Raw genomic sequence first — 68,761 nt, 5'->3', positions numbered from 1 at the left:
GCACTGTGCGGGTGGTATAAAATTGTAGATACATTATGTTATTAAACCCCTGCGGGTCCGGGGGTAGAATTGGCCCACTCCCGTTCCTGGAGATCGTAAAAGGCGATCAATGGGCAGGTAAAGGGACGATGCCAACAGCTTCTCTTATACTCCCATCTGCAGATTTTCTCAAATCAAATTCTTTAATATTCCATTCAATTTACCTCTATCCCTTGATCCCCAGTACTGTGAAGGCAAAATGTAAGGATAACGCCTTTTTTAAATGAACATCAACTGCGATTGTACAAGAAAGAAAACAGATTCGGTGTGAGGTTTCGGATTGTGTCCAGGAGCGAGCAATCCTCGACCGACTCGGCGTCAGGGAAAGGAGGAAGGATCCTTTGATCCCGGTATATTGCTCCCCAAAAAAAAAGATTGAGATTGATATGATCAGTCCACATTTGATAAAGTTATTGGTGACATTCGAAGCATCAAAAAGGTAAGAGGATCGTGATTGGTAGAATGCAAATCATGAGCTCATTCTAACAGACTAGCGAGTGTTAACAAAATGGCAGATATGGAAGTAAGGTGGCACCTGATCCTACGTGGAAACGATGCAAAGGGGTCGTGTACTGGTAGAAGAGATTGTGAGACCATGAAAGCTCCTCTGGGGATGATATGCACATAAACGGGAAAATAAAATTAAGGAGATCGTGGTTTTAAATCATAATAATCTCCCGTCAAAAATCAGGCGAGGTTTTAAAGAGCAGATGCATCATCTAGCAGATAATATCTCAGCAAGCTGAAAGACTAAGGGAAGAAATGAGATGGATAGTCAAGACATACAAATACAAGAGCATGGTCGCGGGGAAGTTAATTGTCTCGTTGTTGCTTACGTTTTGAACATAATCTTCATCGGACCCGGTAGCGTAGTGCAAGTGTGACTTTGGTATTATGGTAATTTGTTCGAGACAGGTTTTGAAGTCCATGAATCTTAATCGTGGGTTCAAAAGCCAGTGCAGGAAGTACCTAACATGCGTAGATACAGTTACATTACTGGATATAAGCACCTGATTTTTAGGGTAGAATTCTGAATTTTTTATCGAATTTTGAAAAATGACGTTTCTTCGAAGTCCGATATCTCGGTAACGATTTGACATACAAACGTCTTAAAATTGTTGGAAATTTAACGTTCTACAAAAAATATAGAAATTGTTATTGCCGAAGAATGGTCAAACATAATACAGTCCTCTCCCCTCGCCCACATCCTTTCACGCAGGGTGTAAGAGGTCCAATGCTTGAGAAAATGTTGAATAACCATCCCTCAACAAAATCCCAAAGTTTTATTACCGACCTTTCTCCATCTAACACCACTTTTTCCAACCTGTCGACTGGACTAATGTATATGTATCTAAATTAATATTTCTAAACGATCGGTTTTTAACACGTTGCAGGCCTTCCCTACATCTTAATATGGGTCACCTCGTTTAAACGGACAATGTTTATTTGACGCTATAAATGTTCACAATGTTGCCACGTAAAAAGCTTATCTGCGTGACTGAATAAACAAAAGAGTGTGGGCCCGATTCACATTTCATAAAGGTTACGGAAAGTAATAAATAAAAACGGAATAGATATTTCACCTGTAAGAGAGGCGAGCAGGGACAGTAATAAAAAATTTGCCGTGACTAGCACAGATACTACCCGCACATATGCGCAGGCGCGTTCTACCGGAACACTTTTAAGCTCTTTCTTTAATGCCCAAGTACAAACAGACAGACAGCGATCGACATAATCGATTTTAATTCGAATTCCTGATACTTTAAACGTGTACCTCCCCCTAAAAAAACTGGGGTGTCATTTTTAACCCCAAAGGAAATACCTCCCTTAAAAACGAGTGTTTTAATTGTTCAATGTATTGATCATCTATTTTTTGTTGGTATAAAATGCCGTTGGACTATTATGGAACTCCCGTACGCTTTCTAATTGCCGAATAACATAGTCACTTCCATGGCACATTTATTGTTAGATATCGAAGTTCAAAACGAAACCTAAGATTTAGGGTCCTAACACTATCATCTAAGTAGTCTGAGTCTGGAAGAAAGTGAGTGGTATAATAATAAGTCAATTTACCCCCGGTCTCACTGCAGTACCTTGGATACTTCATGTATCCAGAAACCAAAAAGCCCTTTTTTAAAGATATATTTACTGGTCAACATGCAACGAAGATTAATTTTATTTACTCAAAATCGTCCTGAAACATTCATTTACCCAAAATCGTCCTGAAACCTTCATTTCCATGCCTACTTTCTGTCAGAAAATTTGAGTTTACATGACAGAGTCAGAGCAGACTATACTTGTCACTTTACTGGCCGCACCTGTCACTTTACCGGCCGCATCGTTACTTTACCGGCCGCATTTTTGACATTTACAAATATCTATAATGACTCCTGTCATCACTGACAGACTGACATTAATCAAAAGTTATAGATATATAAAAATTGAAATTTTGTATTAAAAGACGATTTCGGTTAAAATTTAATACAAAACTCGTAAGTAAAATCTAATTACCTGACTCGGAAATTACTGGCCGCACCTGTCACTTTACCGGCCGCATTTGTGACATTGATAAATGTTTATAATGACTCCTGTCATCATTGACAGATTGACATTAATCAAAAGTTCTACATAAAAATGAAATTTTATACTAAAATACGATTTTGGGTAAAATTTAATACAAAGCTCGTCAGTAAAATGACATTACCTGACTCGGAAATTAAAGGGGTCTCGTACTTTAATATTCCCTCGCCAGTAATGTGTCGTTTTCGGGTTTTCCTGACTTTTATATAAAACTATTTTTGCTAACAGTCCCGGCGAACATCAAACCGTTTTTTTCTGTACCCTATTCCCATTTTTCCCGTGGGAACTTCGGGAAGTCTCTTTCGGTGTACACCCTAACGCCTTTAAAGAAACTTAAGATCTAAATTTCATGTTTCTTTTCGACTGTAAAACATAAAATCCTGTTCCAGTTTCCATGAGAATTTCGGAAAGTCCTTTACTACATCATAAACTTTCGCGGGCATATACGTAATTGATTGAAGTCGACGGTATGGATTCTTTTAGAGCCGTGTTAGATCTCGCTTTATTAGTTATGTTGCGATTTAAAATGACGGAAAAGAGAGAGATTCTAGAGTTTTTTTTTAAATTTTGCTTTTAAACTTCTACCACAACAATATTTGAAAGCTTTTAAATCGCACAGCATCGGTAACCTTTTCAAAAGGCGGTGGGATGGTGTTTACTTCCGATTTACAATAAACATAATTTTGAACGTAAATAACTAACTATCTTTTCAAACTTTGTCGTCACTACCGTAGTAAATTATTCACTACAAGAAATAAGAAAGCAAACCGCAAAGCTTGGGAAACCATCAAAATATCAAGCAAGCAATTCACGCCAAAACTGTTTCAGCAATTAAATGTACGATATTTGACATACTAAAAGCATAACAAAAAACAATTTAACATTAATATCTTTACGAAAACGTTACAATAAATTAAAAACAAACAAGAACGAAGAAAGAATTCAAGACAGTAGTGTAAATGTTGGCAGAGTATCAAAAATAAAATAGCGGAAAAATCATTTCCTGGCAATTTAACCAACCACACCGCATTTATATTTATGCTTAACGAAATTTGGTAGAATAAAGTATGCGCCTCAAGTTTATTTATGAACTAAAGCGGATTTAAAATAAATTAAACGTGGAAATACATATACATTAATTCTTAATTTCTATTTACTTCTCCATTTCTTCGCCCATAAGATTTAATATGTCCGCTCTAAAAATTTAATTTGTGCATTTATAAAGCTGTTGGCACCACTTCAAGATTTTGCTTCTGTAAAATATTTCGCTTCCACTGAAGCTGCGCGATTAGTTAATGCAGGTTGCAGTACTCTTTCGACTAACGAAAAATATCTCATATTGAGGTGCAACCTAAAAATGTTTTATTTTGAGTGTAACCGATTCAGGAAGAATTAAATAATACCCTCAGAGAAAAATGTTTTAATTAATTTGGAACTATAATTATGTTAATGAAATATCTTATTCTTGCTTCGCTTCAAATACTAATTTGGAGATCCTAGGTTTCAACGCCTGTGGACATACCGAAATTACGACAAATTAAAGAACCGCCTTAAAAGCATTCATTACAACAATTTTTACTAGGTGTACATTTTCAAACGTAAGTATAGCTAATTAGTCGAGGTATTTTAAATTAAGTGTAAACGTTTGATTGATGCTTTGAGTAGGTTATTAAACAGAATTTTTGAAATGATCTTTAATTATTAAAACGGTGCTAATAGAGTTTCGTGTTACAAAACGGCTAGATACTGCATTCTTTTGTCGGTGTTCGTTAATTTTTTATTAGGTAACTTCAACTGGTGCTATGTAATTAAGAAACTAAATATAGATTACCATCGGCGATGGGATGGTCGTAAATAATACGCAAAATATACCAATTTGGTTCCTGAAACCGATTCGTGGCTTTTTTCAAATACTAAATGGACAAAAGCGTGAGCGGTTTCTTCCTATTTTGAATTATTAATGCAGGAATTCACAGATGGTCAATTCAATGTATAACCGAAACCTGTAGTTTACATTAAAGTTGTATACGTTCCTGTCGACTGCTACTGTGTATGATCATATAAGAGTAGATACTTACATTTTAAAAATGCCGTCATTATTTGTACCATTTGCCATTTTTACAAAGCACAAAGAACACAAACGAAGGTATAATCACGCAGTTTTCAATAATAGCATCATTAGAAACATAAAATTTGTCTGGGAATTTTTGACGAAATGTGTATGCAGATATACGGAGGCTGCCTTGCATAATGGAAACTTCTCGGCGTAAATAATTTATAGTGTTTGATTATACACCTACAATCGATTGAAACTTTATACATTATTTATCAATCCAACCCCTTAATAATGATCGAACACGCATTGACACATCTACTCATCCTTGCAGGTAGGCTTGGAAAATTGTTACACATACTTAAAATTACTACCATTTACTCGTGCGTGCCTCTTTTGGTTACACGTAACGGAAAATCTGCATTATTTATTTCTTATGAAATGGATACGGTCGTGTTTTTACACGTTTGATGAATAAATTACGGGGTCTCAAATGGAATAGATCTCGTTACGGGAGCGAATGAAAATGTATTTATAAATTAATTACTTCGGTTATCATCCTATTTCAAAAAGGTTAGTTTTTATTAATATTTACAAGTACCGGCATTAGGTCCTTTTACTTTAAGCATGACACGAAGCATGGGATACTATAAATATATAATATTCATAAATTACTTAGATTAATGGCTTTATCTTAAATGGCTGGAGGCAAATTTATTTGTGGTTTACACATGCACTGGGAAGGGAAAACTGTAAAGCACGCTCTACTTCGTAGTCCTTGTATTTGTAAGGAAGTGCCCGATATTTACAATGTGTTTAAACTAAACTTGAATATAAACAGAGGATTTAATCTCGACGGGTAATTGTTTAAGCGCTTGGGTACACCAAAATTTATGAAGAGGTCAACGATAAAGGAGTCGTCAATTTACTCAATAAAGCAACAACTGTTTAAACAAGAATTGTTTTGGTAGTTCATAATTTTGATCCCCATTTGTTATTCTGGTTATTGTAAAAGTTAATAGAGTTGACAAAGATATTATGTAGAACGACAAGTTATTGCTATCATTTTAATTATTTAGAAGACAAATAGTGCGGAAAACGTCCTGTTGGATAGGAAGGCGAAAATTCCTCTTTGGGTCTATACTCATATGAATTGTGTGATTTTACATTACTTTATAGTGCAATTCCATAGGATTATTCATTCTTTTACATGTCTATGTTATACAGGGTGTTTCTTAATAACATGCTAATTTTTAAGAGGCTGATTTTTAGTCTCATTTTAAGAAAAAAACTTCCTATGAACGTATGTCCAAAACGTCTTAACTTTTGAGATTAAAGGTTTAAGAAAAAATCAATGAGACAGACTAGATATTTTTAAAGGAAAAAGTGGTGCGCCACTGCTTTCTCTTAAAATTAAAATTATGTGTGCAGTCTCGATTTAATTTCGAACAAATTTGAATCTTAACTTTTGTTCGTACGACTCACCGTTTTCGCATAAAAAAACTAAATTCATTCATTTATACGCTGTTTTGAAATTAGGTAGTAATAAAAATTAAAAACGATCTAGTAGGTAATAAGCAGCTTTTGTTTTGTTTTCTAAACATAAACACTTTGTAAAGTTGTCGTCCGCCAAATTTCGTAAAAATATTTAAAGTGGCATGAAAATGACAATAAAAAATTGATTTTTTTCTTCTTGAAACTCTAACACACTGTATCGAAGGGTTAACACGTTTTATACATACGTTTATAGGAAGTTCTTTCTTAAATATTCCTACAGGAACAAAACAACAAACTACAGACGGTCTCTTATTTTACTTAACGGGCGGCTCTACAAATTAAGCTACTAACTTCTGCCTTATATTTTCAACTCATACATAGAAATAAATATTTTTAGAGCGACAATCTTCGTAACGAAGCGCCCAACTTAAAACCGGGTATTCATCTGCATAGTAATCACTAACACTGGCCATTTGCAGGCGGAGAACGTGTACTGCGTTACACTTTTCTTAATTTTAACATGTTTTGTGCTTTTTCTATGCCATATAAGTAAAGTTGGACATTATAGGAAAACGATAGGCCATGGAGAATATGTTTTCTCTCAAAGGTGAAAGCCAATTTTCCTTATAATTTTAATGTGTTTGTATATCCTTTACGTTTCGGTTATATGCATACCGGATAGCATTGACCCATAATTTTAATTCTTTTTTGCGCGATCGATCATTTCTGACTATTTACCATGGGTGTTTCCATGACAGTACGTAGAATTTACCAGTTGCTATGATTACGACGACGTCAAAATTACTTACCGATCTAAAAACAGAACAGCAAAAATACTTACCGACGCCTTTTTTAAAAATCAACAGTCTTACATTACATTTAATCTTTAATTATTGTTAGGTACATTAAACGTGCAATTTGTGCTGTTGTTTCCTATAGCAAGACGCTCATAAAGTCATAAAGGAAGTGCAAAGCTAGTAAACTACATCAGACACATGCACATTTTTATGAAATTATTAACTTCAATTTTGACAAATAAACTGGTTACCTAGTGATATACACCATATCACTTCGATCATTTCGATTTATTCTGCTCGTTAATTTCTTAGTGCATATTTATATTGGTTGCATAAATTTAATTTCGATCGCGCAAAAAATGTTATAAGCACGTCGAACGTTAAGGGTTACCGTTCTCTGACAATAATTGGAGTCGTCGCTTCGCTCCTCCTCCAAACAATTGTCTTCGAACGGTAAAAATCCCTTACCGTTCTCCATACTTAATATACTATTATGTGTTCTGTCGCAGTAATTGAAATTTTTTCCTATTGCAGATTCGACTTTCGACAATTGCAAAGGGGATGTGGAAATGAGGTAGGACACCACAGCAAAAGGATCAACGAGAGAGATTTAGTTCCCTTTCGGTGATGAGGAAAGGTAAATATATTTCTCGCATGATTTTAGCTACCTATTTTTCTCATATTTTTAACGTGATTGTCCCTTTTCTGTGTCTTTTGTATGGTAATATAATTTTTTACAAGGTTTTCCATAAGGGCTCATTTTTTTCCCAAATTTATTGATATCCCCGCTCCACATGAATGCTAATTTATGACAACAAACATAATTCTATTTACTGTTTACTATTTAATTAACTAATTTAATTCAATGAAAAGTAACGGGGCGGATTTTGGAAAAACAGGGGGATGATTTATTGGGGTTTAACTGCACCTGAGACGAATTGGAATGTAGCGGTCATTTCTTTTGTGAGTTGCGGTTAACATTGCGACTATCAGTTTCGTTATCTTATATTTGGGTGTCACTTAATTAATTTATGTACAGGGTGTCTCAAATATTTTGAGATAGTGGATTGTTGCGGAAACTAGGGGGATATCAAAAAATAATTTGTATAAAATATTCTTCATATGATGCTGTGTATATTTTCATAACTGTCCCTGAAGGGTCAAGTATAGCGTAACTTATTTTTTTAATACCTGCGGTTTTTACATGTCAAAAGGGAAGAAAGTGGGGCATCTTTCTGCAATGAAATGAACCTAAAATCCAAGTACGAGTATAGTTTAATAGTTTTATATGCAATTATTATCTCCTTCACATCTGACGAAAGCAGGAAAAAGTAGGTACCGACCAATAAACTTTAGCCCTGAAAGGTGTAGCAACTTAGCAGAAAATTTGTGGATTTAATTAAATGCAATTTATAGAAACGCGAAGCGCAACTTTGCACGATGCATATTCTATGAAAACGTAAATAACTCATTTACAATTGACAGGATGAAAAACGCGCTTTTCAGGATTCCGCGATTGTATGGCAGCCAGCAATAATGGTAACTACGTTCCAGTTGCGGTTTCATGCTTTGTTATTTATCTGCGACAAACTCAAAGGTACATAAATGTATATAACGTCGTCGGCGCCGGAAAGCGAGCACATAAATACGAGGTAACAATCGTTTTCCCTCATTATATTAACGTGTTTGCTACAATTTGTCGAATAGTTTCGCAAAATCTGTTTGCCACATTTTATAACTTTCTGGAAACGTTTTAACCTACTTGAGATAAAACATCGATATTCATGGTGACGATTTGGTATCACCACTCTTTTTATAAACACTTTTTATATTGTCACGTTAGCAATTTTTACTATTAAAATACAGTGCAATATTACGGTTTAGTGGTTCCAAACAGTTGCTTCTTGGAGGAATTCGTAGGACACGCATTCCTTGGATCCAAATTACACTGTGACGATTTTGTGTTGTCAGAAGGAAGCGTTTTACTAACAATCTCTTACCTAACCAAATAAATCATAGGAAGCAAGCCTAAATCATGTGTGTGAAGACACCCAGAACCTTTACTAAGAAGCAACAAACCAAAAATTAATAAACTGTCAATCTTAAGCTTTCTGTGAACCTAACGTCGAATTTCACTCATGGGTTGTTCTCACGTACAAAATCCCATATGATATTATTATGTGAGAGATTGTGGAAAGATTCATTATAGAATGAACATGAACAGAGTGCACACACTTTAATGGAACTAGAAATTAGAGTAATTGTGAGAGAGTAATTGCTCCCTGATTATCTCTGAATTAATTGTGAGCAAATCGAATTACGTAACGAATATGTAACATATGCTAGTAACAATTTTCTTTTTTATAGTCACAACCACACAAAACCAGACGATACTTTCAAGATTTAATAGGATTAAACGCATCAGCACCGAACGAAAGCGCAATAAAACTCTCTTAAAAACGTCTACATAATCTCAACCAAACATCTCAATAAATTAAAACTTGAACAAAACTATTTTCGAAACTTAATGAAGAAATAAATTGTTGAACGTTTTTCTTTTAAAAACAACGCGCTGATAAAACCACTTCTTGTCTAATTAAACGACGACAATTAGAGATCTTTTTACCAGATCACTCTGCGGTAAAATGGCTCAATAATACCGCGTGTTGAAAATTACGCCCGGGTGGCGTTAAATGATTTTTAAAAACAGGCGCTATTTTGAAAGGACCTCTCCTTGGCCGCGAATACACAAACACACTTCTGCCGATTGCTGATGACGTCGGTCTAAAAATGTCATTTTGGGAAGACTAAACCACATGTTCCAAAATGTTTCCACCCTTCACACTCGAGTGAAAATATTTCTTTTAAAAGCGTTTAGGCTACTTAAAATGCTTTTAAATCATTGCAGAACCGGTTGATTAAATTTTCAAGTGCAGTTCTGTGTTTTATCACGGCAAGGGAAGCCGCTCTGGAATTAAAGATATATAGGGTAAGTTTAACACTTCGGTTATACGTGTTAAGTCAACTAGGATAAATTAAAATTATTGCAGGATGTAGGATGTTTAAAGAGTGAGGGGGCGCTAGTTTGAATTTCAAATTTATTACGTTCTGTCATTCTTTGTTAGTTATGGGTGTACTTTTATGTTTTGAGAAACGCCAAGCATCAAAATTCTTCTCCACGCTTCAGGAAGAGACTGTAACTAATTAAATGCTATTTTCAATTGTCTACCACTTAATACGCTGTTTCACGGATATTAATTACTACTGTTTGGATTATCTTTAAGGGAATATTAAATTTCTTTGTAAATAAATCAATGTTGAAGCCAACTTGACACGTATTTATTCTAGATTAAAATGTTTACAAAAGAGATTCATAACTTCATAACAGCTAACGGTCGATAAACTCCGGATTACATTTGTAATTTTCACAAATCCTTTTTTTATTCATTTTCCGATACCGGGGAGTATAGCAAGGGCGTCGTGTCCGCATGGTAATATTCCATATTTTCTACGGCACGAAACAGAATATCATTATTATAATTATGCATTTAGTATTTACTAGTAATCAATCTAGCGGCAACGAGATCTTCAAATAATGTCAGGCATCTAATTTTTGTTTGACAAGCGTTAATTTAATACAGTTTAATTCAATAGGAAAGTGCTAAGAGAGTGTGCTATGTAAAGTCATTAATCATTACCTCACAAATCATTAAGCTTGGCAATCAGTCAACATTTAAATTCTTGGTGTTAAAACCATGATGAAATAAAGTGTATATGCATTAGACATCTTGAACAGAGAAATTTCGTATGCTGCTTTTGGTAATGATATTAAAACAATTATTAGATTTCTTCTGACGTTTACGATCTTATCGCCTTATTACTGTTTAATCTGGTAAGGGAATGGAAATGTATTGCAATGTTCACATTTTGCTCGTTATTTTTCCGAAGTCCCTTTAAATTATATCTGATTGATTTCTTCAAACCGTAGTGTCATATCCTTCCTATGGTTTCGCAGGGCGAATTATCGCATTTTGAGCACTCCCTGTTTGCCATTTTCTTTATTATTTCTACTTTTTCGTGCCCCTTATCTTGTTAATCTCTATAATCCATGTCCTGTTCTTGGGTTATGCTGATGCTAGTTTTTGCAGTCTTCAATTTGCATACTTTTTCATATCATGTGTTTTGTATCTATTATAGCAGTACTTTGTTGGACGACCCAAGGCTCGACATTTATAACATCTACTAGCTTGTGCCCTCTGTATTAATTTCGTTTTTTCCCGTTCTCGTGGGAATTTCGGGAAGTGCTTTCGGAGTTCACTCAAAGAAACTTAAAACCTTAATGTCAAGCCTCTATCTATTCTCAGTTTCGACTGTAAATCGTAATATCCCGTTTTTTCTTAAATTCTAAATGCCGAGTTTTTCCCTTTCCCGTAGAAGTTTCGGAAAATCCTCTACAATCCCCAGGGAACATACGAGCCAAATTTCAGCATTCTAAGGCAAGGAGTTTAGGCCCTGCCCGTGTGTTGTCTGGCACTCACTCAGGTAAATGAAATATAACTCGACACAGAAAAATGATTTAATTCTGACCTCAACTTTTATTAATTCCGTATTACAATGGACATGATTGTTCAAAACAAATTCACAATTATCTACCAAATAATAATTATAAGTACTTACAGTTTTTTCTCGAGACAGAAATATACAAATACGGTTCGTAATACAATCACTAATTAAACGAACTGAATCGCACAGACACCTGAAGAATTGTGACGCTCATAAAATTTGGTTCTAATGCTTCCTTCATCCGACTTAAATGCGGTAAAAATGTTATCCTTGTAGGTCTCATCAACTCGAAAAAAACGCCGTACGACTACGACGCTCCTACTAATTAACTAAACTAGACGAGCTAGGTCGTTGTAACTAGAGCCAAAGTGGGTATCTGGATTGATCACATCCACTCCAAATCACTGAATAAGTATGAGATTATTGTGGTATATGTTAGTCATACGTGGGATTTGGTTTGTTGCCCTAGCTATTATTTCATTGGTAGTGTAGAAATGAAAAATCAACAAGCAAATATGACCGTGTTTCATTGATAAGGCCATTTTGAATCCGTGTTCCGTAGGGAGATTAAAACAGCCCTGGCGCGCTTAATTGGTTTGTTCTTGACGGCCCTACGCGGTCAAGGACAAACTAATTAAGCGCGCCAGTATATTTTCGTTACCATAAACATTGTTAAAATCCAGTATAATTGTTTGCTGTTGAAACTAAAGACATAATTTAACTCTCTCTTCGTAGTCGTAAAAAGTGGAAAATTGTGTGAGATTTCTCATGTTTGGGATAATATAAAAAACCTTTTGAAAACCAAACCTCTTCCTTCATTTTGCTGTACGACAACATAAAATATGCATAATGGTTGATATACAAAAAAATGGATAAATTCGTGATTCAATATTTAGAAAACTTATTAAATCTAGTATGACGTTCAATGTTCCGTTTTGAGGATTTACTTTTGCGAGATACGATCTCTCCGTGTAACATAAAGTCACCGCGCATCATGACAGCACACGGCATGTTAGATTTCATTTGTTTTCAAATATTGACTCACGGATTTCTTCATCTTTTGTATACGCATATTTTATGTTGTCGTACACATTGCAGTTGAAAAACAAAAGTGAATCGATTTGCAGTTTGAAATTTTTTGAATCTCACTGTATAAATTTTTTTTTTAATTTTCTGTGGGGAACGCTCTCTGGTCAGACCATCCAACCATCTTTACTCCGTTCTTCTTTCTATAGCGCATTTTTCTCGTAATAGTTTTAGTAAGTCTCACTCCAGAATGTCGGGGTAACAAGAGCTAAAATTGTTGTGTTAATTTACCGTATTCCGTAAGTATGAAGAGGTAAGGGTCATTCCGGGAGATTGGCACGCATTCGTTTTGGGCTACGAAACCGCTACTGTACATAGACCAAGAAATTAGTTGTTTTTAACGCAAAACGCAAGATTAATTTCAACCTGAGCTACCAGAGGAAACAGTGTTTTAGTAAAAAAGAAATTTTTTTCTGAGGAATTTTCCACGGCTTAAGTTAATTCGGAGAAGTTTCAGAAGAGATTCGGTCGGGAATTACCAAGAAGTTTGGCCAGAGTGAAAGGTGTCGTTTGTTTTCTGGCACCAGAAAATTAACTTGTGATTATTTTCCTCTGAACGGAAATTTAAAACGTGCGATTGCAATTCAAACAAAAATCTTGGTCCGGAACGCAACAAAACCAACAAAGAAGAACAGGTATCCGACGGAAACATCCATTTCAGAGTCCGAAAATTGATCTAGTTAGTTTAAAAAATCATAGTAGAAGCTGCAAGTAGAAAACCTGGAAAAAGGAGTTGAATCGATTTCATGAATGATTTTGTTGTCAATATATCCAAACTTCATCGTAATTTTGCTAGCAAGCAATTACAAAAACAGGATTTGAAGTCAATTTTCAGAAAAAGTAAGTAAAAATTATACTATTGTATGAGGAAGGGATGAAAGACTTCAGTTTTGCACATTCCAATTAACAAAAAAAATGCTTAAAAGCAGAATGAGAAGTTCGCAAAGACCACATGACATTAGAAGCCTTGGCGATCTGCAAAATGAACAATTCCTGCGTTTTCAAATGGCTACCTGAACGAAGATGCAAGTAGCGAATTTACATTGCATATAATTAAATTTTTAGCGCATTTTTGTAAAAAATACGCTATTATATTCGTTATTGCTGGCAGGCCGGCTGTCCGCGTTAGATCTCCACAACTACAATAGCTAGAGACTTCAAATTTTCACTAAAAGCTTTCTGCTATAGTGTAGATGTGCAGGCACTAGTCTAATTTGAGTTAGATTACTTGTGAGATCGATAATTGAAGAAAATAATTTCGATATGGGTTTCGGAGGTGCTATAATTTTACCGTTAGATAGCGCTACTAGTATAAAAACTTATTTTTTACTTTGTGATTTGTTTTACAAAATAAAGACGTACCGTCAATTGAAATTAAATAAAATTAATTATTTTTTGCGCGATCGATCATTTCTGACTATTTACCATGGGTGTTTCCATGACAGTACGTAGAATTTACCAGTTGCTATGATTACGACGATGTCAAAATTACTTACCGATCTAAAAACAGAACAGCAAAAATACTTACCGACGCCTTTTGAAAAATCAACAGTCTTACATTACATTTAATCTTTAATTATTGTTAGGTACATTAAACGTGCAATTTGTGCTGTTGTTTCCTATAGCAAGACGCTCATAAAGTCATAAAGGAAGTGCAAAGCTAGTAAACTACATCAGACACATGCACAGTTTTATGAAATTATTAATTTCAATTTTGACAAATAAACTGGTTACCTAGTGATGTACCTACACCATACCACTTCGATCATTTCGGTTTATTCTGTTCGTTAATTTCTTAGTGCATATTTATATTGGTTGCATAATTTTAATTTCGATCGCACAAAAAATTTTATAAGCACGTCGAACGTTAAGGGTTAAAAATCCCTTACCGTTCTCCATACTTAATATACTATAACGCAGCCAAAATTACTCGTGAGATCGATAATTTTAAACTTCGCTAATAAAATACTGACCTGCATTACCAAAAATGCGCTTTAATCATGCATATGCTGATTTACAACTTGTTTTTAGTTGCATGTTTAGAGATGGAAAATCAAATGACACAGCTTCATTCGGAAATTTACTAAACAAATCAATGGAGAATCGACAACTCCCGTAAATAAGTAGAAAAATTTCTGGTAATAAAACCGTTTATGATGCGTCTCGTTCATTTTATTAACCCACCGTCGTCTATTCAAGAAATCGGAACATCCAAAACAGGACTATATCGTGTAAGTATAAATCTTTATTGTCTCATTTCCGAAATAATAAAACCAGTCGCCATTTACAACTGGAAACCTGCGACAATGGTCGACGACGTACACAACAAATCTAAATTTGAAAAGTTCCAGAACGACACAAAAAAGCTACCATTCACAATTAGCGTTGTTATCGAAACATTTCCATGACACTATATCATTTCAATTAAAGTGTAACATGCACCGTCGAAGCATGGCGTAAAACGCGGAGAACCGTCATCTCGTTTGATATAACAAGCATTCCGGCAGACGAAACTCCTGGTAACTTTTGATGCCATGTGGTTGATATTAATTAAAAATAGGCCTGTTGTTAATTAAAAAGATAATGAGCCCTCTCTTAAGGGAAAACTTGCCGAATTGACTTATAAAGAAAATCGTGAAATAGAAATTTTACTAATTTAAATTATTTTTAAATGAACGGATTGGAGGGTTTCTTAATTTTCGTGCTTGCGTCGCTCTGGCATTGTTGAAAATTTCTGATGTGCCTCGTTAACAAGTTGAATTTTATTTAACGATTTAATCTCTAATATTTACATAGATATAAACCCTAAACTGATTTTGTTTGCCTTTTAAATAATTACGGCCGATCGCTTTTCGGTCATTAAAATTCTTGTATGTCATTAACCATTCCTCTTCTCTTCAATCACGCTTTATATAGTTTGGGAAGTTAACGCTAAATGAAATTTTAGAGCTCTCATTACACAATAGAAGTGAAGTTGAGGCGCATAAGGCGGACACATGTTCTTTTTTTCCACCCTAGGTAAGCTCGTCGTTATATTCTACTTTATTTGTAAGAAAACAGGCCGCCCCACAAACCTTTGTGCGAAGTATAACTTTACCCTGCCTTTTCGTTGCTATATTTAGTACACGTTAGCCGGCATTTTCTTAGTTTGTCCTTTGAAAATGCGATGGATTACGTAAATGTATTACAGTGGATTGAAAGTGAGACATTTTTGACAAATACACGCGTCACCGATGCGTGGATGTTCTTTTACAAATGCCCATTGTGTAAAAAGGACACGCATTCAAAAGGAGATTTATGTAACGTGATATACTTTTGAAGAAATACTCCTTACAATTTATTCTCTTGAGCAAATTAGGGATTTGGAAGTTCAATTCAGTAGCATGGACTACTGCTTAAAGGTTATTAGAGCCGGAGCTTTCACCCGAAGTGTTCGCAATGTAGAATAGAAAAATGTACACTTTGACTTATAGAAAAAAAACCACTGGGAAAAGATGGAGAAGAAGAAACAAATGAGCAAAGACCAGAAACAGAAACATATTTGGGGATAAAGTAAAGAACCTTGGGATCAAAATCGTCAATAGAAATCCATCAAGTCACCATAGAAACAAAGGAGAGAAAGGGAAAGGAGAAAACGTTATCCGTAATTTAGAACCGATAGTAACAGCAATCTAAAAAGTTAACACTAACTCGCCTATACTCTTCATTCCTTATCAACAGGGTATAACAACCCCATAAAACGGCTTTGGTCTTCTATTTTGAAAATATTTCACATTGAAGTTGCAAACACGTCATCATTGGGGGATAATTATACAGTCTACGCCAATATAAAGGGTTCAAACGCATACTTTAAAATTACGTCAAATTTCTGCTGAAGGAAAAGGAAACAAGAAATTATGTCAGGATACCTCATTTTGGTGACAGAAAAGCAATAAGAGATGAACGGTTTTTCAAAAACTATTATCAACTCTCCGGCTGTAATTTTTTCTCCTGTATTGTGTACCATTGTATTAATTTGTTCACGGTATCTATAAAAATTTAAATAGTTTAATTTCAAGTGTTTAGGTCATGTGAAAACGCCGAAAACTGTTTTTCAAGTTCATTTGAAAGAAAATATAATTCGGTATTTTGAATTAATGGATAAATGCATGCATATGGCAGAAGATTTTGGTTTCGTTTCATCTCCATAAGGTATCAAAATTTAAAAAAAAACTGCTCTTATTTTATTCTTCGTCAAGGAGCCTATTCGGAAATGATTATGTGACTGCACTGTTATTTCATGATCCGTGTAACTTGCACTAGATGAGACATATATCTGGATTGTTAAAGACACACGATTTACATGATTTCACAAAAACAAATTTTTTTTCATTGAATGAAAGTAACCATAAAATCCTAACAATCAAAAATGGACAACGAAGTCCGATTACACATTTATTTCAAACGTTACGGTTTCGTACGATCTTTAACGATTATGTCCGCTCTTATAAATATTGATAAATGTACATTATTATTACGAAAGTAGTTTAAATTTTACTCGCAAGAATATCTAATCATAAATAGACACATAATTGCTAATGGTGTCTGTTAATTGTTGTTGGTTAATAGGAGGATCTGGATTAATTATTTTACTTAACCCATTCGCGGCCAAAACTTATTTTTGAATTTTTACAGCTTTTTTTAAATTTCATTTATGTGCTAATGCTACAGAAAAATAGTGAAAAAAATATACGGCTTTTCTCGGCAGCCCAATTTCAAAAATAAGAATTGTTCCAAAATTGGAACATGGTTAGAAATGTGTAATAAATACAGGATGAAATGTGGAACATTATTTATTTACTTACACTATATTTTAACATCTTATGTGGACATATATTCATGAAAATATTTAAAACAATCGAGTGGGTGTAGATTAATCTTACAAATGCCGCAACTAAAAGTTGTATTTTTTTTACAAATTTTGCATCTATTTTGTTTCAAGGCACTGGGGTAATGCACAACTGACATATTCTTTGCGACAGGTTCTGGAACTTTTCTAAACATAGGGCCTGAACTTGTCTTGTCGAGTTTTCGTTTCCTAGGGTTGAGTAATAGATATGTTGCCACAATGCTCCTTATGAATCCTAATAAATCTAAGGGACGCACCATTTCCACAAAGTCATCATCATTCGTCTGTTTCTTATTACAATGAAGTCTGTATAAAATCCAGGCATTAGACACTGAAGCAGATAGAAGGTGTATGAAAATCTGCCACCACCATTTATTGTTACGTAGTTTAGGACGGTAGTTAGCAACATTTCTGTCCATTAGATCTGTACCTCCCATATGAGTATTGTATTCATGAATTGCATAGGGAACCTGTACCATTATATGTTTCTTGTCTGCTGCGGAATATCGACGTGCCGACTTCATAGGCTGAACTCCATAACAATTTGAAGCCAAGTGTACGATGGAATTGTCCTTCCACTGTATAACGATTATGTTTTTTGTGGAATTTGTATATGAATCTATAGAACTCTAACAGACTTTTTCATTCCATTTTTATTCAACGGACATTTCCCAATTCTGTTATGTCTAATGGTACCTGTGCAACCATATCCCAATTCACTCATGGTTTTTATCAATGGAAGTCCAGTAAAAAAGTTGTCAATAAAAAAGTTACATTTTTGATCTGGAAAATTTTGCTTCAACCTTTCAGCAAACGTTGTCACTACAGACCCTCCCAGTCCCAGATTACTGTCTCCTAGTAAAGTACCTTTTCCTTGATAAGGTTCAGTGGCAATAAGGTAACCATTTGATACATTCTGTGACCAAAATTTGAACCCATACCTAATGGGCTTCCCCTGAATGCGCTGCTTACAACTGTGGTGGGTATAATATGGCACCATCGATTCATCAACGGATACGGATATAGACACAAAGAGCATATAAATGAGGATGTATATTTTAAATGCAAAAAATGTTTGAGTGGTTCGACCGAGGATATTAATTGTAGTAAGTGTGTATTAATTGAACAGGTAGAGAAAATAAAATACTTAGGGTTAATCCTAGACAAGAATTGCACCTGGAAGGAACATATACAATCAGTTAAAAAATATACTTATATGTCACTAAGGAAATTTTACCTCCTAAAGTTTGTCTGTCCAATGGAAGTATTAAAATCTGTTTATTTCGCATTGATAAACAGCAAACTGGAATATGGGCTAAGCTGCTGGGGGGGAGTATATCAATCATTAATTCAACCACTTCTTATATCTCAAAAGAGAGTTATAAGACAAATTTTTCAAATCAGAAGAAATGAGCATTCGTTTCCTTATTTTACATTGCTGCGGGCACTCCCTATCAGACATTTGTATGTATATAGAGTCCTGCGCATTTTTTATATGAGAGGCGGCCAAAAAACTGCAAATGAGGAGGTTCACTCGGCAAGACTGAGGAAATTAAATCGTGTAGCACTTTTAAAACCCACGTGTGAGGCATTTAAAAGATTTTACAGTTACACCACTTTATCGTTTTTCAATAAGCTGCCTCTTGAAGTTAGTAACGCAAACAACTTGACCAAGTTCTTAAAGAATTTAAAAAATTGGCTGTTTACATTAAATTTTGATGAAATAGAAAAACTTTTGACTAAAAATTGATTTCCTCTACGTCACTTAAAAAGCACTTATGAATTAACATTTTTATTTTTATTATTTTTTTTAAATACATCCAACTTATGTTTAAATCAATTGCTTATTCTATAGAGTGTATCTATTGTAGTTCCTGCAACTGATATGTTACTGTGTTATATTTTTTATAGAAGGTAACCTCAACACAGCATTGCTCGGAGGTACCTGCCATGTGTCACGTAAGAAAATTTTCTGTTACAGTGTTACGTAAGCTATACTTTTTGTTTGTGCTCCGTTGTGATACATGGAAATAAAGATTTACTCTCTCTCTCTCTCTCTCAGTATCACCAATTGGCATGTGTTTTATAAATTCGGAGTTCAAATGTTCAATAAGTGGCCTCACTTATGCAAACTTATCGTTTTTTGGTTGCCGAGTGTTATCTGCAAAATGCAAATGCTTAAAAATTTCTCTAAATCTATTTCGTGACATTGCGTTGGCAATTGCTTCATTGCGTAGATCTAAATCCAAACTCCAGTACATATGTTTTCTGGATCGTTGAGAATATCCGGAAATGAAGAGGATTGCAAAGAATACCTTCAGTTCTTCAACAGAAACATCAAATGATGTTGTTTGCGTTTTGTTGTCTGGCATACGCCACAGTCTCTTGTTTTATATTTTCAAAGAAATTGTCGGACCAGAAAAGTGTAAAAAAATCGACTGGATTTTCAAGCTGAACATTTCGATTGGAAATTGTAATATCTTCTGCGCACGCAAGCTGCGACAAGTCACCTCTTTCCCAGTTTGTATCTCTTGCTTCTGATAGGTTTGAATTTTTGTTAGAAGGAACAAAATTTATTAGAGGTTCGTCATCGCTTTCCGAGAAATCGTCCTCACATTCTTTTGTGGCACTATGGGAAATAAGGGATGCTTCCGCTGGAGCATTTAGAATCTTGGAAGAAAACTTATCCGAAAAATCATTAAAATTTAAGTCATCGGATAACTCAGAATCTCCATCAGAATCTTCTGCTGGTGGATGAATATATACCTATATCGGCGGAATCAAATTCTTTTTCGTTTATGTTGTCAAGTAAATTGTTTAGAGTATTAGCTGAGCAACTGGATTTTTTTCCATAAAATGTTCTCACGTCCATTTTTAATTTGATACTAGAAACAATATTATTAATTGGTAACATAAATACTGCCAAAATGCATTATTATATTATAATGTGGCGCAAGAAAGAACTTTATCCATTAGTGACATAAATACAGCCAAGTTCCATTTTTGGAACATATCAAAAATGGGGGTTATTAGGTAAATTAAATTGGAGATTAAGCATTTGCCGATTATTTATGTATTATATAAGCTCCAAGGAAAATGTATACTCACCCATTCACAATATTTCACAAAACACAGAAACTAAGAATATCTAGAAGTAAACGCTAACGTATCTACACGTAAATTTTGAAATCAAACACGTGACAAAAACCGTTCAAGTGAAAACAGACTGCAAATTCGTCATACACGTGTTCTACCAACATTATAGAAGAAATATATTTCATCAGTCTTAAAACTTATAGTTCCCTCTGGTAATGAATAGCGAAATTATGAAGTGTTCCAAAATTGGAACATGGCCGCGAATGGGTTAATTAATATCCAATTTTTTAGAATTTAAGTGTAGAAACTTTGCAAGTCAATAAAGGACCACGGACATTGATTATAACCCTTTGAATCTTTTTTAAATTTTCAAATTCGCAGTTATTTTTTAGGTTCCTTTTAACATACGCTTCAATTAAATTTATGTTTGATGAATGGTTTTTGGGTGATTTAATTTTGTCCATAATCAAGAAGTAACAAAAAAGGTAAAATCGTTGCGACCAAATAATTTCGTACATCTGTTTCTGCTTATCAATATTTAACAACAAATAAAATACTTGAAAACATGAGGAAGTTGCTTGTTAAAAAAAGTTGAAAATGCTTAAAAGGAGCCGGTGCTAGAAGGTTAAGAGAAGAGTAGCTATTGTATTTCTTTTGTTGAATATTAAAATATCTCCATAAAATTACATATGGGATGATCTAGCTAGTGTATGTATAAATTGTTAATCGTCCGAGGATTAAATATCGAGTAATGCCTGAGGTGCATCCAAAATTTTATTTTTTATAATGCCAAATAATGCATTTCCAATATACAAGTGTAATGATTATTGTTTGCCAACCATTTAACCCTGTAACTGCCCTCTAAAACAGATTTCCTTCTCTTTTTATCATCTGTGGATGAAGATAAAGTGACCGAGGCCAAGCAAGAGAGGAAGAGGAAGCCGGGGTGGCCGAAAGGCAAACCTAGAAAGCCCTGTAATTCGGGGTCAAGAGGGTCTTGTACAAATTAATTGTGATACCATCTGTGATATTTTACCCTTACTTGTTAATTGTTGTTCTAGTCCCATATACATTGTCGTTTGTCATTTATTTATATGTTATTTACACAACTGTGATTGTTCCTATCTTGTAATCTACAATGGATAAAACACACATTATCCAATGGAACTGCCGAGGACTAGCTCACAATCTGAATGAACTCAAACTCGTCATTCAAAAGTACCATCCAGTTTGTATAGCTCTTCAGGAAACCCACCTAAAAGTAAGACATAAGTTTAACATGAAAGGTTTTACTTTATTAAGGAAAGACTTTTACTCACCTGAAAGGGCATGTGGCGGAGTAGCACTTGCAATCCGTAAGGGCACGCCGTATAAACGGATAGCAATAAACAGCTCATATCAAGTTCTGGCGATAAAACTGGAAATTTGTGGAGGCTTTACATTATGTAACATCTACCTCCCCAATACAAATTATAACACTGAAGAGATTGGTAGAATAATTAATCAACTGCCAATTCCGTTCGTACTTGCTGGAGACTTTAACTCTCATAACATCATTTGGGGTTCATCTTCAAATGACGCCCGCGGAACAGATCTGTTGGACCTCATTGAAAACAAAAGTCTAAGTATCCTAAATGATGGCTCAGCTACGCATTTTGACGCAAAATCTGGGAAATTTGGCAGCATTGATCTGTCGATATGCTCGCCAATGATGTACACTAAGCTGACATGGGAAGTGGAGAGTGATTTGTACAATAGTGATCACTTTCCTATCATTATGAGCATTGGAGGTGATAATCCTAAGATAAAAACCGCAGAAAAATTCAAAATACAGCTGGCCAACTGGAAGCACTTTACAGAACAGCTGATTTCTCCAGAAGATGATAATCTTACCATTGAAACCCTTACAACTTCCATTCTGGATGCTGCAGAAGCCAGCATACCAAAATCCAAGGCACGCGTTTGTACTAAAATTGTCCCGTGGTGGTCCCATGAAATAAAAGAAAAAATATCACTAAAGAAAACAGCGCTAAACAAATTTCGTCGCTGCCCCACGATAGAAAACCTAATAGTGTTCAAAAAACGTAGAGCAGATTGTCGTCGGAGTATTCTCGAAGCTCAAAGAAAGTCGTGGCGAGAATACGTCTCTACCATCACACCGGGTGTTACCAGTGGAGAGGTCTGGAAGAAGATTGCTGCTGTATCCGGTAGAACTGGATGCAGTTACCCCGCATTTCTCCGTAGAGCAGACGGGGAGGTGACGAATGATATACGGGAAATAATCAATAATATCGCTGACCATTTTTATCAAGTCAGCAGCTCGTCAAATTACTCAAATATTTTTCAGCAAACCAAGGTTGATAAGGAGGAGGCACATGTAGACTTCAGTACAGTGTTAGACCTGGAGTACAACGCACCTTTTACCTTGGCAGAGTTGGAAACTGCGTTGCGCAGTACTAAGTTTTGCTCACCGGGATGTGACGGTATACATAATGAAATGCTCCGTCACTGTAATGAGGCACTAAAACAAAGCATATTAAAATTCTTTAACTCTTGCTGGATAAAAGGTAATTACCCCTCCGAATGGAAACGTGCTGTTGTCATACCATTACTGAAACAAGGAAAAGACCCGTTACTAGCTAAACATTACCGTCCCATCAGTTTGACATCATGCCTGGGAAAGTTGTTGGAAAAAATGGTAAATGCAAGACTCCAGCTGTTTCTTGAAAGCAATAAAGTACTGGTTTATACCAGACGGGGTTTCGTAAAGGCCGATCAACAATTGACCACTTGGTCAAACTTACCGATAAAGTCCTGAAGGCTTTTGACGATAGAGAGCACATGATAGCGGTGTTCTTTGACATCAAGGGAGCATATGATATGACCTGGAGACAAGGAATCATAAATAATATGTTTAAGTATGACTTGCGTGGTAATCTGCCCAGATTCATTCAATCATTCTTGGAAGATCGAAGGTTTGTTGTCAGACTCGGTGACACCTATTCTAAAGAATATGTATTAGAAAACGGGGTGCCGCAAGGCTCTACGTTAAGTTGCTCCTTATTCGCAATTGCGATAAATGAAATAGCTTTAGGTGTCGCTGAGGAAGTCGTCAAAAGTTTGTACGTGGATGACCTAATGATTTGTTACGCAGGTAAAACTGTCGGAGAAAGTACACGGAAACTACAGGTAGCTATAGAACGTATTCACGGAAATGCAAGTGATATAGGGTATGTGCTCTCGGAGGAAAAGACAAGATGTATGCATTTTTGTCGACTCCGTAGACCTCACTACGACCCCGTGTTGTTTCTTAATGGGCAAATAATTAGCGTAACCCGGGATATTAAATTTTTGGGACTTATCTTCGACAGTGAGCTAAGATGGACCAAGCATTTAGAACATCTTATTGTATCGTGCAGAAAATCGCTCAACGTCATTAGGGTACTTGCTCACCACAAATGGGGAGCTCATCCTAAGATATTACTTGATGTATACCGAGCCTTGATTATGTCTAGGATGGACTATGGTTGCTACGCATATTCAACGTGCAGCGATACAATGTTGAGCGAACTAGATAAAATCCAAAACTCGGCTATTAGATACTCCCTTGGTGCTTTTATAACGACCCCTATTAGTGCTCTGTATGTGGAGGCAGGTATTCCTCCCCTTGCTTTGCGTCGGAAACAAATGATCATCAATTATTACTTGAAGACCACCTTGGATAATGAACACCCGAACCATGATATGCTGTTAAACGATAACAAAAGCGTGCGGTTACAAAGGTGCAGATCATTGGGGGAGAGAGCAAGAGAATGTCTGAGAGAAATGCACTTGAGCGAAGCAGAACTGTTAGACTTGTCAAAAAAGAATGTCAAAGACCGGGTGTGGGAACACTGGCAGGCACAGTGGGTAAATTCAGATGCTACGTTAAGGAAAGTCAAGCCTAACATAGGACCGCTACTTCAAATTCCTGCTGAACGTAGCACAATGGCAAAAATTTACAGACTCCGGCTGGGACATACCGCGCTTACACACAGTTTTCTTCTTACCGGGGAAGCACAACCTCGATGTGAAACCTGTGGAGTGGGAATATCCCCCGAACACATAATATGTGCATGCGCAAAATATGACCGTCAACGACAATTATACGATATTAAGGCAATGTGGGAAGAAAACTTTAAATCCATCGTTGAATGTACAAAATTAATTAACTTCTTGCGGAATATAGCAGTATTGCACACAATATGATCCCGTAATGTAGTAATAGTTAATGTCATTTAGATATAAACAATGGTAAAAGGCTAATGGCCACAGCAGCCGAAGCCATAGGTAAAAAAAAAAAAAAAAAAATATATATTGTTTGTTTGAGAAATTTCTAGTCTTTTTTGTTCGCTATACAAGCCGATTGACTTGTTTGGTGGAAGTTTCAACATTGACGCCGAGGTGATAAATACTGACATTTGCGCTCGTGTGTTAACAGTTGTAAATCTGTGAATTAGGTATTGATATTGTTCGTAATTTAGTTTAGTTTAGTGTAATGCTCATGTTTGTACTTTTAATAACCGTATTTTTGTTTTATCTGTTTACATGTAATTTTGACGAGTGTAAGTGTAACCACGCAGAAACACAAATATATATTATTATTATTATTATTATTATTATTATAAATCTAAGTACATGTTATAAATGAAGTGCTGTATTCATTAATAATTAAGTGTATATTGTGTGTATATAAATAGATTACGTTAAATTTACGTTACAATGATGATTTTTGAATAATCTTCGGGTCAAGATTAGATGTAACAAATTTCCTGGAAAATGGAAAATTTATCCGAACGTCGCAAGATTCAGTCGTTGTGTGCGAGTGTACCATCCTGTTGAAACCGACAGTTTCCAACTTTTGTTATTTTTTTGGGTGACATACATCGTTATATTCGTAATAAAAAATGCTACTCAATACAGTATGTACAATGTTCTTCGGAAGTAATCGGAATTTTCTGGTTTTCTTTACAGTAATTCCACGCGTACGGTTAGTTTTTCTTATGTTGTGTAGTGGAAATTGAAAGAATTATATAAGCAGCTTATTTGCTTGTTTTAAAAAAAATCTGTTTCGATTATTTTCTAGTGTGAAGTTGCTATGTATGATTCGATTAACCGTTTATCCGGTAGAGTAATAAACTAATCTTGATTCTGTAGTTCTTATATGATTGGGAGCTCTAATTCACTTTTCTTCTGTTTACAGTATATGGGTCTCTTTATGATAATCGACTTTAAACTGAATAATACTTGCATTTTCACCAGCCCTTTTTCGTGTTAAATTAATGTTAGACCACGTCGGAACAGAGCCATCCCCTATTTGATGCTTTTTTTTATACACGCGATTTATCATTTTACGAGTTGTTTGTAAATTACTGAACTATAGGTACTTATACTGCAACGCGCGCTTCGACCGCCAGAGAGAAGCATAAATAAGATGGATAGAGGGCCACAAGGGACGTCTCTGTCCTTCTCTCTATCTACCGAAGTACTACCATAAAAATCGTCTTTGCAAAAATTGTAGTTTTGAAGAAATATTCCGTGTTCTAGACATTTTCACCCTGTATATTACGTAATGGGAGGAAATTCTGTGGAATTTGAGAAAACAAAACGCAAGCTTTTGCTTTAAGTGAATGCCATTGGTTCGTTTAAAAATCGACGATGGCAAAAATTCTGGAGAAAATGTAAGGATATTTTGCGAACGAAAAATTTTATCGAAACGGTAAAGAAATATAGGAAGATTTTGAATAATTTCAACAAAATGTTGGCGGAAATTTTGAGAAACGGAAGTCAATTTTTAAAGAAATGCACATATGCCAGTTAGTGTGTGAATGAAATATAGGGACATTTTTGGAAGGCGAAAGTATGGGAAATGGAACTGTAATTCCACTATTCGTCACTAAAAATGACTGTAAAAGGCCACAATATTTGTGACTACAACTAAACAATCGTCCACTTGGTTTGCTCAAATTACACGAGACTAAAATTTACTGGGTTCGGAAACACACGTGACAATTTAAAAACAATTACAAACACCTAAACCTAAACCCTACACAAACTAAATTTAACCCACAACGGGGCGAGAATTAAACTTAGAAACCCAGTATGTTTTATGACTAACTGATGTAAATGTGCTATGATACGTACTGCCGTTATTTACGATGCGTGTCAGTTTCTTGAAAGATTTTGTAATAAAATAGCAGGAGGTAAAGGACAAGTTTTTTGGAAAGGACGAGAGTTTCACTGGAAAACGCGGTGTTTATTCAATATCAATCATTGATATGGACCGTTCCACTGATTCTGAGCCATTCTAGGCTACACTACACTTTACCACGGCTTTTCAATGTACGAGATTGTTGAACGAAATACGATACAATCCCTGAAAATTAGGTCATAACGATAATTTCGTGGTATGATATACCCGTGCACAATGAAAAAAATTAGAACAGATCATGTACGTTTGGAAGTGATCATTCTCTAGAAATGTCAAAACTGCCAACAAACGTCGTTTTGGGATCTGTCTTATTTTCAGGTAGTAAGTACTATGCGATCAAAAATAAGTTGCTGTCGTGTGACCTTTGGAATTTTTGTTTACATGGGAAATCGTACTAAACTTGAACTTCCAAAGGCGACTCGACAGCAACTTATTTTTGATCGCTCGTTAGGTACATCCCTAGATACCTTTGTTTTTTGGGAAAAAATTCTCAAATTTAATTTTTATGTTTGGTCAACAATCATCAAATCCTTTGGGGTACGTTTTTGTTTCACGATATATGTGGGGGTACGTTTTATTAATTATTTATAAAAAGTGGTGGTACGCCATACCCCCGCATTCATAGAAAGTGGTTCTTTATTCTTCAAATGAGAAACAATTGCTCGAAAAATGTGTATATTTGCGCAAACACATTCTAATTTTCGTTTGAAACATTTTTAGTATCGACGATAAATGGGTACCTAGCCATTGTAAATTGCAGTGGCGTTACAAATTGCAATGTCAAAAACAAACGAAAAACACTTTAATCCAAATGCGTTGTTTTGACAGCAAATCCAGGAAACAGCTGAATGTCGTCGATAGCAGTTCATGGATGACGACATATTTGCTGTAGAAATGCGTATTAAAGTTTTTTTGTTTGTTGCAAAATCATTCCTTTGAAGTCTTTAAGTCTTTTCGAGCGTTAAAAGGTTAAATATGCCTTTAGATATTGGTACGATTTTCTCTTTTTGTTTAAATTGAAAAATAAAAAAAAAATGAATTATATATAAAAAAACAATAATTGATAATTGGGCATGTAGGTAATGTCATTGAAATAAGTACTTATTCAATGGAATTGGTAATGTATATCATGCTACAGAAAATACACATCCCGCGGATGTATTCTACGCTAAAATTTGGATGCAATCCCTGGCGATCCGCAACCAACAATACACGAGCGTGTTTGAATGCTTGCATAACATTCGAAGAATTTATAAACCAGAAAAGCACAAATGATTTCATCGTCTGACACGATACTCAAATCCCGATATAAATTCTCGTCAAGAGTTTTGATATTGCTCCAACGCCTGCCTTTCGAGATCCTCCGACATTGCATTCGAGTCTAGAGATTCTAAGCTTAAAATTCAGGCGATCCGCAACCAACAATACACGAGCGTGTTTAAAGGCTTGCCTAACATTCAAAGATTTGTATTTTGTTAAACACGAAAGAACAAAAAAACGCACATTATTTCATCGTCTGACACGATACCGATTTAAATAAGGCGATCGCAAATCGTTTTCCATTGGATCATCATGGTCGTATTGCTCCTCCGCTTGCTTTTCCAGTTCCCGATATAAATTCTCGTTCGAGTTTTGATACTGCTCCAACGCCTGCCTCTCAAGATCCTCCGAAAGGCTGCTCGAAACGGGCAATACTCGATTCGAGTCACCTCGATGTTCTAAAGATGACGTCGATAATGCAGGCTTGACGGTAAGCCTTTTGTCTTGGGACGTAAACTCGTAACTCGCGTGACGTTTCATTGCGTCGGGAACCGATTTCGTCTTAACTTTGCCATAATTTCCGACGCATTGGGGGTCGGAGGAAAACTGCTGAGTGGAACTCGTCGCCCACTGTTGTGGATTTTGGGAGTAGTGGTAGGTTTGCACGTTGGGCGTTCGCAAGTAAAACATTGGATAGGGTTGGTTCGATCTTGATGGCTGTGCAGTTAAATAAGGTAATGGGGGCGAGGCGAAAACTGGAGGGTTTCGGGTGGGTGCGAACCACGTTGGCGTATAAGACTGTCGGCTCAAAGAGGAATGCTGGTAAAAATTTGAGTAGACGAGCTCCTTGTGCATATAACTGTTATGCAGGTTGGTGTTTTGTGAATTGTGACAGTAAACGTTACCATAAGTATGCGCACAGTATGTGTTTTCGTACGAGCAATTTTTTGAAGCGGTGACATTTTCATAATAATTCGTATAGATACCGGTGGAACACGTTGGAGGCGGTTCCATAAAAAAATCGGAAGACAAGGGTTCTTCCATGCATGAACGTTTTGCTTGAGAATACAGTGGTTCTTCCACCAAAGGAGCAAGACACTCATGGTGATTTTCACGCAGAACATCAGAATACAACCGACGGGTAGTCGGAGTTGTATCCTTCACGTCCGTCTCCGACACCCGCGAGAATTTTTCAAGATGGAAATAGTGCCCCTTTAAAGCTCTAATGGTATCGCTCAAATACTGCAGGTTACTAAAATCCATTCTTCTAATATGGCACTTGTCCAAAATCCAATCCGGACTCACCTCGTGATCGTTCTTTTTCTCTACGGCGAATGTATTTCCGAACCGCGACTTTAAAATTTGCTTCTCCTCGATTTCATCTTCGCTTTTTGCCTGCGAATAACGCGACCACAAATGCTTCACTGCATCGCACCGTATTTTGAGACGAAGAATCATCTCTTCGAACGTCTCCACCGTTAGCTCTACCGGTTTATGCTCCATCAACTCTTCACGTGCAGATGCGTCTTCGGCTTCGGAAAAAGACGCGTAGAAGGGAAACTTTCGGAAGTTATCCGGAAGTTTGCATTTGTGAGATTTTTGAAATTGCACCAACTCAATTTCTTCGACAGAGGGCGTGTACGCCAACGAAACAAATGCTTCCTCCACTTCGGGCAGCATCCACGGCTCTTGCCTTGACTCGTCATCGTTCACGCACGAACAGAAGATGCTTAATTTACTGGTATCTTTGTAACACTCCTCCCATTCGCCGTACTCGCTGTTGCAATACTGAGCCAACCTACTCTCAGGTATAACATCCCGAACTCTCAGCGGAGTGCGAACCTCGTGAAGGAAGTCATCCTGTAACATTTCTTCTTTGGCCAATAGTTTCTAGGAGTGAATGCTGCACGATGATTATTTTATGACAGTAGTTCTTATACCTGATGTGCGCGTTGGTAGTTTTGTGATACGTTACTCCAGGTATTACTAGCCAGCAATTCTACGACGCTCTTCGATTCTTTAAACCTGCATTTGATATCGTCCATGTAGTTACGCGAGATTAGAAATTTTAGTTTGACATAAACATGACGTTTTGATTGTTATGACGCGATTGTTGGTCTCGTTGAAAGGGGACATTTCATGATCAACGCGTAAACCTTTTGAATCAAAGTTGCCCGCCGTACTGCGCCAGAATTCATCCCTTAAATGGAGACGATGGTCTAATAAAAATACCCTCTTCTCGCATCATTATTTTGCACAAAATCGTGCTATCAATCATTGATATTAAATAAACACGTCGTTTTCCGGTGAAACGCTTCGTTCACTTCAAAAATGTTTTCAAAAACTTGACTTTACCTCCCGAATTTGAAATGTTTTCACTCCGTTGTCGGTTAAATTTAGTTTACAGTTTTCGACAAAGATATAGCTGGTTTAATTTTGCAATTGTTCTTAAATTATGACACGTGTGTTTACGAACCCAGTAAATTTAGTGTCTCGTGTAATTTGGGCAAAATAAATAAATTTAGTTTTTGTGGCGTGTTGATCATTTTTAGGGGCGAATAGTAGAACATAGTTCCATTTCCCATAAATTCATTCATCCTCCAAAATTTTCTCATTCCCCAAAAATAACCTTTATTTCATGCAAAATTTCCTCAACTTTTTCGAGCTTCGCATGCTACCTTGGATTATTCAATTTCTTTACAGTATTTCTTTAAAAATTGACCTCTATTCCCCAAAATTTCCGCCAACATGAAATTATTCAGAATCTTCTTTATTTTCACCGTTTCCCACAACATTCTTCGTTTCAAAAATGTCCTTACATTTCCTCCAGAATTTTGGCATAAATTACCCCAAGTAAGAAACTACAGCAAATTCTAGAAGTAATAAAAATAAACTTATAATTATAATTTTTGTAATTTTCTAACGCCCCCCTCTCCCCTGATTTCAAAGTTGCTTGCGAGCTTTCTACATTTCTAGAATTGAAAAGAGTTTCTAATGAAATTAATTCGATTCGAAAATCTATTTTTTCAAAAAAATCTTGAGATATCCATTTGGAAGACGAGATTTTCAAAAATGAAGGTCGTTATTCAAATATGCCCCCAAAATTATAATTTGTATTCCCCGATGAAGGCTTCAAGTTTCGAAAATGTAAACAATTCGCGACCTGTTATTTTATAACGGTATGGCAACGTGATTTTATAACAGTTACGCAAAAGCACCCTGCAACTCCTCCCCTTCAACTAACCCTAACCCCAAAAAGTCAAAGCAAACGTAAACAAATTTCATTTTTAGACCACCACCAGTAGCAATGTTAACAACGTTAAAAGGAAAACTGCTTAACGTAAGTAAAATTGGTTTGTTAAGCCCCACAAATGAGGAAGGACCTACAAAAAGCCCCGTAAATACATTAAATGCCGGCGCAGACATTCTCACCCATTATCAAGATCAATGGGCAGACATCCACAGTTTAAACGAAGAAAATGCGAGCAGTGCGGCCAAGCTCGCCGCAGAGATCAACTTATTACACACCAAAACCAGTGTCGACTACACGAACGTTGTCGAAATAACGCACCTACTTAACGCGACACCGACAATTAATAAGAGTATGGAAACGTGTTGCGAACAAATCAAACATTTACACACCAGTTTCCAGAACGTCGAGAAAGGTATCTTGGATTTGGAGGATTTAATTGAACGAATAGAATTGGAGAGACGTAAAGTCGAGCATAAGTACCAGTTGGCGTTATACAAAGAAAAGAAGATGGGTAAGTTGGCAACCTATCAAGCCGATCTGTCGCTAACAGTGAGTTGTAGCACATTTCGAAAAAGTAAGAACGGAAATGGCAGCGAAACATACTCAAACAGTGGCGGAATACGAGTTGAAACAAAAGAAACTGTTGGAAGAACGCCAGCAAGTTTTCCAAGATGCCTTTAATGACGATCTACGGACGTTTAAAAGCTTAGGAAATATGCCTAGTAAGTCGAAATGTTGCCCAGTTTCTGCTTGATGAGTTTTTTTTAGAAATTGAAACCAATAGTCAAAGCAGTGCCTTATTGGAGGAAATTCAGCTGGACTTGGACCAACAGGATCTTGAAAGTTTTTTAAGCACAAAGTAGTCTTAACTTAATTGTCTTCCGTTATGTTTGTGATATTAAATGGTGGCAGGGTACAATTGTAATTGTGGTACAGTGTAGGTGTAATATAAAAATTTGGGGATATCCAATGAATTGTCTGGTTTTTTAAGGCTGCTCAACCATTATACAGTGCTCTTTATTAAGAAGTAGACAGATTTACGTGCATTGCTTTTCCCTTATATCTACTTTTAAATGACAAAATCACTTCTGAAGAGCGCCTAATTTTATGCAACCAAAATAACTTCTTAAAACAAATACCTGGCTGTCATTATTAATTAATTTGCATATTGTTTATACTTTGGGTTCACATCCCTTACGCTTCTTAAATTGCTACTGTCCCAATACCAATTAACAATATTAACGCTTCCTTCAGTTGAAGTTATTCTAGTTGCATAAACTAGGCGTCCTTCAGAAGAGATTTTATCATTTAAAAGTAGACATAGGGAAAAACAATATACGTAAATCCCTATGTCTACTGCTTAATAAAAAATACTGTATACTTCTAGGTTTGAACAGGGGACCCTCTTACTTGCGGATAGGCATGTAACACTACACCAAGCTGGCCGGCAATATGGTACACTTTAATTCAACAGTGAACATAATCAAAATCAGTGGTGCCCCTCCACATCATTTTGCTTGATGACCACTGCACACCAACAATCTCATTAGACTTCAAAGCGCATACACAGATGAAATAACATTGGTTTAATTTAATTATACCAAACATGATCTTTGTAATAACATAATTCATTTTTTCTTAAACATTTCAATATAACAAAGATTCTATACACTGTTTCTTTTGATATTGAAGTAATGTTTGTACGACAACTGTTCTGCGTGCTTTGAAACACAATGAAAATAAAATTAAAATCATTTTTTGATAAATGACCCAGTCAACAGCCAGAATGCACCCCTCCAAAGACAAGTGCGATGACATTTCAGTTTAATATTTCCTAGGAAATTTCCAAACAATTTTTTATTTGTTTCTAAAGCAAGTAATTTAAGGAAATTGGGGGGGGGGGGGTATTTAGGTATTACAACATTCCTAGGATGAACTAAAAAACCTGGTGTGCCTACTATGTACTGTTTTACTTCTCAAAATAACAAAAGCGTATTATAAATAACAGTTAAATGACAAATTACAACCAAAATATACTTTCACTTCATCATCTCTATAACCAGTTTGTCCGTTTTATACAAATTCCCCACAAATACCTAAAAACAATGTTAATTAGATGAAGTTCATCACGATAAAAGGTTGCCGCGGTTTCGCCGATTTACTTACTTGTCGCCTAATAATTTCCAAATTCTTTTGCCCGCCCAAAATCTCTTCCTTGATTTTTGCATTATCAGTCAAGTTCATGTTTTCTCTAAAGCAATCCCTTATTTTTCTTAAGGCATAGTTTCTGCGACCAGAGCAGTGGAAGGAAATGGCATTTTTTTATATTAGGAAAAGTACTTACCGATAATTGTAGGAATCAAATTTTTGTGATTCCTTTATGAGCGATTTGTATAAAGCTAACACTTGTACTCTCGACATTTTTAACAATTCAAATTATGGGAATTTAAAATGTGTTTTAGGTTAGAAACTTTGACTTTTGATCGGTGTCTACTACACCTCAACATTACTTTATACATCGAGTGTGTACTATACCGACGAACGATTCGTTACAGACCGTTTTCAAATTTGCGTTTTTGCACTTCTAGGTATCCCTCACCTTTGTTTAAAATAAACAAGTATCACACATCAACTTTTGTTAAAGTTTTCGCCATATTCAAGGTAAAAGACCCCTTTTGGCTTTTTATGTCAAGTAAATTTGTAATACTCTGTATACAATTACCTGAGACAAGCTAAATGTCAAATTTGAGTTTTTTTGTAGTTGACTTTTGTATACATGTGTTTGTGTACAACACTTTTTATCAAAAACATGCCGAAACTGAGCTAATATCCATCTTTCCACTTAGGCAAATTACTTCCATCGCTCGAAAATGTCGGACGCTTGGGAAGAAATCCAAGCAATTAAAAGCAAACGAAACAGTTTGCGAGAACGACTGGAAAAACGTAAAAAAGAAAGACAGGATATACTAGGCAGCAGTTTGGGGACGTCCTCCCCTGTAAACTGCTTGGAAAACTCAGTAGGAGGCGCACCCAGTCCCGTCGGTGCACTCAAAGATGAGACGAAGTCAAAAGCAGAAGCGGCGGTCTCTGACGACTTACTGAAAGTCAACCCGGAACTTGAGAAGGAGCTGTTAAAAACCCTAAACGAGGTGACCCTACAAATTCCGATCACTTCCACCGACCTAGTCGGCACCTTGAAAACCAGCTTGGATCGTTACGTTTCTCACGAAGCGATTTCAAATTTACTTCAAAAGTTTGAAACTCAAAAACTGATTCATCTCAAAGATGTCGTGAAGGACGGTAAAAGTGTTTTGGAAGTGGTCTTTGTCGAACACAGTAAGTTAAATGCCGTCGTAAACGAAGCCACGGGTGAATTGAAGGTTGTAAGTGAAAAGGAGGAAAATCCGAAACGTAAGCGCGATGTGTCCCCTGCCAAGGACGATGAAGACGAAGAAAAACGAAAGAAGGAGAAAAAAGATTCGAAAACTACCGATATATTTGTAATTTCCATTGTAAATTTGGACAAATATTTATATTTGTATTTTAGTCTCTGCTGGCTATGCCGTCGACTAAGGAGAAGGAAAGTAAAAAAGTAGGCGAGGAGATTCTAGATTTGTTGAGTAAACCGACCGCGAAAGAACGGTCGTTGGCCGAACGCTTTCGTTCACAAGGGGGTGCCCAAGTAATGGAGTTTTGCCCGCATGGAACGAAGGCCGAATGTCAACGGAACGCGAGCAACAAGCAGTGCAAAAAGTTGCACTTTAAGAAAATAATACAGAAGCATACGGATGAATCGTTAGGGGACTGTTCATTTTTGAACACTTGTTTCCATATGGATACGTGCAAGTATGTGCATTACGAGGTGGATCGTGCTGGTCAAAGTAAGGATGTTATACCGACTGTACAGAGTCGTACGTTATCGAGCACGGAAAGTACAACTTTATACCCGCCTCAGTGGGTGCAGTGTGATTTGCGATATTTGGATATGACCGCTTTAGGTTTGTTATAAATAAATGCTATAAAAAATGCATTTACATTAAAAATCCCTTCTTAGTTTTACATTTTTAGGTAAGTTCGCAGTGATCATGGCCGACCCTCCCTGGGACATTCACATGGAGCTTCCATACGGAACAATGTCCGACGACGAAATGCGACAGCTGGGCATACCTCAACTGCAAGACGACGGTTTAATCTTCTTGTGGGTGACCGGTCGCGCGATGGAGTTGGGACGCGAGTGTTTAAAATTGTGGGGCTACGAACGTGTCGACGAAATAATCTGGGTGAAAACCAATCAGTTGCAAAGGATTATCCGCACGGGCCGTACCGGACACTGGTTGAATCACGGTAAGGAGCACTGCTTGGTCGGGATGAAGGGCAGTCCGCAGAATTTGAATCGTGGCTTAGATTCGGACGTGATTGTCGCGGAGGTGCGCGCGACGAGTCACAAGCCGGACGAGATTTACGGCATGATCGAACGTCTCTCGCCCGGTACCCGAAAGATCGAGTTGTTCGGAAGGCCGCACAATATTCAGCCGAATTGGATTACCCTCGGTAATCAAGTTGACGGAATACGGCTTGTCGATCCGCTTTTAATAGAAAACTTTAAGAAACGCTATCCGGACGGTAATTGCATGGCGCCTCCATCGAATACGGCCCATTAAATTCGAAAAAATCAAAATATTTAGCTGTTTGTTTTTATTGTGAAATGCGTGCGGGAATTTGACCCTTAATTATCCGTGACAGAAAGGTGGCGCCGCTGTCGAATCAGCTGTTACTGTGTGACAGTTGTATTTTTAGTATGGCGTCGTGAGCTCAACTCAAACAAAGAGTGCGTCGTAATTCGAACAAATTGTTCATAAAGTTAACTGTGATTTTTGTTTTCGTACTTTTGAAACTCCAGTTTCGATCTAAAGCAAAAACATGCTGAATTTAGAGATCGTTCCCGAACGTTCCTTGGGCTGTGAACAATGGGAATTTGTGCTTGGTGAGTATTCTTTTTTTTAAACCGTTTTATTGTTATAATATTTAAATGACACTCTAAATTATCCTCTTTTTTTTAACAAAAATACTCCCAGACTATTTATTCTCGTTAAATCATTTTTATTGGTGAATCCATTGGAAAGTAGTATTGATAAGTATATCATTGTTTTATATTTTTTGTTGCACAATTATTTTTCAATTTATGTTTTGTCAAAATATTACATGCACTTTATCACAGAAATTTCCATTAAGTATGTTGTCAGTCAAATTTTGAGCTTTAACCTGACCATTTATTGCAATAAAGTAAATTATGTGGCCCTTAGCGCCCAAAAATCAGAGTTTTTGACTGTAGCCCAGGGCCTGTGTATATAAATGACTTTCGATAACAAATAATGCATAATATTGTGAATTAAATCAACAAACTGTACATTCATAAAATGTAAGAAAAAGTCACACTCAAATAAGCTAACAACTAACGTGTGTGGCACCTCACTGGTGTCAAATTTGAAATTAATCTCTATAAATGGCAATGTTTGTCTGTCTGTCTGTCTGTTACCTATAGGGCTATCAACACCAAATTTGGCACATGATCTCCAGCGACCTCATCTGCAAGGTCTGAGACAAGGACCTTTAGCAGTAAAATGAAAGCGTAATGAATATTATACATTATCTAATACGAGATCTAATATTCATGGATGAAACCCTACAAGACGAGCAGACGTAATGGCCCATCAAGTATTTCAGCGAGGTGACGCAACCGCTGAAACCGAGCTTATATCCCAAAAATGTAACAAACCAATTCGATTAAGGTGCGATTGGTGGACTGTCTAATAAAGAAATGTGAAATGGACAAAAATTGTTAACAAAAAAATCGAAAAAAATGCTTGTGGGTACTAATTATTCCCAAAAAAAATGAGTTCCCGATCCAAACCTGGTTTTTTGTATTTTGTGTAATCAAAACAAAATCCCGTGGGTTGAAAGGGATGTTTGCTAATTTGTGGCAAAACTATTAATTTTACGCGAAAATGTTCGAAACAAAAGTTGGGAATAAAAAAGTGAACAACTTTTCTATTTCGGTACTTTTTTTTACATAACCTCAAATATTCCGCGAAAAATTGTTTTTTTCGTTTTTTACTTTTGCGAAAAAAAGTCGCAGTGGTCTGAAATTTGGAGGACAAAAAAGAAAACAATGTTTGGGCCCCCACATTGAGTCGTTTCCAAGATATTTACAATTTCTGAAAAAAAACCCACCTCTTTTTCAGGGGGATGAAAAATATTTTTTATCGTACAGAACGCACGCGCACGGTGCAATTTATTGTGCTGCAGAGCTACTCGCTTTCGGTTGCCATATAATGCCATCTGATATTTGAATTAACTCTCACTCTCACTTTTTTAGAAAAATTAATTCTAAAGAGAGAATCACTGGCGCAAACAGAAATCAGATGTCTCTAATCATTTGGTCGCTAGAGGACGTTTCTCGAATTTAGTCAATTTCTTTAATACTCCATAACTTTCTTATTATTAAAGATAATTCATTCTCGAGTTCATTCTGTTCTGCTAACATCTTTCTTAGAGCACTTTTTTATGTAGAATGCATCTCGATCATCATCAACATTTAGGAATTTTTGTATAGGTTAGTTCATATAAAAAATGCAGTTTAGGGTCGTATAAAAAAAGCAAACACCCTGTATACAAACTGTGTATTGTGATACATAAAAAAGTACTTTAAGAAAGAAGTCTGTTTTCGCCAGTGATTTTCTCTTTAAAATTGAGCTCCAGACCCCTAGGTCCATTTTTCTCTATGTCCTAAAAAGGTGGCAAATTCGACAAAAAGATACGGAAACCAAACTCAGCTTTTGAAAATTAAAAAAAAAAACGCTGCCTTTTCCAGTTGATTTATGCAGGCGCGACCATCGCCGACCCCTTTTTGACGAAGCGAGTATATATATTCCAATATGCTTAGTTAGTGAGTGCTTAGTTGATTTTGACAGCAAAATGCGAATATATTTATAAGTCCTGTAAACCGTTTCGTCTAACTAATTTTTCCATTTTCCCGCATATTCGTCCAATAGAAATTCTCACACTATTAGGACGTTGTACGTTTTCAACTCTTGTTTTTTTTTTGTACCATACAACGTTGTATTTGTAATAAAATGTTACTCATTACAGTATGCGCGCACTTTTTTTGCGTGTCATATAAAAAAATAAACTTCATGATTTCTCTGAACCGCAACGTTGTATTAAAAATCTCTCAAAGCTGTCTTGTAGAGCTCAAAAAGTAGCAATGAGAAAGTGTTTCTTTTGTATCTGTTCAAATAAAATCAGAAGTAAAAACACAATATGGGACATACGCTCGGTTTCGGCGGCGCACGCCGCCTCATCTCGCCCACCCGGCGAACTATATCATCACCTAGCGATATGAAATATGCTTTACGACCTATTCTTATACCTAGCAAATACACAAAAAAATTCATAAAAATCGGTTGAGCCGTTTCGGAGGAGTGTGACCGCAAACACTGTGAACGAAATTCTTCCTGATACGGGGTGTCGCATCGAAAAAGTTATTTTCTAGTGAATTTAAACAAAAACCCAATTTTGGGTTTCGGAGAGACAGCGTTTACAATGAAATTCTGACAAATTTTGTTATTACTTATCTAGTGCTTATGACGTAACCTACCATATTTTAATGCGGGGCAGAAGGAAAGGGCTTCAATCTGAAATTTGGAATTGTAATTTTTTTAGAATTATTCGTTTACGCTTCACGCTCCTTATTTGCGTCATTAAGAAGTCGTTTGGACTATCGTTATTGATTATGTTAGATAAATATTTGAAACTCCATGGGAAAAATTAAATTAAGGAATAATCAGAGCTAATGCGGTTGTGCACCTTTTGTTATCTTAATTATTTCTTCAAATTTTAACAAAATAATCGTGCGCACATCTTTAAATTTTGGAAAATTAAAAAATAATGTTCTAAATTCTTGAATTGCAGATTTGAATGTCCTTCATATTTTTCAAAAACTACTAAGCATTATTTTGAAAGGACCTTTTGAAGCAGATTCAATTCCTAAGATTTTAAAATGATTCCAAGATCATTTCTAGGAATTGTTTGAGATTTTTGAAACAGTTCAATGAAAAATTTTTGTGAAATTTATTTAAAAAAATTTTTTCAAGAATATTTAAAAAAATACCTAATGCCAAAAGAATCCATAGAAGATTCTCTAGGACAGAGTCAGAGAAGATTGAAATCCGTTTTGAAGATCATCGCATTAAAATCATTTTAAAGACCCAAAACGATGTTTCGTGATTTGAATCATAGGTTCATCCCAGATCTGCCTAGAAAAATCACCTTTGTTTTTCTGTTACAGGCATGCACTTTTCACAATCCGTCGCTATCATACAATCCCAAGTGGGTCAAATCAAAGGTGTGCAAGTTATGTACAATGACTCGGTAAGTGATTGCAATGTGTAATTTTTTACTGAGTTTGTTAGCTTTCAGAACCCCTTAGAAGTAGATATAATAATAAACCTACCTCAAGACGGTATTAGATTGTTTTTCGATCCAATCGTTCAAAGATTAAAGGTAATAGAGATATACAATATGAAGCTAGTCAAATTAAAGTATTGGTAAGTGCGCGAAGTCGTGAACGAATCTCATTTGTTCTTTTTTAGTGGATTGTCTTTCAACTGCCCAGAAGTGCTTCCATCGATAGAACAAATTGAGCATTCCTTCGGAGCTACGCATCCCGGTGTGTTTGACGCCGAGAAGCAGCTATTCGCGCTTAACTTCAGAGGTTTATCGTTTTATTTTCCTGTGGAGTCCAAATTTCAAACGGGCAATACTCATAATTTAGGTAATTTTCTTGTTAAACGATTAGATTAAGATTAGATATTTAACGTAGGTTCGCTGCATTTCCCTCCCGGAAGTTCACCATTGGTGTCACGCACGGCGATCTACAGCGGATCCAGTTTAGAGCAGGCATCCGCCCCCGAACTTCCTCTGTCATGTTATCATGGCCAGTTGTATTTAAGAAACGCCGAGGTGTTACGAGGTGATTCCTTCACGAAAGGATTGCGTCTTACACTAACAGCCGGCGGGCATTCTCGAAGAATCGATTCGACTAAACTGGAATTTGAAAAGCACCTGCTGTTGGGCGACTCGACACAAGATGTCGCGACCGCTTTAGGAACGCCATCGAGGATTTTCTACAAGAGCGAAGATAAAATGCGGATTCACAGTCCCAGCGCTCATCGTAGAGTTACACAGCGTAGAAGCGATTATTTCTTCAATTACTTTACTTTGGGCATCGATATTTTATTCGACGCCCGTTCGCATCTGGCGAAAAAGCTAGTGCTGCACACCAATTACCCTGGTCATTATAATTTTAACATGTACCAAAGGTGCGAGTTTCTTCTACCGTTGGCCGACGTTAAGGTTACCGCTTATTCGAGATGGGACGATCTGTGCAAGCATTTGACACCGAGCGAAAAACCGGTCGTACTAAACCGGGCCAGTTCGACGAATACGACTAATCCATTTGGAAGCACCTTCTGCTATGGTTATCAAGACATCATTTTTGAGGTAATTTCACATGTCCCCTCCCCCCCCCCCCCCCAGTAACAAAAAATTCATCTGTTCAAAAAATCATTGCTCATGAAGAACACTAAATAAAAGCTATGTACAGGGTTATTCTGTATATTTCGACACAGCGTTTATTATAAGAGATAGAAAAAAATTTTAAAATTGCCAGAAAATTGTAAAGTAAACAAAAAAACAAATAAATATCGCAAGGTTAGAAAAAAATGCAAATTTGGTAAATTTATAATGAAACGCCCTGTATATTTTTCAAAAATTGAATTGCTCTTTTGTTTCTAATTTCAAAAATATAATAATATGTTGACATTTGATTTAGCCGTTTTTAAAAAAAATGGTGATCATATCAAACAGTTGTAAAAGCTGGTATAAATTAATTCCAGGATAAAAATAATATTATATTCATAATTAATAATGGTCATTTGTTATGTTATACCACCTATAATTCAAAACTGCTGGAACTAGGGAAAATAAAAACGAAATTTGACATTTTCAGTTTTTCGGTGATCTCAATTATTTTCAACGATTTTTCAATAATTTCAAATGTGTTTTTCACAAATAAAACTTTGCCCGCATTTAACCTACACCGTATCTCTCACCATTATGGAGATCCCAATCGTGAGCCAAGAACTTAAACCACCCTATACATATCTAGTAATTTTTATTTAGTTTTTCAAGTAGCACTTTTTGATTGAGATAATGGAACTTTTTTGCAGGTAATGCCAAATAATTACATAGCATCAGTGAGCATGTACGGAGACGGCAGACCTTACGCATCAGAACAGCCCGTAGAACAGGCGTGACAGAGGCTCTCCGCCACTTACCTCATATTGTCCAACAGGTACTGGCAACCTTAACAAACGATTTATCATTAAATATAATTTAAGAAATTTATTTATTCGTTTATACTGTGTCTAATCACTTGTGTGTAGTTAATTGAGAGAAAAAAGGATAGCTAATAATAATCACAATGACCTTTTTAGACAAGATAACTTTATTTATTAATTTACCGGTGATGCCCATGTTGAGTCACAGTCACACTTTTCAGTGCTTTAAGTAATCGATGTGTTCCGACACATTTTGATTGAGGAGTCGTACTGAAAATTGCCATTTTATTTACTTAGATCTGCCTTAATTAAAATAATCAAAGTGGGCGCGTGTCACGGAAAGTAGTAAAGGATCGATTATTGTATTAACAAAGAGTTAATATGGATTTTACTGCCTAAACATTCGTTTTATGCTTTAGTGTAGATGTTATATTTATTTCAATTTTGTACAAAATAGTAATTAAAAAAAAAAGTATTAAGTTAAGCGTACAAGTAATGAGGAAATCAGTTAGTTTTTAAGTCCTATTCGCGTTGCGAGGCAAAAGAGAGAATTGATTAGTCCCTACTTTAAGACATGTAACTTATTTTTTGTGTTTTACATATCTGTTTGAGCCAAGAACTTAAACCACCCTATACATATCTAGTAATTTTTATTTAGTTTTTCAAGTAGCACTTTTTGATTGAGATAATGGAACTTTTTTGCAGGTAATGCCAAATAATTACATAGCATCAGTGAGCATGTACGGAGACGGCAGACCTTACGCATCAGAACAGCCCGTAGAACAGGCGTGACAGAGGCTCTCCGCCACTTACCTCATATTGTCCAACAGGTACTGGCAACCTTAACAAACGATTTATCATTAAATATAATTTAAGAAATTTATTTATTCGTTTATACTGTGTCTAATCACTTGTGTGTAGTTAATTGAGAGAAAAAAGGATAGCTAATAATAATCACAATGACCTTTTTAGACAAGATAACTTTATTTATTAATTTACCGGTGATGCCCATGTTGAGTCACAGTCACACTTTTCAGTGCTTTAAGTAATCGATGTGTTCCGACACATTTTGATTGAGGAGTCGTACTGAAAATTGCCATTTTATTTACTTAGATCTGCCTTAATTAAAATAATCAAAGTGGGCGCGTGTCACGGAAAGTAGTAAAGGATCGATTATTGTATTAACAAAGAGTTAATATGGATTTTACTGCCTAAACATTCGTTTTATGCTTTAGTGTAGATGTTATATTTATTTCAATTTTGTACAAAATAGTAATTAAAAAAAAAAGTATTAAGTTAAGCGTACAAGTAATGAGGAAATCAGTTAGTTTTTAAGTCCTATTCGCGTTGCGAGGCAAAAGAGAGAATTGATTAGTCTACTTTAAGACATGTAACTTATTTTTTGTGTTTTACATCTGTTTTGTGATCGTACCACTTTACTCGAGGTGCATTAAATTGGATCTCATAGGTGTAAACTTTTTTTTTTTGTAAATGCGCTCATGATTAATTGTAAACATATTTTGTTTATAATTGTCCATTAATTTAACCTGAATTAAAAGTGGCAAATAAAATATTTCAAACTCATGTCTTTGTTACTGACCTAAGATGAAATGAAAACGGAGATCTAAACAAAAGGTGAATATTGGACAATTTGCAACCAATAGCTGAGTTATTCCATTCTTCTGAAATGATGACTGTGAATGTGTCACATTGATGAGGCTTTATTAAGCGGCAGAGCAAAACGATGCAAACTTTATAGGGGAGTTCGCCTGTGAACGTGATAACTGGCAAACACTTGGACCGATTGCACACTTGACACTGAGATGCTTTGCCGCTTTTTTAAATCCGCTTTAGATGTTTCACTAATTGTCACCAACTAACTGGTGAATATCAATATTGTCCTACCTTAGACCCAAGTGTGCATGAAAAAATAATGCCTGCTTCTAGGGGAAGTCAATAAAAAATTACCCAGTTTCGGGTTTTTCCGATTTTTTTCCAAAAGTAGTCGGAGCAACTGTAGATTTGGCCCCAAAATGTATAGCTTTGCCTTCATTCAAACTAGGTCGTATGTCTTACTGTTTCCTATATCTCAATGGTCACCCTCGAATTTGCGACACACTGCATAATACTGCTTTACTATTATTATTTTGTTGACATTCATTTGCCATGTTAAAATACAATTGGGGAGATTTTTGCGTCATGCGCGCTTTAAATTGCCATAATAACAAAATAAAAGGAAACATATTCGAAAAATGATTTCTACCCTTTGGAAAATCCACAATAGACATTTCGATTTGACGACTACATCAAAAGATACCGTCCCAAAAACCCATGCACAAAAAATAAAATCCTACCTTTATAACGCTGCCGCTCTCAAATCTGAAACAGAACAAATTTTCGTTATAGTATTGCCAAACTTAAAAATAAAGAAAATCATTTGATGTTTACAATGTGAAAATCTAAGTAGAATTAGGCAAACAATGGTCAACTTTCATGATATTGGTAATGCAATATTTAACCTAACAACATTAAATTGTTGATCAAAACTAATAAACTAGAAAAAAAAATAGAAAATCCGTCAATGAATGACTGTGTTCAGTGCGCAACACAGTAGTGGGTTAACTGCCTGTGACGTCATTTGACCTAAGCGAGTGTCGCAGTGACTGGTAACGGTGCGGTCCACCAATAACCAACCGTTCACGTACTAAGCGAACGAATAGGAATCGTATGCGAATAGGTCAAGCGACGTCACACACTGAAACAAAACTATATTCCCAAGCGTAACTTTAAAGCCCTATAACTTCCCCATTGTAAATTTGCATAATAAACAGCATCTTCATGCATTTTAATGTTTTACTTTGAGGCTATATGTCTACACTTACCGTTTAAGCTTATAATTTAGGTCCTTCTAAGAACTGGCACGAACCAAAGTAGGGACCAAACACTGCAGTCGCCTCTATTCTCAGCAACTGAAAAGTGAGATAGGTATATATTAAAATTAAATCAACTGCTTAAGCGTTCACTTAAATATAAATGTCGACTCAAAATGTTAGTAGTGCTCAATTTGTATTAAAGGGTGTTGTAAATAATGTATATAAATTTGTGTCGTGAAATAAATAGTACCTCTATAAGGTTCTGTATAAATGAAGATTTACAAGAAAGGTTTAGCTCGCGAACCAGCTACCAGAGCTATCGATTTCAAGTTCCTATCAGGACTTTTTCATTTATCCAAACTATGAATTAAAATTTAAAAACAAATAATGTATAATTTGATGGAAGTTATTTGTATTTGGTTCTTTTTTGGAGCTATCTATGTATATGGTTTTCGTACTGAAACTAATTGGTGGAGACTGGTTCAATGCAAAGGCGAGCTTTACGCGCAGGGTGAACTTGCGACGATGGATTCATGGTTTTCACCAATGTACAGAAAAGTTTAAAAATGATTAAACCCAATTGTCATGTGTGTTTTGCAGATGATTAATGAAGCGTGTCATATTTTTATTCATCTAAACTGAAGCTAATTATATCTAGTACTTTTAAATGTGTAGTTTTATTATAAGGCAGCAATACCTAAACCGAGTATGAAAGTACCGAAGCTAGCGCAAAACTAAGGTTATATTTGAAGATCTACCAACTTACCCAAATCGGCATATCCATGAAATCTTAGGTGTCTTGATCTCAAGCACAGTTTATAGTTAAAACCGGGCACTATCACATTGAAAATGCAAGTCATCTTCTCCAGATAGTTTTCAAACAACAAATGAGCATCGACGCGAGCAAAGTGCCGAGATTTCCCCGAATTACTTACTTATTATTAATTTGTTAACTCCACAAAACCAAAACATTCACAACGGACAACTTTAAATTCAAACTATCATGAAAAGCGACGCCATACTTATTCAAAACTTTTGTTTAAAAATATACCGGTTAAATAAATATCGGGCCGAAACAAATGATGCCCCACATTTTCCGCGTTTGTACTTTTATTGTTTCGCAATTAATTTTATGATTACCACTCATAAATTTGTGGAAATCGTAGAAAAACTTGAGGGACTCGCGAGCGACTACAATGATAAGCTGAGTCACGTGACACGAACTGAACACAGAGCGTTCGGTTGAGACTACTACGTAAGTCGCTACCTACCTGATCTGATAAAAAAAATGATCCAATCAGAGCGCTTAGTTTAAAAGGCTCAAGGCGGCCATTAAATTTTAGAAATTTGTGTGTATTTATCAAGCATTACGAAGGCCACAAGTGAATTTTATTTTGTACTCCCTGCACCTAAAATTAAATTGTAAAATCTTGATTTATTTGATCCCGTAAACTCTGTATTTTTCTGTAGGTATTTGCAAAACTGTATAAATAAATAGTCGAATTTTGGCCGAGAGCTTAAAACAAAACTGTAGAAAAAGCGCCTAGAAAACACTGGAAAACATTTAGAAGACTTTTCATACCCTACTAGCGCTTTTCAAAACCTCGTAAGTTGTCTTTCCGGAACTTATCCTTGCATTAAATATACAGGGTGTTGTCTTTTAAACAGTAAATGTTTAAAATAATTAGAGAGATTTTTATTAGATTGTTTAAAGAACTATCTATGAAGTATACCGTACACGTAAACCCACATTTATTTTTTAAGTTTGGAAATAGCCACTTACCTTATATTGTTCAGTCTTGTCTTGGTGTAAATTTGACATGGGAGTTGACGTAAATTACTTACATATTTATGAAGCAAAATAACCGTTTTTAGCTTTGAAGTATTACACTTTTGTTTAAACAAATGATGTTTTTCACTTACTTCAGTCCACCTTTCTTCTCCAAAGGATTGTATAACTATCGTGCTTGTGCTTCTTCTCTTCCTTCTTTTAATGTGCTTCACTTATTTTTTGTTTGCCATTCTTTGCATAGGTAAGCTCAAATCATCTTAAACTGCTTCCCTGATACCTTCTAGTTTCCTTTCAGATCCTATGACTTCTAGTTTCTCTTTTCACATGTAAGTATTTCATGTCAATAGCCTTGATTTTTCTCTCTGTAATGTCTTCGTTTACAATCCTTAAGTATTTCTGTTTTTTGTCCGAATGCATTATAAAACTGGGCGCCACAAGCTTGACAATGGGAAGGACCGGTGTGTGCGGCCACATATATTATGTAACTTGAAAGGGGCGAGAGGCAGATTATTTGGATTATTGAAAAAAAACGAATTCATTGTTTAATTTTTGATTTTATTTATCGACCGCCTGCGTGCGCGGTATTATGTCCAAACAAGCAGGGATTTGCGGACGTGTCCTAGAGAGTAGAGATTATAAAATTCTAAGTGTCAATTTTGTTTTAAGCTAGCTGGACAGGTGTTTTGGTGGTGGCGTAGTGGCTGCACGCCATTGCAAATAGCAAAGAATAAATAAAAATATTTCCACAACTGCTGAACCATTACAATGTTACCGATATATAAACATCACATTTTGAAGGTGCTAGAAAGTTTATTTTCTAAAATTTACATTATTGTATACAAACATAGAAAAGAGGTTCAATACAATTAAAAATGTAAATTGAACATGTATTTGGTGTTCTCTTATTAGACATGAAGGTGTTATTGCGCTTTCTACATTTTGCAAATGTGTCTCATATTCGAATGAAATTAACAGTAACTGACAACGGCGATTATTTACCAAGGCTTATTGTGCACTGAGCAAAAATAGTAAATGAAAATGTGACAATTAAAGCATTTTCAAATTCAAAATTTACTAACAGAAACTGCAAATATGCAAAGGTGCATCGACCATTACTAATTCCATGTCTCTAATCTGACTAAATTACTCTCGCAATTTATAATATCAAATACATTGTCGCTCTATTTCTACAAAATGTAAGTATATAAATTTAAACTTTCCTAGAGTTAACAGAGTGAATTTTAACCATGTGCGACAGACTTACTTTTTCCGGCATGCTAATATTAACATTTGCTTACTATAACCTGAGATAAACTTTGTGAAAGAAAATTAAAAATTTCAAAATAGTATCACAGTGTGTAGTTTCAAGCTATAAACAGACATACGCCAAGTTCATAGCGCTCACATAGTATTAAAGTTTTTTTTTTGTCGAACGTTTGAAAAGCTATGACCTCAGCTATTCCTACATTTTAGGCTATAAGCCTCATAATTATAATTTACATTAGGAATGTGAACTGTTATCAAAGGTGTATTTTTGATTTTCAAGAAATAGATTTTGACTTGATGCACGTCCTACAATATGTGTATATGTCTAAAACATCTACTAAGTATATAATAACAAAGGCACTAATACAGAACACTAAAATAGTTAGAAAATGAGGCAGACTTTTGTATCTCACTCATTTGTGAGCCTGCTCCCGTCACCGATATGAATTGAAATATTTAGAATAGAGACTTACATATCCTGATACAGAAAGTTATGAATGGCATTTCTCATCTCCTGATCCATGGTAAAGTTTATATCGGTCAACGTTTCGTTCGTCATGGGACTAGTAAATTTGCCCGACATAAACCATTCGTTTATAGCTTGTTTTTCATATACGAAACCGTCGCTACATCGTACAGGCTCTCGCATTATCTCTTGGGTAATTGGGCACAGATATTCGGGGGGAACCTCACCCGGCTGATTGTCCGAAACGTTGGGGTGCTGTAACTCGTCCAGTTTTAGCCACTTGAGTTCCTTGGCGAACCTCTCTTCTTGTTCGTCATCTAAATCAGTTAAATTTATAGTAGAAATGGCATGTTGATTTTGACCGATGCAACCAACAATTGTCAAATTCCTATGTTTAAAACAAAATGATGCACACGTGGCGCACGCAACGCAAGCCATGATCACACTTTTTATTCTGTTGGAATTATGCGCACACGCAGGTTTTGACGCTTAGGATAACATACGATTATACGAACCACACCTGGCGCCACACAGTATCTAACAGCCAGGATTTTTTAGTAATTTTAACAGAACATAAGGCGTGTGTTGCTATGAGTTGTGTGTGTGCGCTGAACCATTACAATGTTACCGATATATAAACATCACATTTTGAAGGTGCTAGAAAGTTTATTTTCTAAAATTTACATTATTGTATACAAACATAGAAAAGAGGTTCAATACAATTAAAAATGTAAATTGAACATGTATTTGGTGTTCTCTTATTAGACATGAAGGTGTTATTGCGCTTTCTACATTTTGCAAATGTGTCTCATATTCGAATGAAATTAACAGTAACTGACAACGGCGATTATTTACCAAGGCTTATTGTGCACTGAGCAAAAATAGTAAATGAAAATGTGACAATTAAAGCATTTTCAAATTCAAAATTTACTAACAGAAACTGCAAATATGCAAAGGTGCATCGACCATTACTAATTCCATGTCTCTAATCTGACTAAATTACTCTCGCAATTTATAATATCAAATACATTGTCGCTCTATTTCTACAAAATGTAAGTATATAAATTTAAACTTTCCTAGAGTTAACAGAGTGAATTTTAACCATGTGCGACAGACTTACTTTTTCCGGCATGCTAATATTAACATTTGCTTACTATAACCTGAGATAAACTTTGTGAAAGAAAATTAAAAATTTCAAAATAGTATCACAGTGTGTAGTTTCAAGCTATAAACAGACATACGCCAAGTTCATAGCGCTCACATAGTATTAAAGTTTTTTTTTTGTCGAACGTTTGAAAAGCTATGACCTCAGCTATTCCTACATTTTAGGCTATAAGCCTCATAATTATAATTTACATTAGGAATGTGAACTGTTATCAAAGGTGTATTTTTGATTTTCAAGAAATAGATTTTGACTTGATGCACGTCCTACAATATGTGTATATGTCTAAAACATCTACTAAGTATATAATAACAAAGGCACTAATACAGAACACTAAAATAGTTAGAAAATGAGGCAGACTTTTGTATCTCACTCATTTGTGAGCCTGCTCCCGTCACCGATATGAATTGAAATATTTAGAATAGAGACTTACATATCCTGATACAGAAAGTTATGAATGGCATTTCTCATCTCCTGATCCATGGTAAAGTTTATATCGGTCAACGTTTCGTTCGTCATGGGACTAGTAAATTTGCCCGACATAAACCATTCGTTTATAGCTTGTTTTTCATATACGAAACCGTCGCTACATCGTACAGGCTCTCGCATTATCTCTTGGGTAATTGGGCACAGATATTCGGGGGGAACCTCACCCGGCTGATTGTCCGAAACGTTGGGGTGCTGTAACTCGTCCAGTTTTAGCCACTTGAGTTCCTTGGCGAACCTCTCTTCTTGTTCGTCATCTAAATCAGTTAAATTTATAGTAGAAATGGCATGTTGATTTTGACCGATGCAACCAACAATTGTCAAATTCCTATGTTTAAAACAAAATGATGCACACGTGGCGCACGCAACGCAAGCCATGATCACACTTTTTATTCTGTTGGAATTATGCGCACACGCAGGTTTTGACGCTTAGGATAACATACGATTATACGAACCACACCTGGCGCCACACAGTATCTAACAGCCAGGATTTTTTAGTAATTTTAACAGAACATAAGGCGTGTGTTGCTATGAGTTGTGTGTGTGCGCCGTGTGTGTCTCAATTGCGCCTTGCCTAAAACTACATTTTTAGATCAATTAAAAAAAATGTGACCAAATGTGTCCGTTTACACGATCTAACCAATGCTCGCTCTTCTCAAAAGATAAAAAACCCAAACATCTTTTGTTGAAAACACACTGTTGTTTTATTCCCAGACGTAATTTTGTTTCTGTTCGCTATAAAGCGGTGCATGTGTAAATCTTCCTATGCTTACCAAAATATAAATTAAAAAAATGGTTTAAAGCGACCACCCGTTACACTATTGAGCAAATGCTCATGAAGGATATGAAATAATGGGAAGAATAATCGGACAGGGCATAACTGAAAGCACGCTGTTGAAGTGGACTGACCTACTACAAAATTTTGCTCAAGAAATGGAGAAGTACAGCAACGTGACATCAACGCCATCTGCCTTCCAACTCTCACAATTTCCATGGTCGCTATTGGTGGTACCTTCTGTACAAGGTTGTATGGAACGAAAGCTCAACCTTTAGAGAGATTTGCAAGGCTTTCGTCAAGGCGTCACTTTGGTACCCATGTGATGGTGACACTACAGATCCTTCTCAGCAAAGAATCAAGACTGCTAAATAAGCAAGAAAGTACAAGGCATCATCAGATGTGGTGTTTGACACAACTGTTAACACTACACCTCAGGATAAGTTCCTGGCCAATGGAGGGAGCAAGGACCGCTTTAAGAACCTGCTCTCCAGTAACATGCAATTGATGATTGATAGTTGCCGCAGCTAAATGCCTCTCTTCCACGTACGACACGATCATCATTGTCGGGGAAGGCATGGCATTAACCTACTAGTCCTGTTGACTGGCACAACACCTGCGTCAAAAATGTCTACCTCAAAAAACCAGCGAGTGGGAAACATACAGACGCAATCTATTCCCCTACTCCTAGAAGTACAACTCTAAAGGCTGTAGCTTGCTCCTGCACGCCATATCGGGCTGCGACACCACTTCAAACATTTTTGGTTTTGGAAAGAATCAATTCTGCCAACCTATCATTGGTGGACCACACGGAGAGATTCGATGAGCCTGCTGCCAGTTCCCAAGAAATTTCAGCAGCAGGTGAGAAAATCTTGGTATGCATATGTATGGTGACAGTAGTTAGCTCAACTACTCGCTCTAACAAATTGAAAACAATTATCACCCAGTGCATATTTTCACTTCCTGAGGTTATACCACCAGGTTCTGGAGCCCATTAGAATGAGTAGAGACGCTGCATGGGTGCGTGTGGGCTGTAGAAAGCAGGGCCTACATTATTCCGCCATTTACAAATTCGAATCTCGAAATATGGTTGACAAATTTGAATCCGGAACAAACCGTGTTTCAGGTTTGCCGCAATTTATTAGTTGAAATTTGGTTTATTTACTGGAATAATTAACCAACGTTCCGCAGTATGGAAAAGTCCAAAATGACCCTTATAACTAAGGTTTTTTTTGACAGCCTAAAAAGCACGAATTAATGGTCTTTTTACTGGTTGCCGTTTCATGTAAATCTAATAACACCATGTATACATAAGAGATTGCACAGTTTTGAAAAAACTTGTTTTTTAACGTAGCTAGCTGCTCCAAATATAGCGCAATGAACGTTTTGCACCTTGCACCTCAACACTTTCGTGGTAACAATTTGTTTAAATGAGAGCACGTTAATGGGATAATTCTACGAAACGAATTTGTTCGCTTATTATTAGCTTACTTGTAATGGCAACTTAGTCACGCATTTAAAAAGGTCCCCCGACAATATTCGTCGAAATTGGTCGTAGAAATTTTCGGTTGCGCGGATAACGATTCTATTATAGTTAAGTGGCCAAATCGAAAAACGACTCTGTTTCTTAATTCTAACGGCATTTTATGAGCCATTTTGGCCACATGGTTTTTTAGATGTAAAAAAATGTGCTGAATCCGATTCTGGATGTTGCCAGGCCGAATTTTGCACTAGTTCACAAATACAGCACGATGGCGCCACTATCTATTGTATTGTGTACTATTTAGTATTAAATTGTTTTCCATAATTTATTACTTAGGTATACAGGGTGTTACACGACCGTTCGAAAAAAAAAAATCGGGTTGTAGAGGGCATCAAAACAAGCACTTTTTCCAAATAAACCGAGGGTCCAACGTGGTTCGTTTGGGAGCCACCCCCCAAAGAGTGTTGAAATCTGCATTTCTTCTTTAATTTTTTTCTCAGCATTAAAAAAACTCTTTCCGATTTTGCAATTTTTTTTTTCAAAATTCCTACCCCTAATAAACTTCAAAAAAAAATTCTGATTTCGACGAAATTTGGTATCTGGGGGTTTTTTAACATGAAAATCACGAATCTGAAATTATTTTTTGAAAATTCGAAAAAAAAAGTTCCACTGCAATTCTTGGCGGGACAACGAAAATAGAGATAATTCCACGAAATTTGTTGTGTGCAAAACTGGAATGTTGGTCCTTCGGGTCGCGAAGTGTCCCAAGCCTACTAGTAAGCTATAATTTCGCATGTGTTGGTTGACAATGTCGCAAAAACAAAAGATTAACGGTTTGAGTCGATATTTTGTTATTTGGAATTAATTCGGTCATTAAATGATTAAAAAATCCGATGTATCGATTAAAACACCTCCAAGGTATCTTAAAGCGCTGATCGATTATTTATTATCTAAATAAGGTAGGGGAAAAAGTCAAATCACTTTCCGTATGATACTTTTTCACTATGATCCTAATCTCTTCCAAAAGAACACGCTCCTGGCTTACACCACGCGACCCGAAGGACCAACATTCAAATGAGTATAACTTTTGTTTGAAAAGTTATTTTAAAAAACTGTTCGACAGTTTTGTTCCTTAACTCGTTTAGTATGTACACAACAAATTTCGTGGAGGTTGTCCCGCCAAGAATTGCAGTGGAACTTTTTTTTTCGAATTTTCAAAAACTAATTTCAGATTCGTGATTTTCATGTTAAAAAACCCCCAGATACCAAATTTCGTCGAAATCAGAATTTTTTTTAGCAACGCCCTTTAGGGGTAGGAATTTTGAAAAAAAAATTGCAAAATCGGAAAGAGCATACCCAAAAACCTATTCAAAGACATGCCACCCGACTTTGTAACTCTTATGGTTGCTGAGAAAAAAATTAAAGAAGAAATGCAGATTTCAACACTTTTTGGGGGGTGGCTCCCAAACGAAACACGTTGGACCCTCGGTTTATTTGGAAAAAGTGCTTGTTTTGATGCCCTCTACAACCCGATTTTTTTTTTCGAACGGTCGTGTAACACCCTGTATATACGTAAGAGTTGGTTAATTAACTTCATAGCTAGTTCGGAAAATGTAGGAAAATATATCCTGTGGTGATATATAGGGTGTCCCAAAAAAGCTGTGAATTAATTAAATTAGTGTTTTACATTTTCCTCAGCAAATTTTGTTTGTTATTAAATTTTGTGCTTTTTAATAACCGTTGGTAAGTACTTAGGTTTTTTCCAACTATATATACAGTGTGTAAAGCGATGGGGTATACAAGAGGGAATTTTTTTTTTAAATATTGATTCATGAAAAAAAATTGTTCTTCATGATATTTTTTGCTTGCTTTGAAAGTACCAATAACGTTTCGATAATCTAAAATTTATTTATAGAAATCTGAAAAAATAATAAAATTTATTTTTTTTATTGAAAGTTATGTAGAATGCTACATTATAATCAAAAGAGCGTATTGCTGTCAATCCACAAACCATCGAAACGTTTTTGGTACTTTCAAAGCAACCATGAAGAATAAATTTTTTTCATAAATCAATATTTAAAAAAAATTTCCCTCTTGTACACCCCATCGCTTTACACACTGTACATATAAATGTATATAAATAAAAATTGCGTATTTTTTCCAATGAATTCAAATCTGCAATTAAAAAAGCAAAACCACTTCGCATTTTTCAGATGATAACAAAAATGTGACTTTGATATGGAACACCCTGTGTATTATTACATAATATGACAGGTTATTAAATTCTTTATAAAACACACTATAGCAAAAATATTTTAAATAACCAACATTTTCAGATTATGGTCGATCTCCTAGGACGTAGAGAGTTTATAATTTTACGGTGCCTGTCCATCTGTCCCGAGATCTGTTCATTAGCACATTCACTGAATTAACTTGAAATTAACTGCATTTACAGAACATATTAACTACATTAAAAGTTAATTTTAATTCATTAACTACTATTTGTACACCGAATTAACTAGGTGGTTTACCCCTTCGTTCCCGCCGATACAGTGCAGCGGCTCCACTTGCTACACTCAAATTGTTTATTTACCGCCCGCCAAGATACAGACTTTATTTACAAAAAATATGATTTCATTTTTTAGGGTAATGTTCAGAAGTAACTTATCTAGAAAACTGTGGGTTTACTTTTTCCATAAATCGTCTTGATCGAGAATAAAACAATAAAATAGGTTAGCACAATAATCGGTGCAAAATATCTAATCTTTAAACAGCCGATATTCAGTTGCTATGAACTTTAAAAAAAAAATAGTCCGAATATTTTGTAGATAAAGGTGTAAATTTATAAAATATAAAATTTATATATTATTAATATAAAATTTTATTTTTCAAAAACAACTTGAGTTTTTTAGGCGGACGCTCATATGGAAATTTACATTGGGTGCAGTGGGTACAGAAGGGCGTAGAGTTGCATCTACTCATGATGCTGTTGCCGGGGACATTTTGTACCATACATATTGTCTCGCAAATGCGATAAGAGACACTGAAAAATCGAATGGTCAGACTAGTCCTCCTAAAAACTTAGCTTTAAATAAATTATGCTATGAACTAAAAGTGCACAAATATCTACAAATAACAAGTGTCTTGGCGACTGCTTCAATCGTAAAAAAAATGAGCAGAATGATGAAGAAATTTAAGTTCCGTTAAAATTTTTGAACGAAATATAGGTAATACATTTGCCGTCAGGATTATCTCTATATTGTTACCGTGTTGTCTGTATAATGTACCCAATATATAAGTTTTGCAATTTTCTGTGCCTCCTGTATGTTTTTTTAACACCTCAATCCGAAAAACTACCTATGTAAAATGCGTCTGGCATGCAAATTTATACAGTGTGAGCAACAATGATTGAAGCGTGCGTCATCACCGCTTGTTCCTATTAATATCAAAACTACCTTCTTTGTATGGAGTTGTATACGAAAATGACGTTCAGCGCTGTCACAGTGACGTGCGTCTATTCGTATTTCGTATCTTGTATCAAATCAGCATATGCTATGAGCGGCACATTGCCAATTTAGCTGAAGCGGCACGCTTCAATCTTTGTTGCTCACTCTGTATATTTGGCCGCCATTTTGAAATTAGCCAAAAATCAGCTTGGCAACATCCGAATTCGGATTCAGCAGACATTTTTACCCTTATAAACGCACGTTTCCAAAATGGCTCATTAAATGCCGTTAGACTTGCGATTTATTAACTATGGCAACCCAAGTATATACAATGCGGTTAGTGGGAGGGACTCTGAGGGGTTGTGAATTTGTAATATATAACTTGAAGTAGGGAAGAGATTCAATTCTGCTGAATATTCTGAAGGGAGGGAATCTTTTTGTCTCGCCACACGGGATGTGCGTGAAGTTCGAGTATGTGCCAACAACTAAAAAAAACCCCTCTTTTTGCCTCTAACTGCACTAATAGAGATTTTCCAAAATTTAACCGGCAGTAATTACCACAGCAAAACCTAGCAACCCAGTTAAACAGATTTTAATTTCGAAATCCTCTCGTGCGAATACTATAATGGTAGAAATACAAACGCAGTAATGTAGAATACAGAAATGGCCACTGGTCTTCGCTCTAAATTGTCTTGTACTTACCTAAACCCATTCCGGAACAAATTTGTTCCACTTCAAGCGTCAAAATTTTCTGCCCATTCAAAGCGAGGTTGATGACATTTGGTACTATGCTGGTAAACTCGATTTCATGCAACCATTTGAGGACGTCTTCGGTACTCCAATTGACTATAAGCTTTCGTCTGTACGCCGTTACTTTATTGAGCAACATCGATCGCACCACCTGAGAAAATTGCGACTTTAGTAGCGGTATATGTATTTTATCATCTTACTAATTGTTGAGGTAACTTCCAGATCCATAGAGTTTTATCTAAGCAACCGATGGCGAGTAGAGAAGTGTCATACGTGAAGGAGCATGAAGTAACGATAGAATCGTGATCTAAGACATGTAGGCATTCTGCACTGTACACCGACCACAGCCGCGCCTGCCTGTCTGTCGCTGTTGAACAAGCGATTTCTCCAGATTCCGGTGATAATCGAACACACGTAACACTTCCTCCGTGCCCTTGCAGGGTACGCCACAGCTTCACTTCTACATTTGAAAACGCATATTCGTCATCCTCCTTCGGTATGCAAATTCTCCACAGTTTCACCAAACTGTCATTGCCGCATGTGGCCAATAGATAATGCTGCTTATTATTCATTGTGAGAAGAGGAATCGGCTCCAAATTCTCCGAAAAATCCGAATTTTGTATACCCAAATCGTGTGCGTCGTCTTGAATGTGAATATTGACCGCCTCGACAGTCCACAAGCGAAAATCCGAATTATGGCAAGTGGTCGCCATAATTTTTCCATCCGGTGAAAAACATCCGGACGTGACCGCGTCTGAATGCCCCTCAAAGGTTCTGCCGAAATTTGAAATGTTCACTCTTCGCGTTTTCTGCGTGTGCTACTTACGCAATTAATTCTCCCGTTTCAAGATCCCACGTATTCGCGTTTTCGTCATCTCCCGACGTGATTAAGTGCTTTCCGTCTGGGGAGAATCTGCAATTTCTAATCGCCAGACTGCTTTCTACGAGTTCCATCGTTTTTTCACCTGTCTAAAGTTTTGACTCCCATAACACAGCTATTATGGGCACAAAATTGTGTAGACTGAAGGCTTATTAAAAACATTTGCTGTGGCTAGCGCAGATACCACCCGCACATCTGCGCATGCGCGATTCTGCCCTTTTGTTAAAAATATTTGTACCAAATTTGGTTGCAATCGATTGAGCCGGATATGAGAGTACAGACAGACAGACAAACCGACAGACCGAACTACATAATTGAGATTTTTTTAAATCCGGATTCCTGGTGCTTCAAAAAGTGTATTTTCGTCAAAAAAAACCTGATACTGGAGAGCCTAAAATACTCTCACACTGTGTGGGGCTGTACCGCCCCTGCCCTGGTGGCACGAGGGACTCTCTCGATTGCAGGCACAGACAAGGGAACTTTTTAGTCAAGCAAAAAAAACACAGGGGAATGGGGTTCATACCAAACTACACTCACTGAATATAATAAGGCCATAAGGAAGGCAAAACCTGACTCATGGAGGAAGAGGAGAAGGCAATTGAACAAATTACAGAAAGTGCCAGACTCCAAAGGGCTCTACATTGATTTAGATTAAATATGGTTAAACGTCAAAAGTTTACTTTGGTTTGAAGTTAAAGGTTATGTTTTAGTATTGGTGCACCACGCCTGTTGCGGCAAATGATTACTAACGTCATAATTTATTGAAGCGGGCGGCGCAGCAACTCATTATTGATCGCACTGTACAAAAAGGAACAGAGGGTAGAATCAGTTTCTTGAAGAAAATTGAGGGGAGGTATACAGAGACCGCAAAGGAAACACTGCAGCTTTTGCTTCAATCACACTTTCCGGGATCAAAGACCTTCGCTCAAAATCATGCGGGCGGGCGAACCAAATACTGTGGAAACACCTCTCAAGGGGAACAGAGGAGATTGGGTTTTGCCTTGGCAAATAGGTGGGTAGTGAAGACTTGCCATCCACATAAATCCCCAGGAATGGATGGAATATTTCCTGCTCTACTTCAAAAAGATCTCGGCCTGTTAGCCTCCACACTATGTACATTACATAAGTATTCCCCTAGGATACATACCCATAGTGTGGAGGGACGTCGAAGTTGCATTCCGAAACCTGAGCGAGACTCATACGCCCAAGCCTAGTCGTTTAGATTCCACCAGTCTGACGTCGTTTCTCCTAAAACTATTGGAGAAACTTATTCACCGAGTCCATCAGTAAACACCAATGTGTCTATCAACCAGGCAAAGCAAAGGAACGCCTACTTGAAAATGAGAAACTTATACAAAAAGTCCGCCCTATCAAAAACCTGGACTTCGTTAAAGAGGTGGTCGCAGTGCAGGATCCGACTGGCACCACCCCTAATACCATAATAATAATAATTTGTTTAATAAGCCTTTAAGACAAGTCTACACATTTTTTGTACAGAAAACTCACATTTGGATCCCATATGATGGTACAACCGTCCAAGGAACAAGTCGCCAGACGGCTTCCGTCCTTTGAAAACTCGACATGATTCACCGAATAACTATGTCCGTCTAATGGCGAAGAATCCGTCTCTTCTATGGCGTTATTTTCATCAACTTTAAACAGTTTAACTAGCTTATCACTTTAAGTAAAATCATAAAGTAGATAACGGAATTTATTTTCACTTTACTCACCTCGATCCGACGGCCAGTAGGTGATTGCCATAAAAATGACAAGAGTTAATGGCACTTTCGAAAATGTCGTCTATTTTTTCCACCAACTCGAACGTCTCGGAACTTTCCGCGTTTTTGACGACTTGCATTTCTTGTAGATTATTAAGCGCGTTCGCCAAAAGCGCAAAGGGCTTAACCAGTTTGGAATCGACAGAGATGTCTTCCGTCAATCCCCAAACTATGACAGTTTTGTCGTTTGATCCTGTAAAGAAAAGAATGAAACCGAGATGAGGTGCAACAGGTGTAACTATACCCGAAACGGCTAGTCCACCGTCCCTTGAGAACGACACACAGTTGACATATCGAGTGTGAGTTTTCATTGTGGTGATACATCCTCCGTTGTGATCCCAAATTTTGATGTACTTATCAAGGCCACACGAAATAAGGTACGCTCCGGTGGAGTGATACTTTATGCAAGTGACAGCAGATTTATGTCCAATTAGTGAGTTGGTATTCTCGACGGAAACCAGATTTTGTGAGGAGCAGTACTTTGGCTTGACACGTGTCAATACTGTCCACATTTTAATATCGTGACTATTGCCGCTTGTGGCTAATGTGTACTGCTTAACTAGAGGGTCTTCTTCTACAAATAAGACTGTCTTATTTTAATATGTCACGCCATCTTTGTCGCTACCTACCATTGTTTAAAATCACAGGTGAGATATCCATGCAAAGAATTCCTAAGTCATGAGCATTGTCAATCACAGCCAAGGATGAACACGAATCTTCGCCAGCCGTTTCAAGAATATCCTGCATACTCCAAACGCTTATTACTTCTAAAGAACAGGCACTTATTAAATACTGGCTATCGGGGGTAAAGGCTAACGCTTGCGTTGTTCCTTCGTGATGAAAAATTGTTCTGAAAATTATAGCATTGTTCAGTTTTCTGGGTTGAAAAGTTACAAACGGACTAAGACATTCTTTTGGAGGATGATTTTACTGATTCGTCCTTAAATGTAAGGGTTTTACATATAAAAGATACATATTTAACGTTAATTGCATCTATTTTTATTTCAAAAAACAACATTAAATTATAGTGTTAAATTCGACGATCTAAGGCACTATTGGTGAAATTAATGTCGTCATTTGATTCATGTGACGTCACAAAAAAAACCGTTTACGACCACCACCAAATCAGTCACGATTCATGTCTTCCTCTGCTATATAAAACATTTTCCCTTTCTTTTCAACTTTCCTATTGAGAACGTAGAATGGGTGTAAAAGATTTTGTGATGATTCTAGCATGCTCTGACAATGTAACCCGGGCTCTGCAGAGTATAAGAGACCACTAGGAGTCCAAAAAGCGCACTGAAAAGCATCAGAATGTTACGGATGGATTTCTAGAAGGAATCTAGGAAGATCTGGGAGAGCCCCCTGGAAAGCGATTAAAAAGGTGCTAGGATCTACAAAGCTCTGAGAGGAGGGCAAAATGTTCTGCAACGCTTTCCAATACTAGGAAAAGGGTTTATAGAGGTTTTCCATCTCCATTCTCCATCCTAACGTATAATTTAAATTTCAAGCTGAAACACCTTGAAGATACTTGCGGCACAAATTCAAAATCGAGTACAAAATAATAGCAAAAAGTGTTGTAGAAGTTCCAGAGATCTATTTAATCATTTTTGTCATAACCGAAATATATATATGAGTACATACCTTGTTAAACTTCGATGTACTAAGTCCCAAATGCAAATAGCACCATTATCACCAGCGGTCACAAGTACAGAGCTATCAGGCGCGAATCTAAAAATCAGTCATGATAGTTATACTCTAATTGGATAGTCTATGGTAGTCTTTCAATAAAAATATATAAAATAAACACGTGGAATATAAAGAGAGGGCAATGAAATAAATCTTGGTTGGAAGAAATTACGAGGGGAAAGTCGAATTTACTACCTTGTTTGTTACCTACCAAACACAAAATGTAAAATTTGCTTTTTTAATAATACATTCAAACTTCTGAAGCAAAATATATGTTACGTTTGGTGGGCACCATGAAATATCAATATTAAGTTTTGAACAGACAGCATTCTCAAAGGTTCATTATTAATTTAAAGGAACAGAAATATACTTTGACATTTATGCTGCAACAAAAGTAGGGCAGCAACATCTAATCATGGTCACAGAGAAAATGGTATTTAAATTAAAAATTGATTATCTGAGTAAGGACCTTGAAATGTAATTAAAAATTCATCGCAAACGTTAGATTGACTTGTGGAGAAGCGAGTAGGCAACAAAAACTTTTATTCTAGACTCTAGAGCGTGAGGAAAGCGCAGTGCGTGTTGTGCAGAACAGTAAACTCATTCCACCCACGAGGTAGGCGTAGATTCAACCTGAGTTACATAAAATGGATTTCAACATGCTATGAGAATACGGGAAACAAAAGAATAAATTCCTTACCTACAGACCCTTATTGCATCTCCATTCATTTGAACCATCGTGTGAATCTTGGTACCGGCATGTAAATTCCATAAAACCGCAGTACCATCGATAGAGGTCGAAACCAGCATGGAACCTTGAGGGGAAACTCTCACACAGGTTACGCCGTACTTGTGGCCTCTTAGAGGAGAATATGAATTCTCCTCGTAACCAGACTGTGGAACCCATTTCCACACTCTAACTGTCTTATCGCTGCAATTCAAAATTGTACCTACGGTAAAGTACTAACAGCCCGCGTCTTTACCTACCTTGATCCGGTAATTAGTGTAAAATTTGGTGCAAAATCACAGCATGTTACATCACTTGTATGTCGAGTTAATGTCTGTACAACGTGTACATTTTCAGATAATATGACGAGAGCCATGTTTGACTGGAAAGAAAAACAGAATTAGTACCTTCGCAAAAGAAGGCATGGTTTACAATCAGCAAAGGGAATATATTTTCGGATTTGTCTTTCAGTCGGTTAGTCCATTATAGTTTATAAAATATGATAAAGGATTTATACTGCGTTAGGTGTGCATAATCGGGATGATGTAAATGAAGCGGGTTATTGTAATTAAAACAAGAGCAAGAAAAGCGAGTTAAGTGTGTCTGTCGTAACCGAATGTCGAATTACAAAAAGCTTATCATAATCGAGGAGTTTTATACATTCTGTCGTTGTAAGATAAAGCCCTAATTAGGTCAGAATTTACAAAGGCGATACCTAGGTATATGTAATTCGTGGGAAAGTAGCATTCGTTAAGCAGCGTCACGCAGTGCCAAATCTGCTCCTCCGCTCGTTTTCGCAAAGCGCTTCGTGCAATCCATCCACTGGATGAATACCGAAGATAGAAATTAAGGTAAGAGCGAGAAATCATATCCATCAAGCACCTTCGCGCTGCAGCCGAAAGAATATTCTAGTTTATTCTCAGAATATATTCCATTCGCATATCCCTAGTATATCTTACAAGGCACGTTATTATAGGTGTAATTTAATACATGTTCAAATAACTTTTTTGAATATTCCTGGTATATTACAAAAATATTCAATGCTATCTGTTCTGATCTCTAGAAAACTTAATAAAAGCTTAAGAAGAGAGGTGAGGTTTGGGAGGAAATTAAGAAAAGTATTGTAGAAGTTTAAGGCGAATCTGAGCAGAGGACAGTGAGGAGAACTTAATGGGGAATTCATGGAGGAATTTTAAAGAAGATCTTGAAAGGAACAATAAAATTTCGAGAAATTTGCTGGAATATTGTGAGAAATTTGATAAGCGTTTGTGGAATACGAATACGAAAACTAAGAACTTTGAGAATTTGAGAATAACTTGGGAGCGGTTTATGAGAAAAGTGAGGTATCAAAAGAATGTTTTATGGTATCTGTTTATTGGAGAAACGGTGGGATAAATGTATAGAGGTTGAGGAAAATTCCTGTAATTCCTTTTCTTTCATATTATCTAGGTAGATTATATACGAATGTCGATTGGTATAAACAAAAGGGGAGTTTGATAAATACATAGAGGAAGTGACGCAGACTGATTTTTTTTAAAACACTTATTGCAAACATTGCACACAATTTACTATCTAATCGCAATGACGTGATTAAAGAGCACATTTCACTAGTCAAATTTACCTGTTTGGATTTTTTCAAGATGACACTTTAGTTCATAAAACTGAAAATAACATCCTAGCACTTAAGTGGATAAACAAACACGATGGAATCACCAAACTGGGACATACCTTACGACAATATCATTCACATTTTACTAATAAAACGTTTTGCGTCCAACGGACACTTGTAGAATATCGATGTCCGTGCGGACCGCCACTTATAAAACAATTTAGTATCGGCTAGTATGAAAGGTGACGTTTCCATGACAGCGACACAATGAAAATAACCTTTGGTTAACATACATATCCGTTTGATTATGGGAACTAATGGAATGGGGAATCAAAAGTTATTTTCATATCGATTACAAATTGAAGCCACGTGGTTTTAGATAAATCGTTACGTGCCACTTCGCGTATATAATTACTCGAAGAAGACAAACGGAAAGCACCAAGATTTTGGACGTCAGTCAAAATCTATTTCATAAATTAATACACTACTACTACTACTATATTATACCAATACACTGTATTAACTAATCAATACACTAGAGGGCATAATCTAATAGAGAAAACCTGAAATCGATAGGGGCAAAGCGCTATTGTGTAAAGACAGACAGACATATTCCAAATTATGACACTACGAGTACTACGACCAATCGTTTATTTAAATTATCTATGAGATAATGGGCTACCTATACCTACAATTTACTTTGATGAGGTCATAACGTATAATTTAGAGGCATGATATAGTACCCATTACCTACACCCGTGCGTAATGAAAAAATTAGAATAGATCATGTACGTTTGGAAGTGACAGACGTCGTTTTGGGTTTTGCCTTATTTCCATTTCGAAATTCACGATTTTCACTATGCGTTTCGATGGCGTTTAGTCCTATCTATGAACAATAGCACCAATTTTTGAGTCAATAATATTATTTATTTATGGGTTAGGTCACTAAGGATTACTATATGCAAAAAATTTCGTGTATAACATTTTTTAAAAGACTCTTTTTCACTTATTTGCTTACCTACAAATTCGTGAAAAAAAGTATCACTTTCAAAACTAGAAAAAATAGGTAAAAAACCCTCGCACATTCCATTTAGAAGGGTTAGGAGCAGTAGCTTTCAAACATTTGTTCCGCTTCCCACTACCATTCAGTGCCACCAAAATTATACTCTGTGGATTGAACAAAACACAAACTCTACTCGCATAAATTGCTTTTTACTCAACTCAATTACCCCACACTATCGAGTATCGATGTAGAATTGTCGGAGTAATGTAACATTACCAGGTGAACTTGACATTAAACTTTTATAAAAATAGTCCACGGTACACGTAACCATTTTTGTAACGTGCCACAAATCGATTGTCAATTTAAATGTACAAGGCGCAAATTTTCCTGAAATAAAGCCGGGTGTAATTGCTCGTTGTATTTATTTAGTCGTGGTCGATTATTAATAAAGCGGCTTTGTGAACAAAGCCACACCCCCGTAATAATTTGAGTGACATTTAAATGTACTTCATGTAATTCAATTTTATCTATTTAGGACAAGTTATAGTTTAAATGTCTAAATAGGAAAGGGAAAGTGAAACAAAAGGTACGTCGTTCAAATACAACAAACAGATCCTCCCTCCTCCTTTCCGTATACGGCAAATTCATTAATAGATTTCATAATTAAGCGTTAAATGGATTGGTTGTTAATTAAAACTGAGACAAAAACCGCAATCAAGTTAAAATAGTATATTACGTAACGAGTGTTGAAAGCGATACTTTTCACACGAGATGTGAAGTTTGCCATACGAGGCGAAGCCGAGTGTGGCAATCACACGAGTGTGAAAAGTGGCTTTCAAACGAGTCATGTACACTATTTTTCCTACGACTCTCCATACAACCAAAAATCTACTTACATAATGAAACAAAAGTTGTTTTATTTCGAACCAACTACTAAAACTATCTAAAAATACGAAATAGGTTCAATTTCTCTTCAAGGAACTATTGTTATAATTACTTTAGCAAAGAGGTACTTGTGGTTTGGAGCTTCTGCAAGAAATTTACTAATATTATTAGACGTACGCTACCTACTTTTCATACCTCAGCCACATTTTAGTTGGTAGTAATTCGAGTGTAGTGGATTTTGCCTCTTCCCTGATTTTGCGGGGAGTACACTCTATATCCATGGAAGAATCACTTTTCGCCATTAAAATTAAGTAAGGAATTAAACGCGTAGCACAAGGGAATAAATTCAAGAATAAACTAATCGCAATTTTAGAGTTTGACGTATGCCTACTACGTTGATGTTACAAAGAAGATTAGCCTACTACGAAAGCAAAACGTAACATGCGATTGGATTTCTAATATATGGTAGATCCTTAGACCATATAGTACATGGACTGCTAATTGTAACGAAAATATGGTCAAGGACATCGCCTGGGTATGTGAGTTTCAGGGTAAACGACTCTGTCCGAAGTTGCCCGATTAGATACGATTTGAGACTGTCAACCTATAAATTAACAAACGTCAATTAATTAATGGCCTAGATATGCAAAAAAAAGCAAACCTGTTCTTATTTGTGGATGTAGAGAAGATAATCAAGAGTAATTAAAGCTCCCCGTACTACGCGAATACTATAAAAGCTACTCTTTACGCGATCCGGGTGGTGTTTACACGACTTTAGTTTACCCTGAGATTCACATACCCACGACTACAGTGCCCTCTATCCATGACCACCCATTTTGTATTGAAAGCATAGGGCTAATAGCAGTCCATGTACTATATGGTCTAAGGGTAGATCTTATTAGAAAGCAAATCACACGGGTGCGTTTTGTTTTCCGTTACATTTTGCCATAAGTGAGCGAAATTGTCAATTTTCAAGTAAACATAATTGTACGACATATGTCATTTTCAATGAAAGTCGTAGGAAAAAAAATGAACACGTTTCGAGAGAATACCTCCCGACAACTCTCTTCTTCGCTATTGATAACAACGTTACTGCCAAAACACGTTAGTTGTTAAAGCTGGTTGTATTTTGGTGGTTTGGTTTCAGTTTCAACTTTCACTTTTCCAAGGGCTCCGTCGTTTCCAGCTGCCAATAACAAATATGCATATAAGTTTGGTATGGATCACCACGTCTCCATAACGAAAAACATAAATATATTAAGACACGAGTGTATAATCAAGTCTTTAAAACAGGCGCAACGAACGACACAAATAATATAAGTGTAATCATACATAGTGACCTTAAATTCTTCATTAAACAACAAGTATTACGGGAGTGGCAAAATCTCGGGCAAAATAAACACAGTGCGTCAATTTCAAAATTACGGGAAATTAAACCAAATGTAAACGTAATATTACCATCACCATCTACCCGGAAAGCCCAAGTTATAATCAATAGACTAAGAATAGGACATACAAAAATGACTCACGAATATTTGTTAAATAAAAGTGACAAACCCAAATGCGACGTATGTGATGTGGACCTCACAGTCAATCACATCTTCACCTCATGTATATCCAGCGTTCCCGACACCACATTCAAGGATCCCTTCGAGATATATTAGGAGAGAAGTGCAACTTCGGAAACGTTACAAACTATCTAAAATCTATCAATGTCATACACCAATTATAGTCATTTCATTACAGAAGCATAATATCAGCGCAAATAACCCTACGCGGTTGATGCGCTAATAATAATAATAATAAAAAAAAATTTACACGTTGCTTAAAGACCAATTACACGTGTTTCTTATAGTACTTTTTATTATATCTGCAATATAATTAAAAAATAAATCACCGTCTTTGTAAATAACATGACTTCAGGTGAAAAAGATTCGATGGCTTGTTGCAAAGGTTGAAGAAAAGTTGGTAGGTGCAAAATCCAAATTCAGTAAAGCCTATTATAAAGAATGTAAACAGTTGTTTTCTTGGATGAATAGGAACCATCTTACGAACAAATTCTTAAATGCATCGATAATGCTGGCATATATGAAGGAAATGTCAAAGGTATTCTTATTTGGTGCATTCATTTAAAACTTCAAATAGTGCTGCGATTAAGAGATGTAACATATTGGGCAGCATAATCTAAATTACACACGTTTGTGAAAGCTTTAAACAAAGGGTAGGTACAAGTGAAAGAAATATTTTACATTTACAAAAATCGACGAATAAGAAGATTTTTTATTTCAAACCCAGATCGTAGTTTCAAGTCATATTTGAAGTAACATTACTTATCAACCTTTAAAGCACTTGTATTTTAAAGGCCCGATTTTGCCCGCATTTGAGTGTGCAAAAAGAAAAAATTGTAAGTAATTTAATATTTTTTTATTTCAGGACTGCTTAATGTTATTTATATGTGAGATACTCTCAAAGGGTGAAAAGATCGTCTAGACGTAAACATTTAATTGTGAATATCTCGAAAATGTCTTGTTTGTTCTCAGTGGCTTTGGATTTAACAGAACTTGAGAAACAAACGCATAAAAAACAAAATTTGACAACGTGGGTACATACATACAGACGGAAAAAAATTAACATAGAAATTAACATTGAAAAAATTATCAAAGTCCTCGTTTGAGATCGAAGGGACTTCAGCGCATTTTTGTGTGGCAGATCAGTATTCTATTAGCCACTTTCGATTCAACCATCAATAACAGATCTTGTCGAAGGCTACTACATTCACTAACCGCTTCCCACTTTCCTCGTGCACCCGCAATTCGCTTTTAAAGATTTGACTCCACCATCAGGAAGATCGTGTCGGGGGCTACCACATTCCCTTTGACGGTACCCACTTCCGACGTTCGGTTCACCCGCAATTCGCGTTTGAAGATTTGACTCCACCATCAGGAAGATCGTGTCGGGGGCTACCACATTTCCTTTGACGGTACCCCCTTCCGACGTCCCGTTCACCCGCAATTCGCGATTGAAGATTTGACTCCACCATCAGTGAGATCGTGTCGCGGGCTACCACATTCCCTTTTACGGTACCCACTTCCGACGTCCCGTTCACCCGCAATTCGCGTTTGAAGATTTGACTCCACCATCAGGAAGATCGTGTCGGGGGCTACCACATTTCCTTTGACGGTACCCCCTTCCGACGTCCCGTTCACCCGCAATTCGCGATTGAAGATTTGACTCCACCATCAGTGAGATCGTGTCGCGGGCTACCACATTCCCTTTTACGGTACCCACTTCCGACGTCCCGTTCACCCGCAATTCGCGTTTGAAGATTTGACTCCACCATCAGGAAGATCGTGTCGGGGGCTACCACATTCCCTTTGACGGTACCTCCTTCCGACGTCCCGTTCACCAGCAATTCGCGTTTGAAGATTTGACTCCACCATCAGGAAAATCGTGTCGGGGGCTACCACATTTCCTTTGACGGTACCCCCTTCCGACGTCCCGTTCACCCGCAATTCGCGTTTGAAGATTTGACTCCACCATCAGGAAGATCGTGTCGGGGGCTACCACATTCCCCTTGACGGTACCCCCTTCCGACGTCCCGTTCACCCGCAATTCGCGATTGAAGATTTGACTCCACCATCAGTGAGATCGTGTCGCGGGCTACCACATTTCCTTTTACGGTACCCACTTCCGACGTCCCGTTCACCCGCAATTCGCGTTTGAAGATTTGACTCCACCATCAGGAAGATCGTGTCGGGGGCTACCACATTTCCTTTTACGGTACCCCCTTCCGACGTCCCGTTCACCCGCAATTCGCGATTGAAGATTTGACTCCACCATCAGTGAGATCGTGTCGCGGGCTACCACATTCCCTTTACGGTACCCACTTCCGACGTCCCGTTCACCCGCAATTCGCGTTTGAAGATTTG

The 68,761-nt window shown here is 36.5% G+C and overlaps 6 protein-coding genes and 1 long non-coding RNA gene across 9 annotated transcripts; 3 read left to right on the top strand and 4 right to left on the bottom strand.

Moving 5' to 3' along the window:
• Positions 1–28,300: 28,300 nt before the first annotated feature.
• LOC116158963 lies at positions 28,301–30,278 on the bottom strand. Of its 2 annotated transcripts, none has more exons than XM_031471843.1 (2): positions 30,050–30,278; positions 28,301–29,969 (listed from the first exon to the last, which is right to left on the bottom strand). In XM_031471843.1, exons 1-2 carry the CDS (start codon positions 30,152–30,154, stop codon positions 28,359–28,361), a joined length of 1,716 nt encoding a protein of 571 aa, XP_031327703.1. In that variant the 5' UTR covers positions 30,155–30,278; the 3' UTR covers positions 28,301–28,358. The 2 variants fall into 2 exon arrangements, with proteins under 2 accessions (XP_031327703.1, XP_031327702.1); XM_031471842.1 differs by having other exon boundaries at positions 28,301–29,999; positions 30,050–30,277.
• A 1,051-nt stretch (positions 30,279–31,329) lies between these two features.
• LOC116180167 (dysbindin protein homolog) lies at positions 31,330–32,336 on the top strand. Its single transcript, XM_031500027.1, has 3 exons — positions 31,330–31,873; positions 31,923–32,084; positions 32,131–32,336. The coding sequence occupies exons 1-3, from the start codon at positions 31,417–31,419 to the stop codon at positions 32,223–32,225; spliced, it is 714 nt and encodes a 237-aa protein (XP_031355887.1). The 5' UTR covers positions 31,330–31,416; the 3' UTR covers positions 32,226–32,336.
• A 975-nt stretch (positions 32,337–33,311) lies between these two features.
• On the bottom strand, positions 33,312–33,869 carry LOC116173613 (LYR motif-containing protein 4-like). Its single transcript, XM_031491236.1, has 3 exons — positions 33,707–33,869; positions 33,529–33,649; positions 33,312–33,458 (listed from the first exon to the last, which is right to left on the bottom strand). Exons 1-3 carry the CDS (start codon positions 33,781–33,783, stop codon positions 33,402–33,404), a joined length of 255 nt encoding a protein of 84 aa, XP_031347096.1. The 5' UTR covers positions 33,784–33,869; the 3' UTR covers positions 33,312–33,401.
• Positions 33,870–34,103: 234 nt separating this feature from the next.
• On the top strand, positions 34,104–36,060 carry LOC116173594 (N6-adenosine-methyltransferase catalytic subunit-like). Its single transcript, XM_031491215.1, has 3 exons — positions 34,104–34,862; positions 34,910–35,360; positions 35,431–36,060. The coding sequence occupies exons 1-3, from the start codon at positions 34,233–34,235 to the stop codon at positions 36,021–36,023; spliced, it is 1,674 nt and encodes a 557-aa protein (XP_031347075.1). The 5' UTR covers positions 34,104–34,232; the 3' UTR covers positions 36,024–36,060.
• A 71-nt stretch (positions 36,061–36,131) lies between these two features.
• Positions 36,132–42,357, top strand: LOC116173605 (UPF0183 protein CG7083). The gene is made up of 6 exons (XM_031491223.1): positions 36,132–36,346; positions 39,710–39,792; positions 39,841–39,968; positions 40,014–40,195; positions 40,244–40,923; positions 41,652–42,357. Exons 1-6 carry the CDS (start codon positions 36,283–36,285, stop codon positions 41,736–41,738), a joined length of 1,224 nt encoding a protein of 407 aa, XP_031347083.1. The 5' UTR covers positions 36,132–36,282; the 3' UTR covers positions 41,739–42,357.
• A 1,174-nt stretch (positions 42,358–43,531) lies between these two features.
• Positions 43,532–45,813, bottom strand: LOC116173623. Its single transcript, XR_004145964.1, has 3 exons — positions 45,402–45,813; positions 44,645–44,731; positions 43,532–44,141 (listed from the first exon to the last, which is right to left on the bottom strand). It is a non-coding gene; the product is annotated as an uncharacterized LOC116173623 (long non-coding RNA).
• A 2,992-nt stretch (positions 45,814–48,805) lies between these two features.
• LOC116167907 (WD repeat, SAM and U-box domain-containing protein 1-like) lies at positions 48,806–61,717 on the bottom strand (the record flags this gene model as incomplete). Of its 2 annotated transcripts, XM_031483507.1 has the most annotated exon segments (11): positions 48,806–50,064; positions 56,214–56,412; positions 56,462–57,035; positions 57,088–57,230; positions 58,648–58,819; positions 58,872–59,112; positions 59,164–59,493; positions 59,549–59,769; positions 60,564–60,650; positions 61,309–61,539; positions 61,596–61,717. In XM_031483507.1, coding segments are annotated over 11 exon segments (2,634 nt in total), but the record flags the coding sequence as incomplete, so codon positions are not given.
• Positions 61,718–68,761: the final 7,044 nt, after the last annotated feature.

This window comes from Photinus pyralis, unplaced genomic scaffold (genome assembly GCF_008802855.1).
Source record: "Photinus pyralis isolate 1611_PpyrPB1 unplaced genomic scaffold, Ppyr1.3 Ppyr1.4_LG1, whole genome shotgun sequence".
In the NCBI taxonomy this organism is placed as follows: Eukaryota; Metazoa; Arthropoda; class Insecta; order Coleoptera; family Lampyridae; genus Photinus; species Photinus pyralis.
Note: the sequence above shows the minus strand (reverse complement) of the source record. Positions and strands in the feature narration are given on the sequence as shown.

Coding starts and splice junctions, on each gene's coding strand:
- LOC116173613 (XM_031491236.1), bottom strand. CDS start 33,783: ATGTCGAGAGTACAAGTGTTAGCTTTATACAAATCGCTCATAAAGGAA. Junction 33,650..33,706: donor TTTGATTCCTACAATTATCG/GTAAGTACTTTT, acceptor CTCTGGTCGCAG/AAACTATGCCTTAAGAAAAA. Junction 33,459..33,528: donor TGGAAATTATTAGGCGACAA/GTAAGTAAATCG, acceptor CATTGTTTTTAG/GTATTTGTGGGGAATTTGTA.
- LOC116158963 (XM_031471842.1), bottom strand. CDS start 30,154: ATGGACGATATCAAATGCAGGTTTAAAGAATCGAAGAGCGTCGTAGAA. Junction 30,000..30,049: donor ACTACCAACGCGCACATCAG/GTATAAGAACTA, acceptor ATTCACTCCTAG/AAACTATTGGCCAAAGAAGA.
- LOC116180167 (XM_031500027.1), top strand. CDS start 31,417: ATGTTAACAACGTTAAAAGGAAAACTGCTTAACGTAAGTAAAATTGGT. Junction 31,874..31,922: donor ATACAAAGAAAAGAAGATGG/GTAAGTTGGCAA, acceptor AGTGAGTTGTAG/CACATTTCGAAAAAGTAAGA. Junction 32,085..32,130: donor AAGCTTAGGAAATATGCCTA/GTAAGTCGAAAT, acceptor AGTTTTTTTTAG/AAATTGAAACCAATAGTCAA.
- LOC116173594 (XM_031491215.1), top strand. CDS start 34,233: ATGTCGGACGCTTGGGAAGAAATCCAAGCAATTAAAAGCAAACGAAAC. Junction 34,863..34,909: donor CGAAAACTACCGATATATTT/GTAATTTCCATT, acceptor TTTGTATTTTAG/TCTCTGCTGGCTATGCCGTC. Junction 35,361..35,430: donor TTTGGATATGACCGCTTTAG/GTTTGTTATAAA, acceptor TTACATTTTTAG/GTAAGTTCGCAGTGATCATG.
- LOC116173605 (XM_031491223.1), top strand. CDS start 36,283: ATGCTGAATTTAGAGATCGTTCCCGAACGTTCCTTGGGCTGTGAACAA. Junction 39,793..39,840: donor AAGTTATGTACAATGACTCG/GTAAGTGATTGC, acceptor GTTAGCTTTCAG/AACCCCTTAGAAGTAGATAT. Junction 39,969..40,013: donor CTAGTCAAATTAAAGTATTG/GTAAGTGCGCGA, acceptor GTTCTTTTTTAG/TGGATTGTCTTTCAACTGCC.